The following is a 72,089-nucleotide window of genomic DNA, read 5'->3' as shown; positions in this document are numbered from 1 at the left end:
GAGGGATTTCCCTCTGCCCGTCGCGCCACAGGAAGAGCAGGATATGATGCGGTATAGGCGGATCTGCACATTACCGCGCATGCGCCATCATTCACGCCGATTATTGAAGACAGGTGCCCCTTGTATTTATAAGACCGCTCTAAACACACATACCTCACAGCCCCCCGAGGAAGCCCAACGCGAAACGCGCGTCGGGGCTGCTGGAGTCACGCACTGGCACATAGTTGCGGGTAAGATGAATGGTGGACCTCCCACTTTCTTTATGACTTTATTTTAGAAGTGACTTGCAATGTGTGGAGTTTGGTAGTCAGTTACGACTCATATTATACCATATAGTACTTACAGCACAGTATTGTGATACGTTTGGTTACCTTTCATCTGAGGTCATCCGTTTATTAAGCCCCATGTGTTACCACAGTGTTTGTGTCCTCTGTATTTGCACCAGTTTCTGTACCTTGTATAGTCAGTCTGTATATTATATTTGTATATGTGTTTAATAAAGATTGTTATACGTTCTTTTTTATACCTGCGTATGGGATTTTTACTCCTTGTTCTTTGTAGGATTAATATGTTTGGAGTGTCCTGGTGACGAGTATATTGTCCAAAAAATATATGGGATGATTTCCCGTCACTTTTCTAAGTTATGTATCAGTGGTACCTGTTCTTAACAGAGAGAAATAGACTGACAGAAGGACAGGGGAATGGCTGATAACAGAGAGAAATAGACTGACAGCGGGATGGGGAATGGCTGATAACAGAGAGAAATAGACTGACAGCAGGACAGGGGGATGGCTGATAACAGAGAGAAATAGACTGACTGCAGGATGGGGGAATGGCTGATAACAGAGAGAAATAGACTGACAACAGGATGGGGGAATGGCTGATAACAGAGAGAATAGACTGACAACAGGACGGGGGAATAGCTGATAACAGAGAGAAATAGACTGACTGCAGGACAGGAGAATGGCTGATAACAGAGAGAATAGACTGACAGCAGGACGGAGGAATGGCTGATGACAGAGAGAAATAGAATGACAGCAGGATGGGGAATGGCTGATAACAGAAAGAATAGATTGACAGCAGGACAGGGGAATGGCTGATAACAGAGAGAAATAAACTGACAGCGGGATGGGGAATGGCTGATAACAGAGAGAAATAGACTGACAGTGGGATGGGGATTGGCTGATAACAGAGAGAAATAGACTGACAGCAGGACGGGGGAATGGCTGATACCAGAGAGAAATAGACTGACAGCGGGAAGGGGGAATGGCTGATAACAGAGAGAAATAGACTGACCGCAGGACGGGGGAATGGCTGATAACAGAGAGAAATAGACTGACAGCAGGACGGGGTTTGGCTGATAACAGAGAGAAATAGACAGACAGCATGACGGGGATTGGCTGATAACAGAGAGAAATAGGCTGACAGCAGGACGGAAAATGGCTGATAACAGAGAGAAATAGACTGACAGCAGGACGGGGGAATGGCTTGGGGGGGAATAGGGGAAATACCTTAAGCCTAGCCCGCACTTGTGCCCAGGCCTTAAGCCTAGCCCGCACTTGTGCCACAGCCTTAAGCCTAGCCCGCACTTGTGCCCCGGCCTTAAGCCTAACCCGCACTTGTGCCCCGGCCTTAAGCCTAGCCCGCACTTGTGCCCCGGCCTTAAGCCTAGCCCGCACTTGTGCCCCGGCCTTAAGCCTAGCCCGCACTTGTGCCCTGGCCTTAAGCCTAGCCCGCACTTGTGCCCCGGCCTTAAGCCTAGCCCGCACTTGTGCCCAGGCCTTAAGCCTAGCCCGCACTTGTGACCAGGCCTTAAGCCTAGCCCGCACTTTTGAGCCCCTTGAATGCTTGTTTGTTTGTTTTTGTCTTCAGCTTCATGTTGGTCATTCACATAGGGCCAGCTTTACGCTCTTCGCTCTTGTCCCGTCTGAATGCGCATGCACGACTGTAATTGGGGAAGAAGGCATTACCCATTTACGGAGGACAGACAAGAATTGCCTGGTCGCTTGGAGCATGGGGTTATGGAGAGGCTCTGCACTGTACAACAAAGGATCTAGTCCTAAATGTCCAAGTACAGAGTAGAGGGGTGAAAGCTAGCTTTTCACCCCTATGGGTGCCTAACCCTTTATGCAAAGAGTGCAAAGAGTTAGCTGTATGCCTTAAGCCTAGCCAGCACTTGTGCCCATGCCTTAAGCGTAGCCCGCACTTGTGCCCCGGCCTTAAGCCTAGCCCGCACTTGTGCCCTGGCCTTAAGCCTAGCCCGCACTTGTGCCCAGACCTTAAGCCTAGCCCGCACTTGTGCCCAGGCCTTAAGCCTAGCCCGCACTTGTGCCCTGGCCTTAAGCCTAGCCCGCACTTGTGCCCCAGCCTTAAGCCTAGCCCGCACTTGTGCCCCGGCCTTAAGCCTAGCCCACACTTGTGCCCCGGCCTTAAGCCTAGACCGCACTTGTGCCCCGGCCTTAAGCCTAGACCGCACTTGTGCCCCGGCCTTAAGCCTAGCCCGCACTTGTGCCCCGGCCTTAAGCCTAGCCCGCACTTGTGCCCTGGCCTTAAGCCTAGCCCGCACTTGTGCCCTGGCCTTAAGCCTAGCCCGCACTTGTGCCCAGGCCTTAAGCCTAGCCCGCACTTGTGCCCAGGCCTTAAGCCTAGCCCGCACTTGTGCCCAGGCCTTAGGCCTAGCCCGCACTTTTGAGCCCCTTGAATGCTTGTTTGTTTGTTTTTGTCTTCAGCTTCATGTTGGGTATTCACATAGGGCCAGCTTTACGCTCTTCGCTTTTGTCCCGTCTGAATGCGCATGCACGACTGTAATTGGGGAAGAAGGCATTACCCATTTACGGAGGACAGACAAGAAGTGCCTGGTCGCTTGGAGCATGGGGTTAAGGAGAGGCTCCGCACTGTACAACAAAGGATCTAGTCCTAAATGTCCAAGTACAGAGTAGAGGGGTGAAAGCTAGCTCTTCACCCCTATGGGTGCCTAACCCTTTATGCAAAGAGTTAGCTGTATGCCTTAAGCCTAGCCAGCACTTGTGCCCATGCCTTAAGCCTAGCCAGCACTTGTGCCCCTTGCCTTGATCCTAGCCAGCACTGCACTTGTACCCATGCCTTAAGCCTAGCCCGCACTTGTGCCCAGGCCTTAAGCCTAGCCTGCACTTTTGCTCAGGCCTTAAGCCTAGCCTGCACTTGTGCCCAGGCCTTAAGCCTAGCTGGCACTTGTGCCCAGGCCTTAAGCCTAGCCCGCACTGCACTTGTGCCCAGGCCTTAAGCCTAGCCCGCACCTGTGCCCAGGCCTTAAGCCTAGCCCGCACTTGTGCCCCGGCCTTAAGCATAGCCCGCTCTTGTGCCCCGGCCTTAAGCCTAGCCCGCACTTGTGCCCCGGCCTTAAGCCTAGCCCGCACTTGTGCCCCGGCCTTAAGCATAGCCCGCTCTTGTGCCCCGGCCTTAAGCCTAGCCCGCACTTGTGCCCCGGCCTTAAGCCTAGCCCGCACTTGTGCCCAGGCCTTAAGCCTAGCCCGCACTTGTGCCCATGCCTTAAGCCTAGCCCGCACTTGTGCCCAGGCCTTAAGCCTAGCCCGCACTTGTGCCCAGGCCTTAAGCCTAGCCCGCACTTGTGCCAAGGCCTTAAGCCTAGCCCGCACTTGTGCCCAGGCCTTAAGCCTAGCCCGCACTTGTGCCCAGGCCTTAAGCCTAGCCCGCACTTGTGCCCAGGCCTTAAGCCTAGCCCGCACTTGTGCCCAGGCCTTAAGCCTAGCCCGCACTTGTGCCCAGGCCTTAAGCCTAGCCCGCACTTGTGCCCCGGCCTTAAGCCTAGCCCGCACTTGTGCCCCGGCCTTAAGCCTAGCCCGCACCTGTGCCCTGGCCTTAAGCCTAGCCCGCACCTGTGCCCCGGCCTTAAGCCTAGCCCGCACCTGTGCCCCGGCCTTAAGCCTAGCCCGCACCTGTGCCCCGGCCTTAAGCCTAGCCCGCACTTGTGCCCAGGCCTTAAGCCTAGCCCGCACTTGTGCCCAGGCCTTAAGCCTAGCCCGCACTTGTGCCCAGGCCTTAAGCCTAGCGCGCACTTGTGCCCAGGCCTTAAGCCTAGCCCGCACTTTTGCCCAGGCCTTAAGCCTAGCCCGCACTTTTGAGCCCCTTGAATGCTTGTTTGTTTTTGTCTTCAGCTTCATGTTGGTTATGCACATAGGGCCAGCTTTACGCTCTTCGCTCTTGTCCCGTCTGAATGCGCATGCACGACTGTAATTGGGGAAGAAGGCATTACCCATTTACGGAGGACAGACAAGAATTGCCTGGTCACTTGGAGCATGGGGTTATGGAGAGGCTCCGCACTGTACAACAAAGGATCTAGTCCTAAATGTCCAAGTACAGAGTAGAGGGGTGAAAGCTAGCTCTTCACCCCTATGGGTGCCTAACCCTTTATGCAAAGAGTTAGCTGTATGCCTTAAGCCTAGCCAGCACTTGTGCCCATGCCTTAAGCCTAGCCCGCACTTGTGCCAAGGCCTTAAGCCTAGCCCACACTTGTGCCCCGGCCTTAAGCCTAGCCCGCACTTGTGCCCTGGCCTTAAGCCTAGCCCGAACTTGTGCCCTGGCCTTAAGCCTAGCCAGCACTTGTACCCCGGCCTTAAGCCTAGCCCGCACTTGTGCCCCAGCCTTAAGCCTAGCCCGCACTTGTGCCTCGGCCTTATGCCTAGCCCGCACTTGTGCCCTGGCCTTAAGCCTAGCCCGCACTTGTGCCTCGGCCTTAAGCCTAGCCCGCACTTGTGCTCCGGCCTTAAGCCTAGCCCCCACTTGTACCCCGGCATTAAGCCTAGCCCGCACTTGTGCCCAGGCCTTAAGCCTAGCCCGAACTTGTGCCCCGGCCTTAAGCCTAGCCAGCACTTGTGCCCCGGCCTTAAGCCTAGCCTGCACTTGTGCCCCAGCCTTAAGCCTAGCCCGCACTTGTGCCTCGGCCTTATGCCTAGCCCGCACTTGTGCCCAGGCCTTAAGCCTAGCCCGCACTTGTGCCCAGGCCTTAAGCCTAGCCCGCACTTTTGAGCCCCTTGAATGCTTGTTTGTTTGTTTTTGTCTTCAGCTTCATGTTGGTTATGCACATAGGGCCAGCTTTACGCTCTTCGCTTTTGTCCCGTCTGAATGCGCATGCACGACTGTAATTGCGGAATAAGGCATTACCCATTTACGGAGGACAGACAAGAAGTGCCTGGTCGCTTGGAGCACGGGGTTAAGGAGAGGCTCCGCACTGTACAACAAAGGATCTAGTCCTAAATGTCCAAGTACAGAGTAGAGGGGTGAAAGCTAGCTCTTCACCCCTATGGGTGCCTAACCCTTTATGCAAAGAGTTAGCTGTATGCCTTAAGCCTAGCCAGCACTTCTGCCCATGCCTTAAGCCTAGCCAGCACTTGTGCCCCTTGCCTTGATCCTAGCCAGCACTGCACTTGGGCCCATGCCTTAAGCCTAGCCCGCACTTGTGCCCAGGCCTTAAGCCTAGCCTGCACTTTTGCTCAGGCCTTAATCCTAGCCTGCACTTGTGCCCAGGCCTTAAGCCTAGCCAGCATTTGTGCCCCCTGCCTTGATCCTAGCCAGCACTGCACTTGTGCCCAGGCCTTAAGCCTAGCCCGCACTGCACTTGTGCCCAGGCCTTAAGCCTAGCCCGCACTTGTGCCCAGGCCTTAAGCCTAGCCCGCACTGCACTTGTGCCCAGGCCTTAAGCCTAGCCCGCACTTGTGCCCAGGCCTTAAGCCTAGCCCGCACTTGTGCCCAGGCCTTAAGCCTAGCCCGCACTTGTGCCCAGGCCTTAAGCCTAGCCCGCACTTGTGCCCCGGCCTTAAGCCTAGCCCGCACTTGTACCCATGCCTTAAGCCTAGCCCGCACTTGTACCCATGCCTTAAGCCTAGCCCGCACTTGTGCCCCGGCCTTAAGCCTAGCCCGCACTTGTGCCCCGGCCTTAAGCCTAGCCCGCACTTGTGCCCCAGCCTTAAGCCTAGCCCGCACTTGAGCCCCGGCCTTAAGCCTAGCCCGCACTTGAACCCCGGCCTTAAGCCTAGCCCGCACTTGAGCCCCGGCCTTAAGCCTAGCCCGCACTTGTGCCCCGGCCTTAAGCCTAGCCTGCACTTGTGCCCCGGCCTGAAGCCTAGCCTGCACTTGTGCCCCAGCCTGAAGCCTAGCCTTCACTTGTGCCCCGGCCTTAAGCCTAGCCCGCACTTGTGCCCAGGCCTTAAGCCTAGCCCACACTTGTGCCCAGGCCTTAAGCCTAGCCCGCACTTGTGCCCAGGCCTTAAGCCTAGCCCGCACTTGTGCCCAGGCCTTAAGCCTAGCCCGCACTTGTGCCCAGACCTTAATCCTAGCCCGCACTTGTGCCCCAGCCTGAAGCCTAGCCCGCACTTGTGCCCCGGCCTTAAGCCTAGCCCGCACTTGTGCCCAGGCCTTAAGCCTACCCCGCACTTGTGCCCAGGCCTTAAGCCTAGCCCGCACTTGTGCCCAGGCCTTAAGCCTAGCCCGCACTTGTGCCCAGACCTTAAGCCTAGCCCGCACTTGTGCCCCGGCATTAAGCCTAGCCCGCACTTGTGCCCCGGCCTTAAGCCTAGCCGCACTTGTGCCCCGGCCTTAAGCCTAGCCAGCACTTGTGCCCCGGCCTTAAGCCTAGCCCGCACTTGTGCCCCGGCCTTAAGCCTAGCCCGCACCTGTGCCCCGGCCTTAAGCCTACCCTGCACCTGTGCCCTGGCCTTAAGCCTAGCCCGCACCTGTGCCCCGGCCTTAAGCCTAGCCCGCACCTGTGCCCCGGCCTTAAGCCTAGCCCGCACTTGTGCCCCGGCCTTAAGCCTAGCCCGCACCTGTGCCCCGGCCTTAAGCCTAGCCCGCACCTGTGCCCCGGCCTTAAGCCTAGCCCGCACCTGTGCCCCGGCCTTAAGCCTAGCCCGCACCTGTGCCCCGGCCTTAAGCCTAGCCCGCACCTGTGCCCCGACCTTAAGCCTAGCCCGCACTTGTGCCCAGGCCTTAAGCCTAGCCCGCACTTGTGCCCAGGCCTTAAGCATAGCCCGCACTTGTGCCCAGGCCTTAAGCCTAGCGCGCACTTGTGCTCAGGCCTTAAGCCTAGCCCGCACTTGTGCCCAGGCCTTAAGCCTAGCCCGCACTTGTGCCCAGGCCTTAAGCCTAGCCCGCACTTGTGCCCAGGCCTTAAGCCTAGCCCGCACTTGTGCCCAGGCCTTAAGCCTAGCCCGCACTTGTGCCCAGGCCTTAAGCCTAGCCCGCACTTTTGAGCCCCTTGAATGCTTGTTTGTTTGTTTTTGTCTTCAGCTTCATGTTGGTTATGCACATAGGGCCAGCTTTACGCTCTTCGCTTTTGTCCCGTCTGAATGCGCATGCACAACTGTAATTGGGGAAGAAGGCATTACCCATTTACGGAGGACAGACAAGAAGTGCCTGGTCGCTTGGAGCATGGGGTTAAGGAGAGGCTCCGCACTGTACAACAAAGGATCTAGTCCTAAATGTCCAAGTACAGAGTAGAGGGGTGAAAGCTAGCTCTTCACCCCTATGGGTGCCTAACCCTTTATGCAAAGAGTTAGCTGTATGCCTTAAGCCTAGCCAGCACTTGTGCCCATGCCTTAAGCCTAGCCAGCACTTGTGCCCCTTGCCTTGATCCTAGCCAGCACTGCACTTGGGCCCATGCCTTAAGCCTAGCCCGCACTTGTGCCCAGGCCTTAAGCCTAGCCTGCACTTTTGCTCAGGCCTTAAGCCTAGCCTGCACTTGTGCCCAGGCCTTAAGCCTAGCTGGCACTTGTGCCCATGCGTTAAGCCTAGCCAGCATTTGTGCCCCCTGCCTTGATCCTAGCTAGCACTGCACTTGTGCCCAGGCCTTAAGCATAGCCCGCACTGCACTTGTGCCCAGGCCTTAAGCCTAGCCCGCACTTGTGCCCAGGCCTTAAGCCTAGCCCGCACTGCACTTGTGCCCAGGCCTTAAGCCTAGCCCGCACTTGTGCCCAGGCCTTAAGCCTAGCCCGCACTTGTGCCCAGGCCTTAAGCCTAGCCCGCACTTGTGCCCAGGCCTTAAGACTAGCCCGCACTTGTGCCCCGGCCTTAAGCCTAGCCTGCACTTGTGCCCCGGCCTTAAGCCTTGCCCGCACTTGTGCGCAGGCCTTAAGCCTAGCCCGCACTTGTGCCCAGGCCTTAAGCCTAGCCCGCACTTGTGCCCCAGGCTTAAGCCTAGCCCGCACTTGAGCCCCGGCCTTAAGCCTAGCCCGCACTTGTGCCCCGGCCTTAAGCCTAGCCCGCACTTGTGCCCCGGCCTTAAGCCTAGCCCACACTTGTGACCCGGCCTTAAGCCTAGCCCACACTTGTGCCCCAGCCTTAAGCCTAGCCCGCACTTGTGATCCGGCCTTAAGCCTAGCCCACACTTGTGCCCCGGCCTTATGCCTAACCCGCACTTGTGCCCCGGCCTTAAGCCTAGCCCGCACTTGTGCCCCGGCCTTAATCCTAGCCCGCACTTGTGCCCCGGCCTTAAGCCTAGCCCGCACTTGTGCCCCGGCCTTAAGCCTAGCCTGCACTTGTGCCCCGGCCTTAAGCCTAGCCCGCACTTGTGCCCCGGCCTTAAGCCTAGCCCGCACTTGTGCCCCGGCCTTAAGCCTAGCCCGCACTTGTGCCCCGGCCTTAAGCCTAGCCCGCACTTGTGCCCAGGCCGTAAGCCTAGCCCGCACTTTTGCCCAGGCCTTAAGCCTAGCCCGCACTTGTGCCCAGGCCTTAAGCCTAGCCCGCACTTTTGAGCCCCTTGAATGCTTGTTTGTTTGTTTTTGTCTTCAGCTTCATGTTGGGTATTCACATAGGGCCAGCTTTACGCTCTTCGCTCTTGTCCCGTCTGAATGCGCATGCACGACTGTAATTGGGGAAGAAGGCATTACCCATTTACGGAGGACAGACAAGAATTGCCTGGTCGCTTGGAGCATGGGGTTATGGAGAAGCTCTGCACTGTACAACAAAGGATCTAGTCCTAAATGTCCAAGTACAGAGTAGAGGGGTGAAAGCTAGCTCTTCACCCCTATGGGTGCCTAACCCTTTATGCAAAGATTGCAAAGAGTTAGCTGTATGCCTTAAGCCTAGCCAGCACTTGTGCCCATGCCTTAAGCCTAGCCCGCACTTGTGCCCAGGCCTTAAGCCTAGCCCGCACTTTTGCCCAGGCCTTAAGCCTAGCCCGCACTTGTGCCCAGGCCTTAAGCCTAGCCCGCACTTGTGCCCCGGCCTTAAGCCTAGCCCGCACTTGTACCCAGGCCTTAAGCCTAGCCCGCACTTGTGCCCCGGCCTTAAGCCTAGCCCGCACCTGTGCCCCGGCCTTAAGCCTAGCCCGCACCTGTGCCCTGGCCTTAAGCCTAGCCCGCACCTGTGCCCCGGCCTTAAGCCTAGCCTGCACCTGTGCCCCGGCCTTAAGCCTAGCCCACACCTGTGCCCCAGCCTTAAGCCTAGCCCGCACCTGTGCCCCGGCCTTATGCCTAGCCCGCACCTGTGCCCCGGCCTTAAGCCTAGCCCGCACCTGTGCCCCGGCCTTAAGCCTAGACCGCACCTGTGCCCCAGCCTTAAGCCTAGCCCGCACCTGTGCCCAGGCATTAAGCCTAGCCTGCACTTGTGCCCAGGCCTTAAGCCTAGCGCGCACTTGTGCCCAGGCCTTAAGCCTAGCCCGCTCTTGTGCCCAGGCCTTAAGCCTAGCCCGCACTTGTGCCCAGGCCTTAAGCCTAGCCCGCACTTGTGCCCAGGCCTTAAGCCTAGCCCGCACTTGTGCCCAGGCCTTAAGCCTAGCCCGCACTTGTGCCCAGGCCTTAAGCCTAGTCCGCACTTTTGAGCCCCTTGAATGCTTGTTTGTTTGTTTTTGTCTTCAGCTTCATGTTGGTTATGCACATAGGGCCAGCTTTACGCTCTTCGCTCTTGTCCCGTCTGAATGCGCATGCACGACTGTAATTGGGAAAGAAGGCATTACCCATTTACGGAGGACAGACAAGAAGTGCCTGGTCACTTGGAGCATGGGGTTAAGGAGAAGCTCCGCACCGTACAACAAAGGATCTAGTCCTAAACAACATGGCAGATGTGACAACCTACATGGTGAGCTGCAGCATGTGCTACATGTTCACAGATCGACCAGAAGAAGAATCCAATTTCACCTGTCAGAAGTGTAGACTAGTGGCCCTTTTAGAAGAAAAGGTGCGGGGTCTGGAAGAAAGAATAGCAACTTTGAAACTCATCAAAGAGAATGAAGACTTTCTAGACAGAACAGAAGCATCTCTACTGGTCACAGAAGGTGCAAAAAGTGTCAGAGAACCTCCAAAAGCAGATGAGTGGAAGCATGTGACCAAAAGAAGCAAGAAGACCATGGAGAAATCACCAACCACACAACTGAAGAACCGATATCAAATCTTTGTAGAGGATGAAGATGGCACACCTAAGAATGAAGCAATACCAGCAAGCAAAAAAGAAAAGGGCACACAGCAACAAGTGACAGCAAAAAGTACAGCCAAGAAGCAACGAAGAGTGGTGGTGGTGGGAGACTCACTACTGAGAGGCACCGAAGCAGCCATCTGCAGACCGGACATAACTGCAAGAGAAGTATGCTGCCTTCCAGGTGCGATGATCAAGGATGTGACCGATAGGATACCAAAGCTCTTCAGCTCCAAGGACGTCCACCTATTTCTTCTGATACATGTTGGCACCAATGACACGGCAAGGAAGGACCTACCGACAATCTGCAAGGACTTTGAAGAGTTGGGGAAGAAAGTAAAGGAACTGGATGCACAGGTAGTTTTTTCTTCTATCCTTCCAGTAGACGGGCATGGCACCAGGAGATGGAACAGGATCCTTGATGCAAACAACTGGCTAAGACGATGGTGCAGACAACAAGGATTTGGATTCCTGGACCACGGTGTGAATTACTGGTATGATGGACTCCTCGCCAGAGACGGACTACACCTCAACAAACCTGGGAAACACACATTCGCCAGAAGACTCGCTACACTCATCAGGAGGGCGTTAAACTAGAAGAAGAGGGGACGGGAAGAAAAACATTAGACTCGAACAAAGACGACCCAGGAAAACATACTCAGAAGGGAGGTAAGAACATTTCTAAAACAATCCACAGTGAGGAGATTGGAACAAAACAAAATCCTCTAAACTGCATGCTCGCAAATGCCAGAAGCCTGACAAACAAGATGGAAGAACTAGAAGCAGAAATATCTACAGGTAACTTTGACATAGTGGGAATAACCGAGACATGGTTAGATGAAAGCTATGACTGGGCAGTTAACTTACAGGGTTACAGTCTGTTTAGAAAGGATCGTAAAAATCGGAGAGGAGGAGGGGTTTGTCTCTATGTAAAGTCTTGTCTAAAGTCCACTTTAAGGGAGGATATTAGCGAAGGGAATGAGGATGTCGAGTCCATATGGGTTGAAATTCATGGAGGGAAAAATGGTAACAAAATTCTCATTGGGGTCTGTTACAAACCCCCAAATATAACAGAAAGCATGGAAAGTCTACTTCTAAAGCAGATAGATGAAGCTGCAACCCATAATGAGGTCCTGGTTATGGGGGACTTTAACTACCCGGATATTAACTGGGAAACAGAAACCTGTGAAACCCATAAAGGCAACAGGTTTCTGCTAATAACCAAGAAAAATTATCTTTCACAATTGGTGCAGAATCCAACCAGAGGAGCAGCACTTTTAGACCTAATACTATCTAATAGACCTGACAGAATAACAAATCTGCAGGTGGTTGGGCATTTAGGAAATAGCGACCACAATATTGTGCAGTTTCACCTGTCTTTCACTAGGGGGACTTGTCAGGGAGTCACAAAAACATTGAACTTTAGGAAGGCAAAGTTTGAACAGCTTAGAGATGCCCTTAATCTGGTAGACTGGGACAATATCCTCAGAAATGAGAATACAGATAATAAATGGGAAATGTTTAAGAACATCCTAAATAGGCAGTGTAAGCGGTTTATACCTTGTGGGAATAAAAGGACTAGAAATAGGAAAAACCCAATGTGGCTAAACAAAGAAGTAAGACAGGCAATTAACAGTAAAAAGAAAGCATTTGCACTACTAAAGCAGGATGGCACCATTGAAGCTCTAAAAAACTATAGGGAGAAAAATACTTTATCTAAAAAACTAATTAAAGCTGCCAAAAAGGAAACAGAGAAGCACATTGCTAAGGAGAGTAAAACTAATCCCAAACTGTTCTTCAACTATATCAATAGTAAAAGAATAAAAACTGAAAATGTAGGCCCCTTAAAAAATAGTGAGGAAAGAATGGTTGTAGATGACGAGGAAAAAGCTAACATATTAAACACCTTCTTCTCCACGGTATTCACGGTGGAAAATGAAATGCTAGGTGAAATCCCAAGAAACAATGAAAACCCTATATTAAGGGTCACCAATCTAACCCAAGAAGAGGTGCGAAACCGGCTAAATAAGATTAAAATAGATAAATCTCCGGGTCCGGATGGCATACACCCACGAGTACTAAGAGAACTAAGTAATGTAATAGATAAACCATTATTTCTTATTTTTAGTGACTCTATAGCGACAGGGTCTGTTCCGCAGGACTGGCGCATAGCAAATGTGGTGCCAATATTCAAAAAGGGCTCTAAAAGTGAACCTGGAAATTATAGGCCAGTAAGTCTAACCTCTATTGTTGGTAAAATATTTGAAGGGTTTCTGAGGGATGTTATTCTGGATTATCTCAATGAGAATAACTGTTTAACTCCATATCAGCATGGGTTTATGAGAAATCGCTCCTGTCAAACCAATCTAATCAGTTTTTATGAAGAGGTAAGCTATAGACTGGACCACGGTGAGTCATTGGACGTGGTATATCTCGATTTTTCCAAAGCGTTTGATACCGTGCCGCACAAGAGGTTGGTACACAAAATGAGAATGCTTGGTCTGGGGGAAAATGTGTGTAAATGGGTTAGTAACAGGCTTAGTGATAGAAAGCAGAGGGTGGTTATAAATGGTATAGTCTCTAACTGGGTCGCTGTGACCAGTGGGGTACCGCAGGGGTCAGTATTGGGACCTGTTCTCTTCAACATATTCATTAATGATCTGGTAGAAGGTTTACACAGTAAAATATCGATATTTGCAGATGATACAAAACTATGTAAAGCAGTTAATACAAGAGAAGATAGTATTCTGCTACAGATGGATCTGGATAAATTGGAAACTTGGGCTGAAAGGTGGCAGATGAGGTTTAGCAATGATAAATGTAAGGTTATACACATGGGAAGAGGGAATCAATATCACCATTACACACTGAACTGGAAACCACTGGGTAAATCTGACAGGGAGAAGGACTTGGGGATCCTAGTTAATGATAAACTTACCTGGAGCAGCCAGTGCCAGGCAGCAGCTGCCAAGGCAAACAGGATCATGGGGTGCATTAAAAGAGGTCTGGATACACATGATGAGAGCATTATACTGCCTCTGTACAAATCCCTAGTTAGACCGCACATGGAGTACTGTGTCCAGTTTTGGGCACCGGTGCTCAGGAAGGATATAATGGAACTAGAGAGAGTACAAAGGAGGGCAACAAAATTAATAAAGGGGATGGGAGAACTACAATACCCAGATAGATTAGCGAAATTAGGATTATTTAGTCTAGAAAAAAGACGACTGAGGGGCGATCTAATAACCATGTATAAGTATATAAGGGGACAATACAAATATCTCGCTGAGGATCTGTTTATACCAAGGAAGGTGACTGGCACAAGGGGGCATTCTTTGCGTCTGGAGGAGAGAAGGTTTTTCCACCAACATAGAAGAGGATTCTTTACTGTTAGGGCAGTGAGAATCTGGAATTGCTTGCCTGAGGAGGTGGTGATGGCGAACTCAGTCGAGGGGTTCAAGAGAGGCCTGGATGTCTTCCTGGAGCAGAACAATATTGTATCATACAATTATTAGGTTCTGTAGAAGGACGTAGATCTGGGTATTTATTATGATGGAATATAGGCTGAACTGGATGGACAAATGTCTTTTTTCGGCCTTACTAACTATGTTACTATGTTACTATGTTAATATGTTAAATGTCCAAGTACAGAGTAGAGGGGTGAAAGCTAGCTCTTCACCCCTATGGGTGCCTAACCCCTTATGCAAAGAGTGCAAAGAGTTAGCTGTATGCCTTAAGCCTAGCCAGCACTTGTGCCCCGGCCTTAAGCCTAGCCCGCACTTCTGCCCCGGCATTAAGCCTAGCCCGCACTTGTGCCCCGGCATTAAGCCTAGCCGCATTTGTGCCCCGGCCTTAAGCCTAGCCCGCACTTGTGCCCCGGCCTTAAGCCTAGCCCGCACTTGTGCCCAGGCCTTAAGCCTAACCCGCACCTGTGCCCCGGCCTTAAGCCTAGCCCGCACTTGTGCCCCGGCCTTAAGCCTTGCCCGCACTTGTGCGCAGGCCTTAAGCCTAGCGCGCACTTGTGCCCAGGCCTTAAGCCTAGCGCGCACTTGTGCCCAGGCCTTAAGCCTAGCCCGCACTTGTGCCCAGGCCTTAAGCCTAGCCCGCACTTGTGCCCAGGCCTTAAGCCTAGCCCGCACTTGTGCCCAGGCCTTAAGCCTAGCCCGCACTTGTGCCCAGGCCTTAAGCCTAGCCCGCACTTGTGCCCAGGCCTTAAGCCTAGCCCGCACTTTTGAGCCCCTTGAATGCTTGTTTGTTTGTTTTTGTCTTCAGCTTCATGTTGGTTATGCACATAGGGCCAGCTTTACGCTCTTCGCTTTTGTCCCATCTGAATGCGCATGCACGACTGTAATTGGGGATGAAGGCATTACCCATTTACGGAGGACAGACAAGAAGTGCCTGGTCGCTTGGAGCATGGGGTTAAGGAGAGGCTCCGCACTGTACAACAAAGGATCTAGTCCTAAATGTCCAAGTACAGAGTAGAGGGGTGAAAGCTAGCTCTTCACCCCTATGAGTGCCTAACCCTTTATGCAAAGAGTTAGCTGTATGCCTTAAGCCTAGCCAGCACTTGTGCCCATGCCTTAAGCCTAGCCAGCACTTGTGCCCCTTGCCTTGATCCTAGCCAGCACTGCACTTGTGCCCATGCCTTAAGCCTAGCCCGCACTTGTGCCCAGGCCTTAAGCCTAGCCTGCACTTTTGCTCAGGCCTTAAGCCTAGCCTGCACTTGTGCCCAGGCCTTAAGCCTAGCTGGCACTTGTGCCCATGCCTTAAGCCTAGCCAGCACTTGTGCCCCTTGCCTTGATCCTAGCCAGCACTGCACTTGTGCCCATGCCTTAAGCCTAGCCCGCACTTGTGCCCAGGCCTTAAGCCTAGCCTGCACTTGTGCCCAGGCCTTAAGCCTAGCCCGCACTTGTGCCTAGACCTTAATCCTAGCCCGCACTTGTGCCCCAGCCTGAAGCCTAGCCCGCACTTGTGCCCCGGCCTTAAGCCTAGCCCGCACTTGTGCCCAGGCCTTAAGCCTACCCCGCACTTGTGCCCAGGCCTTAAGCCTAGCCTGCACTTGTGCCCAGGCCTTAAGCCTAGCCCGCACTTGTGCCCAGACCTTAAGCCTAGCCCGCACTTGTGCTCCGGCATTAAGCCTAGCCCGCACTTGTGCCCCGGCCTTAAGCCTAGCCGCACTTGTGCCCCGGCCTTAAGCCTAGCCAGCACTTGTGCCCCGGCCTTAAGCCTAGCCCGCACTTGTGCCCCGGCCTTAAGCCTAGCCCGCACCTGTGCCCCGGCCTTAAGCCTACCCTGCACCTGTGCCCCGGCCTTAAGCCTAGCCCGCACTTGTGCCCCGGCCTTAAGCCTAGCCCGCACCTGTGCCCCGGCCTTAAGCCTAGCCCGCACCTGTGCCCCGGCCTTAAGCCTAGCCCGCACCTGTGCCCCGGCCTTAAGCCTAGCCCGCACCTGTGCCCCGGCCTTAAGCCTAGCCCGCACCTGTGCCCCGGCCTTAAGCCTAGCCCGCACCTGTGCCCAGGCCTTAAGCCTAGCCCGCACCTGTGCCCAGGCCTTAAGCCTACCCTGCACCTGTGCCCCGGCCTTAAGCCTAGCCCGCACTTGTGCCCCGGCCTTAAGCCTAGCCCGCACCTGTGCCCCGGCCTTAAGCCTAGCCCGCACCTGTGCCCCGGCCTTAAGCCTAGCCCGCACCTGTGCCCCGGCCTTAAGCCTAGCCCGCACCTGTGCCCCGGCCTTAAGCCTAGCCCGCACCTGTGCCCCGGCCTTAAGCCTAGCCCGCACCTGTGCCCCGGCCTTAAGCCTAGCCCGCACCTGTGCCCCGGCCTTAAGCCTAGCCCGCACCTGTGCCCAGGCCTTAAGCCTAGCCCGCACCTGTGCCCAGGCCTTAAGCCTAGCCCGCACTTGTGCCCAGGCCTTAAGCATAGCCCGCACTTGTGCCCAGGCCTTAAGCCTAGCGCGCACTTGTGCCCAGGCCTTAAGCCTAGCCCGCACTTGTGCCCAGGCCTTAAGCCTAGCCCGCACTTGTGCCCAGGCCTTAAGCCTAGCCCGCACTTGTGCCCAGGCCTTAAGCCTAGCCCGCACTTGTGCCCAGGCCTTAAGCCTAGCCCGCACTTTTGAGCCCCTTGAATGCTTGTTTGTTTGTTTTTGTCTTCAGCTTCATGTTGGTTATGCACATAGGGCCAGCTTTACGCTCTTCGCTTTTGTCCCGTCTGAATGCGCATGCACAACTGTAATTGGGGAAGAAGGCATTACCCATTTACGGAGGACAGACAAGAAGTGCCTGGTCGCTTGGAGCATGGGGTTAAGGAGAGGCTCCGCACTGTACAACAAAGGATCTAGTCCTAAATGTCCAAGTACAGAGTAGAGGGGTGAAAGCTAGCTCTTCACCCCTATGGGTGCCTAACCCTTTATGCAAAGAGTTAGCTGTATGCCTTAAGCCTAGCCAGCACTTGTGCCCATGCCTTAAGCCTAGCCAGCACTTGTGCCCCTTGCCTTGATCCTAGCCAGCACTGCACTTGGGCCCATGCCTTAAGCCTAGCCCGCACTTGTGCCCAGGCCTTAAGCCTAGCCTGCACTTTTGCTCAGGCCTTAAGCCTAGCCTGCACTTGTGCCCAGGCCTTAAGCCTAGCTGGCACTTGTGTCCATGCGTTAAGCCTAGCCAGCATTTGTGCCCCCTGCCTTGATCCTAGCTAGCACTGCACTTGTGCCCAGGCCTTAAGCATAGCCCGCACTGCACTTGTGCCCAGGCCTTAAGCCTAGCCCGCACTTGTGCCCAGGCCTTAAGCCTAGCCCGCACTGCACTTGTGCCCAGGCCTTAAGCCTAGCCCGCACTTGTGCCCAGGCCTTAAGCCTAGCCCGCACTTGTGCCCAGGCCTTAAGCCTAGCCCGCACTTGTGCCCAGGCCTTAAGACTAGCCCGCACTTGTGCCCCGGCCTTAAGCCTAGCCTGCACTTGTGCCCCGGCCTTAAGCCTTGCCCGCACTTGTGCGCAGGCCTTAAGCCTAGCCCGCACTTGTGCCCAGGCCTTAAGCCTACCCGCACTTGTGCCCCAGGCTTAAGTCTAGCCCGCACTTGAGCCCCGGCCTTAAGCCTAGCCCGCACTTGTGCCCCGGCCTTAAGCCTAGCCCGCACTTGTGCCCCGGCCTTAAGCTTAGCCCGCACTTGTGACCCGGCCTTAAGCCTAGCCCACACTTGTGCCCCAGCCTTAAGCCTAGCCCGCACTTGTGATCCGGCCTTAAGCCTAGCTCACACTTGTGCCCCGGCCTTATGCCTAACCCGCACTTGTGCCCCGGCCTTAAGCCTAGCCCGCACTTGTGCCCCGGCCTTAAGCCTAGCCCGCACTTGTGCCCCGGCCTTAAGCCTAGCCCGCACTTGTGCCCCGGCCTTAAGCCTAGCCCGCACTTGTGCCCCGGCCTTAAGCCTAGCCCGCACTTGTGCCCCGGCCTTAAGCCTAGCCCGCACTTGTGCCCCGGCCTTAAGCCTAGCCCGCACTTGTGCCCCGGCCTTAAGCCTAGCACGCACTTGTGCCCCGGCCTTAAGCCTAGCCCGCACTTGTGCCCAGGCCTTAAGCCTAGCCCGCACTTTTGCCCAGGCCTTAAGCCTAGCCCGCACTTGTGCCCAGACCTTAAGCCTAGCCCGCACTTTTGAGCCCCTTGAATGCTTGTTTGTTTGTTTTTGTCTTCAGCTTCATGTTGGGTATTCACATAGGGCCAGCTTTACGCTCTTCGCTCTTGTCCCGTCTGAATGCGAATGCACGACTGTAATTGGGGAAGAAGGCATTACCCATTTACGGAGGACAGACAAGAATTGCCTGGTCGCTTGGAGCATGGGGTTATGGAGAAGCTCTGCACTGTACAACAAAGGATCTAGTCCTAAATGTCCAAGTACAGAGTAGAGGGGTGAAAGCTAGCTCTTCACCCCTATGGGTGCCTAACCCTTTATGCAAAGATTGCAAAGAGTTAGCTGTATGCCTTAAGCCTAGCCAGCACTTGTGCCCATGTGTTGTGAATTCTGTGGCTGAGTTCACTTCTGTGGTCACAAGTGGTATTGCAGTCTCTGGGCTTCCTCCCTCAGGTGTTTTGGTGAGCTCGTTGGCTGCCTTGCTATTTAGCTCCACCTGAGTCTGTCTTCCTTGCTCCTTGTCAATGTTCCAGTGTTGGATCTGAGCTACTGCATCTTTCCTTGGGCCTGCTGCTCTGCTAGATAAGTGCTTCTAGTTTGTTTTCTGTTTTTTCTGTCCAGCTTGTTATTATCTTTTGCTGGAAGCTCTGAGAAGCAAAGGGGTGCACCGCCGTGCTGTTAGTTCGGCACGGTGGGTCTTTTTGCCCCTTTGCGTGGTTTTCGTTTTAGGGTTTTTTGTAGACTGCATAGTTCTCTTTGCTATCCTCGCTCTGTCTAGAATATCGGGCCTCACTTTGCTGAATCTATTTCATTCCTACGTTTGTCTTTTCATCTTGCTAACAGTCATTATATGTGGGGGCTGCCTATTCCTTTGGGGTATTTCTCTGAGGTAAGTCAGGCTTGTATTTCTATCTTCAGGCTAGTCAGCTCCTCAGGCAGTGCCGAGTTGCATAGGTAGTTGATAGGCGCAATCCACTGCTGCTTCCAGTTGTGTGAGGATAGATCAGGTACTGCAGTCTACAGAGATTCCACGTCTCAGAGCTCGTCCTATTGTTTTGGGTTATTGCCAGATCTCTGTATGTGCGCTGATTACTGCACGCTGTGTTGCCTGATTGCCAGCCATAACAGTACAAGGAGCCATTCAATGATTTCCAATAGAGGGAAAAAAGAAATCCTGACATCATTTTTTTTTCTTAGCTCTGTCTTCAGTCTTTTTTTTCCCCTAGACATTAGAGTGCTTCAGGACACAGCTGTGGACATGGATATTCAGGCTCTGTGCTCCTCAATGGATAATCTCGTTGTAAATGTACAAAAGATTCAAGATACTATTGATCAGAAATCGATGCTAGAACCAAGAATTCCGATTCCTGATTTGTTTTTTGGTGACAGAACTAAGTTCCTGAGCTTCAGAAATAATTGTAAGCTATTTTTGGCCTTGAAACCTCATTCTTCTGGTAATCCTATTCAACAGGTTTTGATTATTATTTCTTTTTTGCGCGGCGACCCACAGGACTGGGCGTTTTCTCTTGCACCAGGAGATTCTGCATTGAGTAATGTTGATGCATTTTTCCAGGCGCTGGGATTGCTTTACGATGAGCCTAATTCAGTGGATCAAGCTGAGAAAAATCTGCTGGCTTTATGCCAGGGTCAGGATGATGTAGAAGTATATTGTCAGAAATTTAGAAAATGGTCAGTACTCACTCTGTGGAATGAATCTGCACTAGCGGCTTTGTTCAGAAAGGGTCTCTCTGAAGCTCTTAAGGATGTAATGGTGGGATTTCCTATGCCTGCTGGTTTGAATGAGTCTATGTCCTTGGCCATTCAGATCGGTCGTCGCTTGCGCGAGCGTAAATCTGTGCACCATCTGGCGGTATTGTCTGAGAGTAAGCCTGAGCCTATGCAGTGCGACAGGACTATGACTAAAGTAGAACGGCACGAACACAGACGTCTGAACAGACTGTGTTTCTATTGTGGTGATTCTACTCATGCTATTTCTAATTGTCCTAAACGCACTAGGCGGTTCGATAGCTCTGACGTTATTGGTACTGTACAGTCCAAATTCCTTTTGTCCATTATCTTAATGTGCTCTTTGTCATCATATTCTGTCATGGCGTTTGTGGATTCAGGCGCTGCCCTGAATCTGATGGATTTGGATTATGCTAAACGTTGTGGATTTTTCTTGGAGCCTTTGCGGTGTCCTATTCCGTTGAGAGGAATTGATGCTACACCTCTGGCCAAGAATAAGCCTCAGTACTGGGCCCAGCTGACCATGTGCATGGCTCCTGCACATCAGGAAGTTATTCGCTTTTTGGTACTGCATAATTTGCATGATGTGGTCGTGTTGGGGTTGCCATGGCTACAAACCCATAATCCAGTATTGGATTGGAACTCTATGTCGGTAACCAGCTGGGGTTGTCAGGGAGTACATGGTGATGTTCCATTTTTGTCTATTTCGTCATCCATTCCTTCTGACATCCCAGAGTTCTTGTCGGACTTTCAGGATGTATTTGAAGAGTCCAAGTCTGATGCCCTTCCTCCGCATAGGAATTGTGATTGTGCTATCGATTTGATTCCTGGTAGTAAATTCCCTAAGGGTCGTTTATTTAATTTGTCCGTACCTGAACACACCGCTATGCGCAGTTATGTGAAGGAGTCCCTGGAGAAGGGACATATTCGCCCATCGTCGTCACCATTGGGAGCAGGGTTCTTTTTTGTAGCCAAGAAGGATGGTTCGCTAAGACCGTGTATTGATTACCGCCTTCTTAATAAGATCACTGTTAAGTTTCAGTATCCCTTGCCATTGATTTCTGACTTGTTTGCTCGGATTAAGGGGGCTAGTTGGTTTACTAAGATTGATCTTCGTGGTGCGTATAATCTGGTGAGAATCAGGCAGGGAGATGAATGGAAAACGGCATTTAATACGCCCGAGGGTCATTTTGAGTATCTGGTGATGCCGTTCGGACTTGCCAATGCTCCATCTGTTTTTCAGTCTTTTATGCATGACATTTTCCGTGAGTATCTGGATAAATTCTTGATTGTTTACTTGGATGACATTTTGATCTTCTCAGATGATTGGGAGTCTCATGTGAAGCAAGTCAGAATGGTTTTCCAGGTACTGCGTGCTAATTCTTTGTTCGTGAAGGGATCAAAGTGTCTCTTCGGTGTGCAGAAAGTTTCATTTTTGGGGTTCATCTTTTCCCCTTCTACTATTGAGATGGATCCGGTTAAGGTTCAGGCCATCCAGGATTGGACTCAGCCGACATCTCTAAAAAGTTTGCAGAAATTCCTGGGCTTTGCTAATTTTTATCGTCGCTTCATCTGTAATTTTTCTAGCATTGCCAGACCATTGACCGATTTGACCAAGAAGGGTGCTGATTTGGTTAATTGGTCTTCTGCTGCCGTGGAAGCTTTTCAGGAGTTGAAGCGTCGTTTTTGCTGTGCCCCTGTGTTGTGTCAACCTGATGTTTCTCTTCCGTTCCAGGTCGAGGTTGATGCTTCTGAGATTGGTGCAGGGGCGGTTTTGTCACAGAGAGGTTCTGGTTGCTCAGTGTTCAAACCATGTGCTTTCTTTTCCAGGAAATTTTCTGCTGCTGAGCGTAATTATGATGTGGGCAACCGAGAGTTGCTGGCTATGAAGTGGGCATTCGAAGAGTGGCGTCATTGGCTTGAGGGTGCTAAGCATCGCGTGGTGGTTTTGACTGATCATAAGAACCTTACTTATCTTGAGTCTGCCAAGCGCTTGAATCCTAGACAGGCCCGTTGGTCGTTATTTTTTGCTCGTTTTGATTTTGTGATTTCATACCTTCCGGGCTCTAAAAATGTGAAGGCGGATGCTCTGTCTAGGAGTTTTGTGCCCGACTCTCCGGGGTTATCTGAGCCGGCGAGTATCCTCAAGGAAGGAGTCATTGTGTCTGCCATCTCCCCTGATTTGCGGAGAGTGTTGCAGAAATTTCAGGCTAATAAACCTGATCGTTGTCTGGCCGAGAAACTGTTCGTCCCTGATAGGTGGACTAGTAAAGTTATCTCTGAACTTCATTGTTCGGTGCTGGCCGGTCATCCAGGAATCTTTGGTACCAGGGAGTTGGTTGCTAGATCCTTCTGGTGGCCATCTCTGTCACGGGATGTGCGTGCTTTTGTGCAGTCCTGTGGAATTTGTGCTAGGGCTAAGCCCTGCTGTTCACGTGCCAGTGGGTTGCTTTTGCCCTTGCCGGTCCCGAAGAGGCCTTGGACACATATTTCGATGGATTTCATTTCTGACCTTCCCGTTTCTCAAAAGATGTCTGTCATTTGGGTGGTCTGTGATCGCTTTTCTAAAATGGTCCATCTGGTGCCCTTGGTTAAATTGCCTTCCTCCTCTGATTTGGTGCCTTTGTTCTTCCAGCATGTGGTTCGTTTACATGGCATTCCTGAGAATATTGTTTCTGACAGAGGTTCCCAGTTTGTCTCGAGGTTCTGGCGAGCCTTTTGTGGTAGGATGGGCATTGACCTATCTTTTTCCTCGGCCTTCCATCCTCAGACTAATGGCCAGACCGAACGAACCAATCAGACCTTGGAAACATATCTGAGATGTTTTGTTTCCGCTGACCAGGATGATTGGGTGTCATTTTTGCCGTTGGCTGAGTTCGCCCTTAATAATCGGGCCAGCTCGGCTACCTTGGTCTCTCCATTTTTCTGCAATTCTGGGTTCCATCCTCGTTTCTCTTCAGGACAGGTTGAGTCTTCGGACTGTCCTGGTGTGGATTATGTGGTGGACAGGTTGCAGCAGATCTGGACTCAGGTAGTGGACAATTTGACCTTGTCCCAGGAGAAGGCTCAGCTTTTCGCTAATCGCAGACGCCGTGTGGGACCCCGACTTCGTGTTGGGGATCTGGTTTGGTTATCTTCTCGTCATATACCTATGAAGGTTTCCTCTCCTAAATTTAAACCTCGTTTTATTGGTCCGTATAGGATTTCTGAGATTCTCAATCCGGTGTCTTTTCGTCTGACCCTCCCAGACTCCTTTTCCATACATAATGTATTCCATAGGTCGTTGTTGAGGAGATACGTGGCACCTATGGTTCCATCTGTGGAGCCTCCTGCCCCTGTTTTGGTGGAGGGGGAATTGGAGTATATTGTGGAGAAGATTTTGGATTCTCGTGTCTCTAGACGGAAACTCCAGTATCTGGTCAAATGGAAGGGTTATGCTCAGGAAGATAATTCCTGGGTTTTTGCCTCTGATGTCCATGCCCCAGATCTTGTTCGTGCCTTTCATGTGGCTCATCCTGGTCGGCCTGGGGGTTCTGGTGAGGGTTCGGTGACCCCTCCTCAAGGGGGGGGTACTGTTGTGAATTCTGTGGCTGAGTTCACTTCTGTGGTCACAAGTGGTATTGCAGTCTCTGGGCTTCCTCCCTCAGGTGTTTTGGTGAGCTCGTTGGCTGCCTTGCTATTTAGCTCCACCTGAGTCTGTCTTCCTTGCTCCTTGTCAATGTTCCAGTGTTGGATCTGAGCTACTGCATCTTTCCTTGGGCCTGCTGCTCTGCTAGATAAGTGCTTCTAGTTTGTTTTCTGTTTTTTCTGTCCAGCTTGTTATTATCTTTTGCTGGAAGCTCTGAGAAGCAAAGGGGTGCACCGCCGTGCTGTTAGTTCGGCACGGTGGGTCTTTTTGCCCCTTTGCGTGGTTTTCGTTTTAGGGTTTTTTGTAGACTGCATAGTTCTCTTTGCTATCCTCGCTCTGTCTAGAATATCGGGCCTCACTTTGCTGAATCTATTTCATTCCTACGTTTGTCTTTTCATCTTGCTAACAGTCATTATATGTGGGGGCTGCCTATTCCTTTGGGGTATTTCTCTGAGGTAAGTCAGGCTTGTATTTCTATCTTCAGGCTAGTCAGCTCCTCAGGCAGTGCCGAGTTGCATAGGTAGTTGATAGGCGCAATCCACTGCTGCTTCCAGTTGTGTGAGGATAGATCAGGTACTGCAGTCTACAGAGATTCCACGTCTCAGAGCTCGTCCTATTGTTTTGGGTTATTGCCAGATCTCTGTATGTGCGCTGATTACTGCACGCTGTGTTGCCTGATTGCCAGCCATAACACCCATGCCTTAAGCCTAGCCCGCACTTGTGCCCAGGCCTTAAGCCTAGCCCGCACTTTTGCCCAGGCCTTAAGCCTAGCCCGCACTTGTGCCCAGGCCTTAAGCCTAGCCCGCACTTGTGCCCCGGCCTTAAGCCTAGCCCGCACTTGTGCCCAGGCCTTAAGCCTAGCCCGCACTTGTGCCCCGGCCTTAAGCCTAGCCCGCACCTGTGCCCCGGCCTTAAGCCTAGCCCGCACCTGTGCCCTGGCCTTAAGCCTAGCCCGCACCTGTGCCCCGGCCTTAAGCCTAGCCCGCACCTGTGCCCCGGCCTTAAGCCTAGCCCACACCTGTGCCCCGGCCTTAAGCCTAGCCCGCACCTGTGCCCCGGCCTTATGCCTAGCCCGCACCTGTGCCCCGGCCTTAAGCCTAGCCCGCACCTGTGCCCCGGCCTTAAGCCTAGACCGCACCTGTGCCCCAGCCTTAAGCCTAGCCCGCACCTGTGCCCAGGCATTAAGCCTAGCCTGCACTTGTGCCCAGGCCTTAAGCCTAGCGCGCACTTGTGCCCAGGCCTTAAGCCTAGCCCGCACTTGTGCCCAGGCCTTAAGCCTAGCCCGCACTTGTGCCCAGGCCTTAAGCCTAGCCCGCAATTGTGCCCAGGCCTTAAGCCTAGCCCGCACTTTTGAGCCCCTTGAATGCTTGTTTGTTTGTTTTTGTCTTCAGCTTCATGTTGGTTATGCACATAGGGCCAGCTTTACGCTCTTCGCTCTTGTCCCGTCTGAATGCGCATGCACGACTGTAATTGGGAAAGAAGGCATTACCCAATTACGGAGGACAGACAAGAAGTGCCTGGTCACTTGGAGCATGGGGTTAAGGAGAAGCTCCGCACCGTACAACAAAGGATCTAGTCCTAAATGTCCAAGTACAGAGTAGAGGGGTGAAAGCTAGCTCTTCACCCCTATGGGTGCCTAACCCCTTATGCAAAGAGTGCAAAGAGTTAGCTGTATGCCTTAACCCTAGCCAGCACTTGTGCCCCGGCCTTAAGCCTAGCCCGCACTTCTGCCCCGGCATTAAGCCTAGCCCGCACTTGTGCCCCGGCATTAAGCCTAGCCCGCACTTGTGCCCCGGCCTTAAGCCTAGCCCGCACTTGTGCCCCGGCCTTAAGCCTAGCCCGCACTTGTGCCCAGGCCTTAAGCCTAGCCCGCACTTGTGCCCCGGCCTTAAGCCTAGCCCGCACTTGTGCCCCGGCCTTAAGCCTTGCCCGCACTTGTGCGCAGGCCTTAAGCCTAGCCCGCACTTGTGCCCAGGCCTTAAGCCTAGCGTGCACTTGTGCCCAGGCCTTAAGCCTAGCCCGCACTGCACTTGTGCCCAAGCCTTAAGCCTAGCCCGCACTTGTGCCCAGGCCTTAAGCCTAGCCCGCACTGCACTTGTGCCCAGGCCTTAAGCCTAGCCCGCACCTGTGCCCAGGCCTTAAGCCTAGCCCGCACTTGTGCCCCGGCCTTAAGCATAGCCCGCACTTGTGCCCCGGCCTTAAGCCTAGCCCGCACTTGAGCCCCGGCCTTAAGCCTAGCCCGCACTTGTGCCCCGGCCTTAAGCCTAGCCCGCACTTGTGCCCCGGCCTTAAGCCTAGCCCGCACTTGTGCCCAGGCCTTAAGCCTAGCCCGCACTTGTGCCCAGGCCTTAAGCCTAGCCCGCACTTGTGCCCAGGCCTTAAGCCTAGCCCGCACTTGTGCCCAGGCCTTAAGCCTAGCCCGCACTTGTGCCCAGGCCTTAAGCCTAGCCCGCACTTTTGAGCCCCTTGAATGCTTGTTTGTTTGTTTTTGTCTTCAGCTTCATGTTGGTTATGCACATAGGGCCAGCTTTACGCTCTTCGCTCTCGTCCCGTCTGAATGCGCATGCACGACTGTAATTGGGGAAGAAGGCATTACCCATTTACGGAGGACAGACAAGAAGTGCCTGGTCACTTGGAGCATGGGGTTATGGAGAGGCTCCGCACTGTACAACAAAGGATCTAGTCCTAAATGTCCAAGTACAGAGTAGAGGGGTGAAAGCTAGCTCTTCACCCCTATGGGTGCTTAACCCTTTATGCAAAGAGTGCAAAGAGTTAGCTGTATGCCTTAAGCCTAGCCAGCACTTGTGCCCATGCCTTAAGTGTAGCCCGCACTTGTGCCCAGACCTTAAGCCTAGCCCGCACTTGTGCCCAGGCCTTAAGCCTAGTCCGCACTTGTGCCCCGGCCTTAAGCCTAGCCCGCACTTGTGCCCTGGCCTTAAGCCTTGCCCGAACTTGTGCCCCGGCCTTAAGCCTAGCCAGCACTTGTACCCCGGCCTTAAGCCTAGCCCGCACTTGTGCCCCAGCCTTAAGCTTAGCCCGCACTTGTGCCCAGGCCTTAAGCCTAGCCCGCACTTGTGCCCAGGCCTTAAGCCTAGCGCGCACTTGTGCCCAGGCCTTAAGCCTAGCGCGCACTTGTGCCCAGGCCTTAAGCCTAGCCCGCACTTGTGCCCAGGCCTTAAGCCTAGCCCGCACTTGTGCCCAGGCCTTAAGCCTAGCCCGCACTTGTGCCCAGGCCTTCAGCCTAGCCCGCACTTGTGCCCAGGCCTTAAGCCTAGCCCGCACTTTTGAGCCCCTTGAATGCTTGTTTGTTTGTTTTTGTCTTCAGCTTCATGTTGGTTATGCACATAGGGCCAGCTTTACGCTCTTCGCTTTTGTCCCATCTGAATGCGCATGCACGACTGTAATTGGGGAAGAAGGCATTACCCATTTACGGAGGACAGACAAGAAGTGCCTGGTCGCTTGGAGCATGGGGTTAAGGAGAGGCTCCGCACTGTACAACAAAGGATCTAGTCCTAAATGTCCAAGTACAGAGTAGAGGGGTGAAAGCTAGCTCTTCACCCCTATGGGTGCCTAACCCTTTATGCAAAGAGTTAGCTGTATGCCTTAAGCCTAGCCAGCACTTGTGCCCATGCCTTAAGCCTAGCCAGCACTTGTGCCCCTTGCCTTGATCCTAGCCAGCACTGCACTTGTGCCCATGCCTTAAGCCTAGCCCGCACTTGTGCCCAGGCCTTAAGCCTAGCCTGCACTTTTGCTCAGGCCTTAAGCCTAGCCTGCACTTGTGCCCAGGCCTTAAGCCTAGCTGGCACTTGTGCCCATGCCTTAAGCCTAGCCAGCACTTGTGCCCCTTGCCTTGATCCTAGCCAGCACTGCACTTGTGCCCATGCCTTAAGCCTAGCCCGCACTTGTGCCCAGGCCTTAAGCCTAGCCTGCACTTGTGCCCAGGCCTTAAGCCTAGCCCGCACTTGTGCCCAGACCTTAATCCTAGCCCGCACTTGTGCCCCAGCCTGAATCCTAGCCCGCACTTGTGCCCCGGCCTTAAGCCTAGCCCGCACTTGTGCCCAGGCATTAAGCCTACCCCGCACTTGTGCCCAGGCCTTAAGCCTAGCCTGCACTTGTGCCCAGGCCTTAAGCCTAGCCCGCACTTGTGCCCAGACCTTAAGCCTAGCCCGCACTTGTGCCCCGGCATTAAGCCTAGCCCGCACTTGTGCCCCGGCCTTAAGCCTAGCCGCACTTGTGCCCCGGCCTTAAGCCTAGCCCGCACTTGTGCCCCGGCCTTAAGCCTAGCCCGCACCTGTGCCCCGGCCTTAAGCCTACCCTGCACCTGTGCCCCGGCCTTAAGCCTAGCCCGCACTTGTGCCCCGGCCTTAAGCCTAGCCCGCACCTGTGCCCCGGCCTTAAGCCTAGCCCGCACCTGTGCCCCGGCCTTAAGCCTAGCCCGCACCTGTGCCCCGGCCTTAAGCCTAGCCCGCACCTGTGCCCCGGCCTTAAGCCTAGCCCGCACCTGTGCCCCGGCCTTAAGCCTAGCCCGCACCTGTGCCCCGGCCTTAAGCCTAGCCCGCACCTGTGCCCCGGCCTTAAGCCTAGCCCGCACCTGTGCCCAGGCCTTAAGCCTAGCCCGCACTTGTGCCCAGGCCTTAAGCATAGCCCGCACTTGTGCCCAGGCCTTAAGCCTAGCCCGCACTTGTGCCCAGGCCTTAAGCCTAGCCCGCACTTGTGCCCAGGCCTTAAGCCTAGCCCGCACTTGTGCCCAGGCCTTAAGCCTAGCCCGCACTTGTGCCCAGGCCTTAAGCCTAGCCCGCACTTTTGAGCCCCTTGAATGCTTGTTTGTTTGTTTTTGTCTTCAGCTTCATGTTGGTTATGCACATAGGGCCAGCTTTACGCTCTTCGCTTTTGTCCCGTCTGAATGCGCATGCACAACTGTAATTGGGGAAGAAGGCATTACCCATTTACGGAGGACAGACAAGAAGTGCCTGGTCGCTTGGAGCATGGGGTTAAGGAGAGGCTCCGCACTGTACAACAAAGGATCTAGTCCTAAATGTCCAAGTACAGAGTAGAGGGGTGAAAGCTAGCTCTTCACCCCTATGGGTGCCTAACCCTTTATGCAAAGAGTTAGCTGTATGCCTTAAGCCTAGCCAGCACTTGTGCCCATGCCTTAAGCCTAGCCAGCACTTGTGCCCCTTGCCTTGATCCTAGCCAGCACTGCACTTGGGCCCATGCCTTAAGCCTAGCCCGCACTTGTGCCCAGGCCTTAAGCCTAGCCTTCACTTTTGCTCAGGCCTTAAGCCTAGCCTGCACTTGTGCCCAGGCCTTAAGCCTAGCTGGCACTTGTGCCCATGCGTTAAGCCTAGCCAGCATTTGTGCCCCCTGCCTTGATCCTAGCTAGCACTGCACTTGTGCCCAGGCCTTAAGCATAGCCCGCACTGCACTTGTGCCCAGGCCTTAAGCCTAGCCTGCACTTGTGCCCAGGCCTTAAGCCTAGCCCGCACTGCACTTGTGCCCAGGCCTTAAGCCTAGCCCGCACTTGTGCCCAGGCCTTAAGCCTAGCCCGCACTTGTGCCCAGGCCTTAAGCCTAGCCCGCACTTGTGCCCAGGCCTTAAGACTAGCCCGCACTTGTGCCCCGGCCTTATGCCTAGCCAGCACTTGTGCCCCTGCCTTATGCCTAGCCAGCACTTGTGCCCCTGCCTTATGCCTAGCCAGCACTTGTGCCCCTGCCTTATGCCTAGCCAGCACTTGTGCCCCTGCCTTATGCCTAGCCAGCACTTGTGCCCCTGCCTTATGCCTAGCCAGCACTTGTGCCCCTGCCTTATGCCTAGCCAGCACTTTTGAGCCCCTTGCATTATTGTTTTTTTGCCTTTAGCTTCATGTTGGATATGCACACAGGGCAGGCTTTACGCTCTTCGCTCTTGTCCCGTCTGAATGCACATGCACGACTGTAATTGGGGACGAAGGCATTACCCATTTACGGAGGATAGACAAGATGTGCCTGGTCGCTTGGAGCATGGGGGTTATGGAGTGGCTCCGCACTGTACAACAAAGGATCTAGTTCTAAATGTCGAAGTACAGAGTAGAGGGGTGAAAGCTAGCTCTTCACCCCTAAGGGTGCCTATCCCTTTATGCAAAGAGTGCAAAGAGTTAGCCGTATGCCTTATGTGTAGCCATCACTTGTGCCCCTGCCTTAAGCCTAGCTTGCACAGGTGGCCCTGCCTTATGCCTAGCTTGCACTTGTGCCTCTGCCTTATGCTTAGTTTGCACTTGTGCCCCTGCCTTATGCATAGCCCGCACTTGTGCCCCAGCCTTATACCTAGCCCGCACTTGTGCCCCTGTCTTAGGCCTAGCCCGCACTTGTGCCCCTGTCTTAGGCCTAGCCCGCACTTGTGCCCCTGCCTCATGCCTAGCCCGCTCTTGTGCCCCTGCCTTATGCCTAGCCAGCACTTGTGCCCCTGCCTTATGCCTAGCCAGCACTTGTGCCCCTGCCTTATGCCTAGCCAGCACTTGTGCCCCTGCCTTATGCCTAGCCAGCACTTGTGCCCCTGCCTTATGCCTAGCCAGCACTTGTGCCCCTGCCTTATGCCTAGCCAGCACTTGTGCCCCTGCCTTATGCCTAGCCTGCACTTGTGCCCCTGCCTTATGCCTAGCCTGCACTTGTGCCCCTGCCTTATGCCTAGCCTGCACTTGTGCCCCTGCCTTATGCCTAGCCAGCACTTGTGCCCCTGCCTTATGCCTAGCCTGCACTTGTGCCCCTGCCTTATGCCTAGCCTGCACTTGTTCCCCTGCCTTATGCCTAGCCTGCACTTGTGCCCCTGCCTTATGCCTAGCCTGCACTTGTGCCCCTGCCTTATGCCTAGCCTGCACTTGTGCCCCTGCCTTATGCTTTCTGCACTTGTGCCCCTGCCTTACGCCTAGCCTGCACTTGTGCCCCTGCCTTACGCCTAGCCCGCACTTGTGCCCCTGCCTTACGCCTAGCCCGCACTTGTGCCCCTGCCTTACGCCTAGCCAGCACTTGTGCCCCTGCCTTACGCCTAGCCCACACTTGTGCCCCTGCCTGTCTCGCGTTTGTTAGCATAAAAATCAGTTGAGTGCAATCCTGTAAATGTCAGCCTGCCCTCGGAGCAATGTTCTTCTATCAGGCCGGGCAGATCTGTATTCAGCTGCAATTTGATTGAAATCAGATGGGTGCGAGCAGAAAACATTGGATGCTGTACAGCCCATCAGTGCGACATTTATAAAGATACAATTCTGTAATATGGAAAACTGGAAATGGTCCTGTAAGATGAATAAAAACTGGGCTACACTTGTCCTTTAAAAGGGTATCAACCACTGATGATTCTCAAATTTTAATATTTTACTTTTTTTTTTTTTTAAAGAAAAATGTAGACAATTACCATATACTGTTTATTTGCCACCCTTGTGCAGCATGCCTTAACGACCTGATGCACGCTGCCAGTAATGAAGCATGGTTCAGTGTGCCTCTACTGGGAATTATTCTTGGGTGAGTGACATGAGGAGAGCATCAAATGAAGGTCGTGGTGGAGGTGTACCTGCTTCAAGGAGATGACATAGTTGATCTGTGCCCATTACGTGTCTACATGAAACACGTTCCTCTGGTGCATGCAGTCTACGGGATGTTGTGCACCATATCCTAGGCACGAGCACCGCTGGATGGATAGTGAGGCAAGAACAAGTGCAGTCGGTGTTAGATTGGATGGCTGAGAGCGCTTCCAGTTCCTTCCACTGGGTCCACTGCTGAAAGTGCAGTTTTCAACTGAGGACCGTGGGCATCTTTCTACCACCTTACCCCCTTGCAAATTGGCCAAGCAGTATCAGCCCAAAGTCATGAAGCTGTCTCTTCTGATCTTCAGTGTCACCAAGCATCTCCACCCTGTCCCATAGAAGTGTTCATCTCTCCATCACCCAAACCCCATAGAGAAAGGAAATAGCCCACTACCCGCCCACAGGCCCTGGTCCTGAATAACAGCATTTACCAATTCCTGGCATTTGAAATGCTGCCATTCGAGCTGATGGAGAAAAAACATTTTAAAAAATGATGGTGGTGGCTGTTGCGAAGTATGTGATTCTCATCCACCACTAATGTTTCAAGTTGGCCATCCCTGCCCAGCACACACATGTTGCAACCAAAATCAGGTGTGCACTGTGCAACGCCATCAGTGGCAAGGTCCAGATATCTACCGATTACCGATACGTGGACCAGTAAGTATGGGCAGGGATGTTACATCTCCCTATCTGCACACTGGGTAAATGTGGCAGCTGGGACAGAGGAGGAAGGCGTTCTAGCGCCTGTCCTACATCTATTGTTGGACATTGCTCTGCCCATGTGGGTGGCCTACTCTGCTTACTCCATCACCTAGCAGTAAGACTTGCACTAGCAACTTCAACACAGCCAGGGGGAAAAGACAGTAGGCTGTTCTCAAACTCATCATTTTGGGGGACAAGTTCCATATTGCGCAAGAGCTGTGGACGAGGAATAAACGAGACTGATGAGTGGTTGGTGCCGCTGGTGGTGTGCGATAACGGGCGAAATCTGGTAGCAGCTCTAGGCCTAGCTGGTTTGACCACATCCCTTGCCTGGCACATGTGTCAAGTTTGGTGGTGCAAATATTTCTTAAAAATTACCCATATGTGAGAGGTAGTCTGTGGGTCATTCCACATCAAGTGGACCAGTTTTGAAAATCGTCCCCACTCGACCTTCTCCGATTTTGCTGAAAATTTATAAGGATGTACATGTATGTTTGAAAAGAGGTTCTTTAAATTTTTAGGGCCAGATCTCAAATACAATGGGCACTGTTGACGTTTCACTGGAGGTTCCACCGAACCTGCGGCTTCAGCGCCTTGCACGACTATCGGCCATGGCTCCTAGGAGATGGGGCTGCCAATTCTCGAAAGACAGCATTATTACAATTCTTCTCGCTCCTCATCCAATCGCCTCCAAGACTTCTCCCGAATATCCCCCATCCTCTGGAACTCTCTGCCCCAACACGTCTGACTATAAACCACAGTCGGATCCTTCAGACGGAACCTGAAAACTCATCTCTTCAGGAAAGCCTACAGCCTGCACTGACACCGCTGCTGCCTCATCACTATCGAAGCTACCGCCTCACCAACACTGGAGCTACCGCCTCACCAACACAGGAGCTACCGCCTCACCAACACCGGAGCTACCACCTCACCAACACCGGAGCTCCTGCAACCCTCAACCTACTGTCTCCTTCCCCATAATCCTGTAGAATGTAAGCCCGCAAGGGCAGGGTCCTCACCCCTCTGTGTCAGTCCGTCATTGTTAGTTTGTTTACTGTATGTGATATTTGTAACTTGTATGTAACCCCTTCTCATATACAGCACCATGGAATCAATGGTGCTATATAAATAAATAATAATAATAATTCTTAATAGGATTATAATACCAATTCTTAGGGAATTGGTTGTGGTATAACCACCATGGACCAACGCAAGGGTTTGAATAGTGCAGTTACCATTCATTGCGTATTAATAAATAACACCATATTCAGTGGCATTTTTCATTTCTTAAACTGAGAGACTCCAAAAAAAAACAATGATCCTTGTAGAGAAAAATGTGCTCTTTCTAATGATATCAGAAGTAATATATTTTAGGGGTACCCTTTTTGAGAAATTTGACCGAAAAATAAGTCAAATTTGTTTTTTTTAAGTTTTTCATCATATGTGGGTGTGAATATTTCCACAAATACATATGCTTTGACCGTGATATTGCAGCAATGCAAAGTCATGTAGATGTTTGGTGTCCAGGGCAAAGCACCAGTTACTATTGGTTTTTGGTCTTGAGTTATATATGGGCAAAGTGTGGCATAAATTGTATGTGACGCATTTTTTCAAGCTATTTTGACACAAAATTGCGGCCGAAATATTGTTTTGTCATAGCCGGTAATAATTTTATCGTGTTTAGTAGCAAAAGTTGAGTTAGTATGCCAAATTTCAACATCATAGCCAGTATAGAACTCTAATGGCTATGTGCCAAAGTTTGCAAAATCCTCTTAGCTGAAGCCGCAGGCTTGGTGGAACCTCCAGTGAAAGGTCAACAGTGCCTATTGTATTTGAGATCTGGCCCTAAAAATTTACAGAACTTCTTTTCATACATACATGTACATCCTTATAAATTTTCAGCAAAATCGGAGAAGGTCGAGTGGGGACCACTGGTCCACTTGACATGGAATGACCCCTGTGCACGATTATGACGTTCACACCCAGCAGCTGCTCGACGGTCTGCGCTGCAGCGTCACTTCTGCCTTCTCGTTCAGCGCCTCATATGTGACATATCAACAAGGTGGAACTCAAAAGTTGAATACGCTGTAGAGGCTGTGCGAGCAGAAGCAATACTGGAGTTTCAGCTGCAGCACGCACGGGTGAGTAGCTCTGTGGAACAACACTTCATCATGTCGTGAACACAACAGGGTGGCACTCAAAGTAGCTCACGGGCATCACTGCAGCATGGCAGGGAGGACATAGACCATACACCTCCCACAGAGGACAGTTTGTCTTGGCCTCTGGGCAGCCTGGCATGAATTATTATTTATATAGCACCATTAATTCCATGGTGCTGTACATGAGAAAGGGGTTACATACCAGGTTATAGATATCATTTATAGTGAACAAATTTACGATGACTGACTGGTACAGAGGGGAGAGGACCCTGTCCTTGCGGATTTACATTCTATGGGATAATGGGGAAGAGACAGAAGGTCAGAGGTGCAGCCAGCGTCGGACTGGAGCAGCTTGGGCCCACCAGAGAAAATCATTCTTGGGGCCCACTATGTAGCTACATAGAAATAGATACAAGACCAACAATTGTGCGGTAAAAAGCGCTAATATCAGGGTATAATATAAGGTAGTTCACGTCTTAATAATGTAGCAAGGGTTGGGGTAGCCCCCTCACAGAATATAATGTAGCCCCCTCATAAAGTATAATGCAGTCCCCTCTAATAGAATATAATGCAGCACCCCACAAAATATAATGCAACCCTCTCAGGTATGACGCAGTCCCCACCTTAGGGTATAATGCAGCCCCCCCTCCCATATAGTGTAATGCCACCCACCACAGAATATAATGTAGTCCACTGAGAGAATGCAGTTCCACCACAGAATATAATGCAGCCCCCCCATAGAGTATACTGTAGCCCCCCTCATATAGTATGATGTAGCCCCCATAATATTATGTAGTCCCCTGAGAGAATAATGCAGCCCCACCACAGAATATAATGCAGCCCCCCATAGAGTATACTGTAACCCCCTCATATAGTATGATGTAGCCCCCCATAATATAATGTAGTACCTTGAGTATAATGCAGTCCCCCCACAGAATATAATGTAGCCCCCCAGGGCCGTATTTAGAGTTTCTGCTGCCCTAGGCACTTTTAGCGCTGCCTCCCCTTTTGGTGAGTATGACACAATCGGCAGTGACTTTGGCAAGAATCGCTTATGTGAAAGTCGCCTTTTGCAGGAGATCGGGCAGTTTTTCTGCATCTGCCGTGTAACGGATCACTTACGGCAACACTGCGTTCGGCCTCATTCATTCCCTATGGGATTTGCGACACTTGCCGTGATCTGGCAAATGTGGTACCATACCTCCCAACTTTTGAAGGGAAGGAGGTATTAAGTTTGCGGCGCGCGTAGTGCGCCACGGCAAATTTTAGGCCACGCCTCTGACCAGACCCATTTCACAACTAGTCACACCCATATCCACGTCCCAACCGCAGCCATTTAGCACTGCTGATCACACTGTTTTATATACAATAATTATAAGCAAACAAAAATATGGCCACACATGATGCTCAATACTGTATAACGGCCACACATGATGCTCCATACTGTATAATGACCGCACATGATGCTCCATACTGTATAACGGCCACACATGATGCTCCATACTGTATAATGGCCACACATGATGCTCCATACTGTATAATGGCCACACATGATGCTCCATACTGTATAATGGCCACACATGATGCTGCATACTGTATAATGACCACACATGATGTTCCATACTGTATAACGGCCACACATGATGCTCCATACTGTATAATGGCCACACATGATGCTGCATACTGTATAATGGCCACACATGATGCTGCATACTGTATAACGGCCACACAGTGCTCCATACTGTATAATGTCCATTGGCCACACATGATGCTCCATACTGTATAATGACCCCCTCCTGTATGCATGGCTCATCTCCCTCCTATCCCATATACACAGCTCATATTACCCCCCCCTGTATGCATGACTCATATCTCCCCATGTATGCATGGCTCATAGTCCGCCCCCCCCCTGTATGCATGGCTCATTTCCCCCCCCTGTATGCATGGCTTATATTCCCCCCTGTATGCATGGCTTATATTCCCCCCTGTATGCAAGGCTCATATTCCACCCCTGTATGCATGGCTCATAGTCCCCCCTGTATGCATGGCTCATATTCCCCCCTGCATGGCTCATAGTCCCCCCTGCATGGCTCATAGTCCCCCCTGCATGGCTCATATTCCCCCCTGCATGGCTCATATTCCCCCCTGCATGGCTCATAGTCCCCCCTGTATGCATGGCTCATATTCCCCCCTGCATGGCTCATAGTCCCCCCTGCATGGCTCATATTCCCCCCTGCATGCAGGCTTATCTCTCCGCTCCTGCTCCTGCTCGGCGCGCCGGCTTATGTCCTCCTTCATCCCCCCCGTCCCTCCGTCCCTCATACTCACCTGCTGTCCCACTGCACGGCCGTGCCGACATCCCTCGCGCTCTGTCCCGACTCCAGGCAGCGGCGCCGGTGCAGCACTTTCTTCCTGCTTGAGCGGTCATGTGACACCGTTCATTAAGATCATGAATATGCGCATATTCATGATCTTAATGAGCGGTGTCACGTGACAGCTCGTTCAGGACGAGCTGCAGTGCAGACGCCGAGACCATCGCTGGAGCAGGCAGGGTGAGTATTCAAGGCGGGCGGGCGGCAGCGGGGGAGGGGGCCCTGGAGCGGGGGGAGGCCCTGCCAGCAGGTGTCAGTGCCAGGGCCCACCGGAGGATCCTCCGGTTCCCCGGTGGGCCAGTCCGAGCCTGGGTGCAGCAGCTCAGGTGGTGGTGAGGCGGCAGAATGGTTATTGCAGGCTGTAGGCTTTCCTGAAGAGATGGGTTTTCAGGTTCTGTCTGAAGGATCCGAGGGTGGTGGCTAATCGGACGTGTTGAGGCGTTGAATTCCAGAGGATGGGGGATATTGGGGAGAAATCTTGGAGGCAGTTGTGTGAGGAACGAATAAGTGTGGAGGAGAGTAGGAGATCTTGGGACGATTGAAGATTACGTGAGGGAAGATATTGAGAGAATAGTTCAGAGATATAGGGAGGGGACAGGTTGTGGATAGCTTTGTAGATCAGTGTTAGTAGTTTGAACTGGATTCGTTGGGGAATTGGGAGCCAGTGGAGGGGAGGAGAGAGGTGGATTAGCCGGGCAACAGAGTTCAGGACAGACTGGAGTGGTGCAAGAGAGTTAGGCTACTTTCACACTAGCATCGGCCCGTCGCAGTGCGTCAGGCCGACGTACCGACGCATCGTGTGATTGCGCCACACAACGGGGGCAGCGGATGCATTATTACAACGCATCCACTGCCCCATTGTGAGTTGCGGGGCGGAGGTGGCAAGAGTTTGGACGTGCGGTTTGATGGACAGGGCAGAGTCGAGACTTAAGCCGGTGTCACACTCGCGAGTTTTACGGACGTATGAGAGGTGCAGAAAATACGGATTGCACACGGTACAATGATTCTCTATGGCCCAGCTCCTATCTGCCGTATTTTACTGATCCGTATTATACGGTCTTCTACGGCTGAAAGTCTATGGGGGCGAGAAAAATGTGGATTACACACGGACCAACAGTGTGACTTGCGAGAAATACGCAGCGGTGTTCTGAGAAAAGCCGGCAATTCAGTGCGGTGTAAAGTAAAATCACACTGACAGGTTAGAATAGAATACAATAGCTAAAATAAATGTCTATACATAGTATAGGGGGTATATATATATATATATATATATATATATATATATATATATATATACACAGTCATGGCCAAAAGTATTAACACCCATGCAATTCTGTCAGATAATACTCAGTTTCTTCCTGAAAATGATTGCATCACAAATTCTTTGGTATTATTATCTTCATTTCATTTGTCTTAAATGAAAAAAACACAAAAGAGAATGAAGCAAAAAGCAAAACATTGATCATTTCACACAAAACTCCAAAAATGGGCCAGACAAAAGTATTGGCACCCTCAGCCTAATACTTGGTTGCACAACCTTTAGCCAAAATAACTGCGACCGATCGCTTCCGGTAACCATCAATGAGTTTCTTACAATGCTCTGCTGGAATTTTAGACCATTTTTCTTTGGCAAACTGCTCCAGGTCCCTGATATTTGAAGGGTGCCTTCTCCAAACTGCCATTTTTAGATCTCGCCACAGATGTTCTATGGGATTCAGGTCTGGACTCATTGCTGGCCACCTTAGAAGTCTCCAGTGCTTTCTCTCAAACCATTTTCTAGTGCTTTTTGAAGTGTGTTTTGGGTCATTGTCCTGCTGGAAGACCCATGACCTCTGAGGGAGACCCAGCTTTCTCACACTGGGCCCTACATTGTGCTGCAAAATTTGTTGGTAGTCTTCAGACTTCATAATGCCATGTGTTGTGAATTCTGTGGCAGAGCTCCCTCCTGTGGTCACAAGTGGTACTTCGGCTGATTCTCTCTGGGAGCTTCCGTTTGTGGAGGAAAGTGGTACTGCGGCTTCTGAGTTTCCTCCCTCAGGTGATCTTGTGAGCTCGTTAGGTGCTTCTCTACTTAACTCCACCTAATGCTTTGATCCATGCTTCCTGTCAATGTTCCAGTGTTGGACTTGTTTTTCCCTGGATCATTCCTGTGGCCTGCTGCTCTGCATAGCTAAGTGCTTCTTTGCTTTTTGTTTGCTATTTTTTCTGTCCAGCTTGTCTATTTGTTTTGCTGGAAGCTCTGGGACGCAAAGGGTGTACCTCCGTGCCGTTAGTTCGGTACGGAGGGTCTTTTTGCCCCCTTTGCGTGGTTTTCTTTAGGGTTTTGTGTAGACCGCAAAGTTATCTTTCCTATCCTCGCTCTGATTAGAAAGTCGGGCCTCACTTTGCTGAATCTATTTCATCCCTACGTTTGTCTTTTCATCTTACTCACAGTCATTATATGTGGGGGGCTGCCTTTTCCTTTGGGGTATTTCTCTGAGGCAAGGTAGGCTTATTTTTCTATCTTCAGGCTAGTTAGTTTCTCAGGCTGTGCCGAGTTGCATAGGCAGAGTTAGGCGCAATCCACGGCTGCCTCTAGTGTTGTTTGGAGAGGATTAGGGATTGCGGTCTGCAGAGTTCCCACGTCTCAGAGCTCGTTCTATGATTTTGGGTTATTTTCAGATCACTGTATGTGTTCTGACCGCTATGTCCATTGTGGTACTGAATTGCCTTTCATAACAGTACAGGAAGCCAAAAGTACTAATGATTCTCAATAGAGGGAAAAAAGAAGTTCTGAGACCATTTTTTTTCCTTTGCACTGTGTTTTGTCTTTTTTTTTCCCTAGACATTTGGGTGGTTCAGGACACAGGTGTGGACATGGATATTCAGGGTCTGTGCTCTTCAATGGATAATCTCGTTATAAATGTACAAAAGATTCAAGATTTGGTGGTTCAGAAGCCTATTTTTGAACCAAGAATTCCTATTCCTGATTTGTTTTATGGTGATAGAGTCAAGTTTGTGAATTTCAAAAATAATTGCAAACTGTTTTTGGCCTTGAAACCTCACTCCTCTGGTGACCCAGCTCAACAAGTGAGAATTATTATTTCTTTTTTGCGTGGCGACTCTCAAGACTGGGCATTTTCCCTTGCGCCAGGAGATCCTGCATTAAGTAATATTGATGCGTTTTTCCTGGCGCTCGGATTGCTGTACGATGAGCCTAATTCAGTGGATCAGGCAGAGAAAAATTTGCTGGCTTTGTGTCAGGGTCAGGATGAGATAGAGGTATACTGTCAGAAATTTAGAAAGTGGTCTGTACTCACTCAATGGAATGAAGCTGCGCTCGCAGCGATTTTCAGAAAGGGTCTCTCTGAAGCCCTTAAAGATGTCATGGTGGGATTTCCTATGCCTGATGGTCTGAATGAATCTATGTCTTTGGCCATTCAGATCGGTCGACGCTTGCGTGAGCGTAAAGCTGTGCACCATTTGGCGGTATTACCTGAGACTAAACCTAAGCCTATGCAGTGCGATAGGACTTTGTCCAGAGTTTAACGGCATGAACACAGATGTCTGTATGGTCTGTGTTTCTACTGTGGTGATTCCACTCATGCCATCTCTGATTGTCCTAAGCGCTCTAAGCGGTTCGCTAGGTCTGCCACCATTGGTACGGTACAGTCAAAATTTCTTCTGTCCGTTACCTTGATCTGCTCTTTGTCATCGTATTCTGTCATGGCATTTGTGGATTCAGGCGCTGCCCTGAATTTGATGGACTTAGAGTATGCTAAGCGCAGGCTCGGACTGACCCACCGGGGAACCGGAGGATCCTCCGGTGGGCCCTGGCACTGACACCTGCTGGCAGGGCCTCCCCCCGCTCCAGGGCCCCCTCCCCCGCTGCCGCCCGCCCGCCTTGAATACTCACCCTGCCTGCTCCAGCGATGGTCTCGGCGTCTGCACTGCAGCTCGTCCTGAACGAGCTGTCACATGACACCGCTCATTAAGATCATGAATATGCGCATATTCATGATCTTAGTGAACGGTGTCACATGACTGCTCAAGCAGGAAGGTGCTGCGCCGGCGCCGCCGCCTGGAGTCGGACAGAGCGCGAGGGATGTCTTCACGGCCGTGCAGTGGGACAGCAGGTGAGTATGAGGGACGGGGGGGGGATGAGGGAGGACATAAGCCGGCGCGCCAAGCAGGAGCGGAGAGATAAGCCTGCATGCAGGGGGGAATATGAGCAATGCAGGGGGGAATATGAGCCATGCAGGAGGGAATATGAGCCATGCAGGGGGGAATATGAGCCATGCAGGGGGGAATATGAGCCATGCAGGGGGGACTATGAGCCATGCAGGGGGGACTATGAGCCATGCATACAGGGGGGACTATGAGCCATGCATACAGGGGTGGAATATGAGCCTTGCATACAGGGGGGAATATAAGCCATGCATACAGGGGGGAATATGAGCCATGCATACAGGGGGGGATATGAGCCATGCATACAGGGGGGGGGGTATGAGCCATGCATACAGGGGTGGAATATGAGCCATGCATACAGGGGCGGACTATGAGCCATGCATACATGGGGAGATATGAGTCATGCATACAGGGGGGGGTAATATGAGCTATGTATATGGGATAGGAGGGAGATGAGCCATGCATACAGGAGGGGGTCATTATACAGTATGGAGCATCATGTGTGGCCAATGGACATTATACAGTATGGAGCACTGTGTGGCCGTTATACAGTATGGAGCATCATGTGCGGTCATTATACAGTATGCAGCATCATGTGTGGCCATTATACAGTATGGAGCATCATGTGTGGCCGTTATACAGTATGGAACATCATGTGTGGTCATTATACAGTATGCAGCATCATGTGTGGCCATTATACAGTATGGAGCATCATGTGTGGCCGTTATACAGTATGGAACATCATGTGTGGTCATTATACAGTATGGAGCATCATGTGTGGCCATTATACAGTATGGAGCATCATGTGTGGCCATTATACAGTATGGAGCATCATGTGTGGCCATTATACAGTATGGAGCATCATGTGTGGCCATTATACAGTATGGAGCATCATGTGTGGCCGTTATACAGTATGGAGCATCATGTGCGGTCATTATACAGTATGGAGCATCATGTGTGGCCGTTATACAGTATTGAGCATCATGTGTGGCCATATTTTTATTTGCTTATAATTATTGTATATAAAACAGTGTGATCAGCAGTTCTAAATGGCTGCGGTTGGGACGTGGATATGGGTGTGACTAGTTGTGAAATGGGTCTGGTCAGAGGCGTGGCCTAAAATTTGCCGTGGCGCACTACGCGCGCCGCATACTTAATACCTCCTTCCCTTCAAAAGTTGGGAGGTATGGTACCACATTTGCCAGATCACGGCAAGTGCCGCAAATCCCATAGGGAATGAATGAGGCCGAACGCAGTGTTGCCATAAGTGATCCGTTACGCGGCAGATGCAGAAAAACTGCCCGATCTCCTGCAAAAGGCGACTTTCACATAAGCGATTCTTGCCAAAGTCACTGCCGATTGTGTCATACTCACCAAAAGGGGAGGCAGCGCTAAAAGTGCCTAGGGCAGCAGAAACTCTAAATACGGCCCTGGGGGGCTACATTATATTCTGTGGGGGGACTGCATTATACTCAAGGTACTACATTATATTATGGGGGGCTACATCATACTATATGAGGGGGTTACAGTATACTCTATGGGGGGCTGCATTATATTCTGTGGTGGGGCTGCATTATTCTCTCAGGGGACTACATAATATTATGGGGGCTACATCATACTATATGAGGGGGCTACAGTATACTATATGGGGGGGCTGCATTATATTCTGTGGTGGAACTGCATTCTCTCAGTGGACTACATTATATTCTGTGGTGGGTGGCATTACACTATATGGGAGGGGGGGCTGCATTATACCCTATGGTGGGGACTGCGTCATACCTGAGAGGGTTGCATTATATTTTGTGGGGTGCTGCATTATATTCTATTAGAGGGGACTGCATTATACTTTATGAGGGGGCTACATTATATTCTGTGAGGGGACTACCCCAACCCTTGCTACATTATTAAGACGTGAACTACCTTATATTATACCCTGATATTAGCGCTTTTTACCGCACAATTGTTGGTCTTGTATCTATTTCTATGTAGCTGCATAGTGGGCCCCAAGAATGATTTTCTCTGGTGGGCCCAAGCTGCTCCAGTCCGACGCTGGCTAAGCGTTGTGGGTTTTTCTTGGAGCCCTTGCAGTGTCCTATTCCATTGAGAGGAATTGATGCTACACCTTTGGCCAAGAATAAGCCTCAGTACTGGACCCAGCTGACCATGTGTATGGCTCCTGCACATCAGGAGGATATTCGCTTTCTGGTGTTGCATAATCTGCATGATGTGGTCGTGTTGGGGTTGCCATGGCTACAAGTCCATAATCCAGTATTAGATTGGAAATCCATGTCGGTGTCCAGCTGGGGTTGTCAGGGGGTACATGGTGATGTTCCATTTCTGTCAATTTCGTCATCCACCCCTTCTGAGGTCCCAGAGTTCTTGTCTGATTACCGGGATGTATTTGATGAGCCCAAGTCCGATACCCTACCTCCGCATAGGGATTGTGATTGTGCTATCAATTTGATTCCTGGTAGTAAATTCCCAAAAGGTCGATTGTTTAATTTATCCGTACCTGAGCACACTGCTATGCGCAGTTATGTGAAGGAATCCCTGGAGAAGGGGCATATTCGCCCGTCATCGTCGCCACTAGGAGCAGGGTTCTTTTTTGTAGCCAAGAAGGATGGTTCGCTGAGACCTTGTATAGATTACCGCCTTCTTAATAAGATCACGGTTAAATTTCAGTACCCCTTGCCATTGTTATCTGATCTGTTTGCTCGGATTAAGGGGGCTAGTTGGTTCACAAAGATAGATCTTCGTGGTGCGTATAATCTGGTGTGAATTAAGCAAGGCGATGAATGGAAAACTGCATTTAATACGTCTGAGGGTCATTTTGAGTATCTAGTGATGCCGTTCAGACTTGCCAATGCTCCATCAGTGTTTCAGTCCTTTATGCATGACATCTTCCGAGAGTACCTGGATAAATTCCTGATTGTGTACTTGGATGACATTTTGATCTTCTCGGATGATTGGGAGTCTCATGTGAAGCAGGTCAGAACGGTTTTTCAGGTCCTGCGTGCTAATTCTTTGTTTGTGAAGGGATCAAAGTGTCTCTTTGGTGTGCAGAAGGTTTCATTTTTGGGGTTCATCTTTTCCTCTTCTACTATCGAGATGGATCCTGTTAAGGTCCAAGCCATCCATGATTGGACTCAGCCGACATCTCTGAAAAGTCTGCAAAAGTTCCTGGGCTTTGCTAATTTTTATCGTCGCTTCATCTGCAATTTTTCTAGTATTGCTAAACCATTGACCGATTTGACCAAGAAGGGTGCTGATGTGGTCAATTGGTCTTCTGCTGCTGTGGAAGCTTTTCAGGAGTTGAAGCGTCGTTTTTCTTCTGCCCCTGTGTTGTGTCAACCAGATGTTTCTCTTCCGTTCCAGGTCGAGGTTGATGCTTCTGAGATTGGAGCAGGGGCTGTTTTGTCGCAGAGAGGTTCTGATTGCTCAGTGATGAAACCATGCGCTTTCTTTTCCAGGAAGTTTTCACCTGCTGAGCGAAATTATGATGTGGGCAACCGACAGTTGCTGGCCATGAAGTGGGCATTCGAGGAGTGGCGTCATTGGCTTGAAGGAGCTAAGCATCGCGTGGTGGTATTGACTGATCATAAGAACTTGACTTATCTCGAGTCTGCCAAGCGGTTGAATCCTAGACAGGCTCGTTGGTCGCTGTTTTTGCCCGTTTTGACTTTGTGATTTCGTACCTTCCGGGCTCTAAAAATGTGAAGGCGGATGCTCTGTCTAGGAGTTTTGTGCCCGACTCTCCGGGTTTGTCTGAGCCGGCGGGTATCCTCAAGGAAGGAGTAATTGTGTCTGCCATCTCCCCTGATTTGCGGCGGGTGTTGCAAAAATTTCAGGCTAATAAACCTGATCGTTGTCCAGCGGAGAGACTGTTTGTCCCTGATAGGTGGACGAATAAAGTTATCTCTGAGGTTCATTGTTCGGTGTTGGCTGGTCATCCTGGAATCTTTGGTACCAGAGAGTTAGTGGCTAGATCCTTTTGGTGGCCATCTCTGTCGCGGGATGTGTGTACTTTTGTGCAGTCCTGTGGGATTTGTGCTCGGGCTAAGCCCTGCTGTTCTCGTGCCAGTGGGTTGCTTTTGCCCTTGCCGGTCCCGAAGAGGCCTTGGACACATATCTCTATGGATTTTATTTCAGATCTTCCCATTTCTCAAAAGATGTCAGTCATTTGGGTGGTCTGTGATCGCTTTTCTAAGATGGTCCATCTGGTACCCTTGTCTAAATTGCCTTCCTCCTCTGATTTGGTGCCATTGTTCTTCCAGCATGTGGTTCATTTACATGGCATTCCAGAGAATATCGTTTCTGACAGAGGTTCCCAGTTTGTTTCGAGGTTTTGGCGAGCCTTTTGTGGTAGGATGGGCATTGACTTGTCTTTTTCCTCGGCTTTCCATCCTCAGACTAATGGCCAGACCGAATGAACCAATCAGACCTTGGAAACATATCTGAGATGTTTTGTTTCTGCTGATCAGTATGACTGGGTGTCCTTTTTGCCTTTGGCTGAGTTCGCCCTTAATAACCGGGCCAGCTCGGCTACCTTGGTTTCGCCATTTTTCTGCAACTCTGGGTTCCATCCTCGTTTCTCTTCAGGACAGGTTGAGTCTTCGGACTGTCCTGGTGTGGATACTGTGGTGGACAGGTTGCAGCAGATTTGGACTCATGTAGTGGACAATTTGACCTTGTCCCAGGAGAGGGCTCAACGTTTTGCTAATCGCAGACGCTGTGCGGGTCCCCGACTTTGCGTTGGGGATCTGGTTTGGTTATCTTCTCGTCATATTCCTATGAAGGTGTCCTCTCCTAAGTTTAAACCTCGTTTCATTGGTCCGTATAGGATCTCTGAGGTTCTTAATCCTGTGTCTTTTCGTCTGACCCTTCCAGATTCTTTTTCCATACATAACGTATTCCATAGGTCATTGTTGCGGAGATACGTGGCACCTATGGTTCCATCTGTTGACCCTCCTGCCCCGGTTTTGGTGGAGGGGGAGTTGGAGTATATTGTGGAGAAGATTTTGGATTCTCGTGTTTCAAGACGGAAACTCCAGTATCTGGTTAAATGGAAGGGTTATGCTCAGGAAGATAATTCCTGGGTTTTTGCCTCTGATGTCCATGCTCCCGATCTTGTTCGTGCCTTTCATGTGGCTCATCCTGGTCGGCCTGGGGGCTCTGGTGAGGGTTCGGTGACCCCTCCTCAAGGGGGTGTACTGTTGTGAATTCTGTGGCAGAGCTCCCTCCTGTGGTCACAAGTGGTACTTCGGCTGATTCTCTCTGGGAGCTTCCGTTTGTGGAGGAAAGTGGTACTGCGGCTTCTGAGTTTCCTCCCTCAGGTGATCTTGTGAGCTCGTTAGGTGCTTCTCTACTTAACTCCACCTAATGCTTTGATCCATGCTTCCTGTCAATGTTCCAGTGTTGGACTTGTTTTTCCCTGGATCATTCCTGTGGCCTGCTGCTCTGCATAGCTAAGTGCTTCTTTGCTTTTTGTTTGCTATTTTTTCTGTCCAGCTTGTCTATTTGTATTGCTGGAAGCTCTGGGACGCAAAGGGTGTACCTCCGTGCCGTTAGTTCGGTACGGAGGGTCTTTTTGCCCCCTTTGCGTGGTTTTCTTTAGGGTTTTGTGTAGACCGCAAAGTTATCTTTCCTATCCTCGCTGTTTAGAAAGTCGGGCCTCACTTTGCTGAATCTATTTCATCCCTACGTTTGTCTTTTCATCTTACTCACAGTCATTATATGTGGGGGGCTGCCTTTTCCTTTGGGGTATTTCTCTGAGGCAAGGTAGGCTTATTTTTCTATCTTCAGGCTAGTTTCTCAGGCTGTGCCGAGTTGCATAGGCAGAGTTAGGCGCAATCCACGGCTGCCTCTAGTGTTGTTTGGAGAGGATTAGGGATTGCGGTCTGCAGAGTTCCCACGTCTCAGAGCTCGTTCTATGATTTTGGGTTATTGTCAGATCACTGTATGTGTTCTGACCGCTATGTCCATTGTGGTACTGAATTGCCTTTCATAACAGCCATGCACACGGTCAAGCAGTCCAGTGCCAGAGGCAGCAAAGCAACCCCAAAACATCAGGGAACCTCCGCCATGTTTGACTGTAGGAACCGTGTTCTTTTCTTTGAATGCCTCTTTTTTTCTCCTGTAAACTCTATGTTGATGCCTTTGCCCAAAAAGCTCTATTTTTGTCTCATCTGACCAGAGAACATTCTTCCAAAATGTTTTAGGCTTTTTCAGGTTAGTTTTGGCAAACTCCAGCCAGACTTTTTTATGTCTCGAGGTGAGAAGTGGGGTCTTCCTGGGTATCCTACCATACAGTCCCTTTTCATTCAGACACCGACGGATAGTACGGGTTGACACTGTTGTACCCTCGGACTGCAGGGCAGCTTGAACTTGTTTAGATGTTAGTCGAGGTTCTTTAGCCAACATCCACACAATCTTGCGATGAAATCTCTTGTCAATTTTTCTTTTACGTCCACATCTAGGGAGGTTAGCCACAGTGCCATGGGCTTTAAACTTCTTGATGATACTGCGCACGGTAGACACAGGAATATTCAGGTCTTTGGAGATGGACTTGTAGCCTTGAGATTGCTCATGCTTCCTCACAATTTGGTTTCTCAAGTCCTCAGACAGTTCTTTGGTCTTCTTTCTTTTCTCCATGCTCAATGTGGTACTCACAAGGACACAGGACAGAGGCTGAGTCAACTTTAATCCATGTCAACTGGCTGCAAGTGTGATTTAGTTATTGCCAACACCTGTTAGGTGTCACAGGTAAGTTACAGGTGCTGTTAATTACACAAATTAGAGAAGCATCACATGTTTTTTCGAACGGTGCCAATACTTTTGTCCACCCCCTTTTTTATGTTTGGAGTGGAGTTATATCCAATTTAGCTTTAGGACAATTCTTTTTGCGTTTTTTTCCTTTAAGACAAATTAAATGAAGATAATACCAAATAATTTGTGTTTGCAATCATTTTCATGAAGAAACTGAGTATTATCTGTCTCCGGTGTTTAAGAAAGACATAGCTGAACTGGAGCCAGTGCAGAGAAGAGCGACCAAGGTTATTAGAGGACTGGGGGGTCTGCAATACCAAGATAGGTTATTACACTTGGGGCTATTTAGTTTGGAAAAACGAAGACTAAGGGGTGATCTTATTTTAATGTATAAATATATGAGGGGACAGTACAAAGACCTTTCTGATGATCTTTTTAATCATAGACCTGAAACAGGGACAAGGGGGCATCCTCTGCGTTTGGAGGAAAAAAAGGTTTAAGCATAATAACAGACGCGGATTCTTTACTGTAAGAGCAGTGAGACTATGGAACTCTCTGCCGTATGATGTTGTAATGAGTGATTCATTACTTAAATTTAAGAGGGGACTGGATACCTTTCTGGAAAAGTATAATGTTACAGGGTATATACACTAGATTCCTTGATAGGGCGTTGATCCAGGGAACTAGTCTGATTGCCGTATGTGGAGTCGGGAAGGAATTTTTTTCCCCAATGTGGAGCTTACTCTTTGCCACATTGTTTTTTTTTTTGCCTTCATCTGGATCAACATGTTAGGGCATGTTAGGTTAGGCTATGGGTTGAACTAGATGGACTTATAGTCTTCCTTCAACCTTAATAACTATGTAACTGTGTAACTATGTAGAATTGCAGGGGTGTCAATACTTTTGGCCATGACTGTACACCCCTATACTATGTCAGTGAGACATATATATATATATATATATATTTATTTATATTAATATTTCATGCAGCGCCGGCTTTTCCTATCTCCTTCCCCAACCCGACGTGATATGAGACATGGTTACATACAGTAAACCATCTCATATCCCTTCTTTTATTACATATTCCTCTTTAGTAATATAAGAAGTGTCTTGGTGTAAAATTTGGGTGCTCTAGCTATTAAATTAAAGGGTTAAATCGCGGAAAAAATTGGTGTGGGCTCTCGCGCAATTTTCTCCGCCAGAGTGGGAAAGCCAGTGACTGAGGGCAGCTATTAACAGCCTGAGGAGGGTCCATGGTTATTGCCCCCCCCCCCCCCCTGGCTAAAAACATCTGCCCCCAGCCACCCCAGAAAAGGCACATCTGGAAGATGTGCCTATTATGGCACTTAGCCTCTCTCTTCCCACTCCCGTGTAGCAGTGGGATATGGGGTAATGAAGGGTTAATGTCACCTTGCTATTGTAAGGTGACATTAAGCCAGATTATTAATGGAGAGGCGTCAATTACGACACCTATCCATTATTAGTCCAATAGTACGAAATGGTTAATAAAACACACACACATTATTACAAAGTAATTTAATGAAATAAAGACACAGGGTGTTTTAATATTTTATTATACTCTTAATCCACCTGAAGACTCTTGTCACCTGAAACAAAGTTAAACAAAACAAACAATATTCCATACCTTCCATTGTTCAGTCTTGTCCCACACTGTAAATCCATCTGAAGGGGTTAAATCATTTTACACCCAGGAGCTCTGCTAATGCAGCTGTGCTCGTGGCTGTAAAAACCCAGGGAATGAATGGAATGCAGGGGAATAACCTGTAGTTACCTTGAGTCACGGTGATGCGCCCTCTGCTGGATGTCCTCATATGAACTGGAGCCTGGGAACTTTTCAGAATATTTTCCCATCCGCGAGGCAGCGGATTTCAGGTGTGGGAGAGAGCGTGATGCCGCTTACCACAATAGATAGATCAGGTAGGGGGGATACGCGAGATGGAGGAAAGATTTTGAGTTTGGTATTGTCTACATTGAGTTTTAGGAAACGAGAGGTGAAGGAGGTGAAGGAGGATATGGCTGATAGACACTTCGGGATTCTGGACAGCAGAGAGGTGAAATCTGGGCGAAAGAGGTAAATCTGAGTGTTGTCCGCATACAGGTGATACTGGAAGCCATGGGACTTTGAGTTGTCCTAGGCCAAGGGTATAGATGGAAAAAAGTAGGGGCCCCAGGATAGAGCCTTGAGGGACTCCAACAGAGAGAGGGCGGGATGAACCAATACAGTCTGCTGAGCCTGTGCAACGACCGCAGAGTTGCCCAGATCATACCCCTACTGATTATTGGGTGGCCACCCTGCTGGATCCCTGCTGTAAAGACAAAGTACCATTATTACTTCCGTCACTGTGGTGGGATGGCAAAATGTGTGAATACAAGCACATGCTGGTAGGGGCACTACTGACAGCATTCCCACCTGACAGAAGAAACACAAGGCAGAGGAGGAGGAAGTCACCAACACAGCTGGGGCACCACCTCGGAAGGGAGGGTTAGCATGGCTAAAATGTGAAAAAAAATGCATCAGCATGCCACAGCATCCAGCACCACTTTCTGATAGGGTCTATACAACCAGGTGACAGCGTTATAACAACATGGTGGAAGAGTACATGTCCACGTCCACACGTCTGCATGTACTGTAAGTGATGGGTCTGCACATTTAACCCCTTAAGCCCGGAGGGTGGTTTGCACGTTAATGACCGGGCCAATTTTTACAATTCTGACCACTGTCCTTTTATGAGGTTATAACTCTGGAACGCTTCAACGGATCTTGGAGATTCTGACATTGTTTTCTTGTGATGTATTGTACTTCATGATAGTGGTAAAATTTATTCGATATAACTTGCGTTTATTTGAGAAAAAAACGGAAATTTGGTGAAAATTTTGAAAATTTCTTAATTTTCCAAATTTGAATTTTTATACCCTTAAATCACAGAGATATGTCATGCAAAATACTTAATAAGTAACATTTCCCACATGTCTACTTTACATCAGCACAATTTTGGAACCAAAATTTTTTCTTAAAAGGGAGTTATAAGGGTTAAAAGTTGACCAGCAATTTCTCATTTTTACAACACCATTTTTTTTTAGGGACCACATCTCATTTGAAGTCATTTTGAGGGGTCTATATGATAGAAAATACCCAAGTGTGACACCATTCTAAAAACTGCACCCCTCAAGGTGCTCAAAACCACATTCAAGAAGTTTATTAACCCTTCAGGTGTTTTACAGGAATTTTTGGAATGTTTAAATAAAAATGAACATTTAACTTTTTTTCACACAAAATTTATTTCAGCTCCAATTTGTTTTATTTTACCAAGGGTAACAGGAGAAAATGGACCTCATAATGTGTTGTACAATTTGTCCTGAGTACGCTGATACCCCATATGTGGGTGTAAACCACTGGGCGCATGGCAGAGCTCGGAAGGGAAGGAGCGCCATTTGACTTTTCAACGCAAAATTGACAGGAATTGAGATGGGACGCCATGTTGCGTTTGGAGAGCCCCTGATGTGCCTAAACATTGAAACCCCCCACAAGTGATACCATTTTGGAGAGTAGACCCCATAAGGAACTTATCTAGATGTGTTTTGAGAGCTTTGAGCCCCCAAGTGTTTCACTACAGTTTAAAACGCAGAGCCGTGAAAATAATTTTTCTTTTTTTCACAAAAATGATTTTTTAGTCCCCAGTTTTGTATTTTCACAAGGGTAACAGGATAAATTGGACCCCGAAAGTTGTTGTCCAATTTGTTCTGAGTACGCCGATACCCCATATGTGGGGGGGAAGCACTGTTTGGGCGCATGGCAGAGCTCAGAAGGGAAGGAGCGCCATTTGGAATACAGACTTAGATGGATTGGTCAGCAGGCATCACGTTGCATTTGCAGAGCCCCTGATGTACCCAAACAGCAGAAACCCCCAAGTGACCCCATATTGGAAACTAGACCCCCAAAGGAACTTATCTAGATGTGTTGTGAGAACTTTGAACCCCCAAGTGTTTCACTACAGTTTATAACGCAGAGCCGTGAAAATAAAAATTCTTTTTTTTTTTTTTTCACAAAAATGATTTTTTAACCCCCAGTTTTGTATTTTCACAAGGGTAACAGGATAAATTGGACCCCAAAAGTTGTTGTCCAATTTGTCCTGAGTACCTAGCCCTAGCCCTAACCCCAGCCCCAACCCTAGCCCTAACCCTAGCCCCAACCCTAACCCTAGCCCTAATGGGAAAATGGAAATAAATACATTTTTTTAATTTTATTATTTTTCCCTAACAAAGGGGGTGATGAAGGGGGGTTTGATTTACTTTTATAGCGTTTTTATATCGGATTTTTATGATTGGCAGGCTGTCACACACTAAAATACGCTTTTTTATAGCAAAAAAGTTTTTGCGTCTCCACATTTTGAGACCTATAATTTTTCCATATTTTGGTCCACAGAGTCATGTGAGGTCTTGTTTTTTGCGGGACGAGTTGATAATTTTATTGGTAACATTTTTGGACACGTGACAGTTTTTGATCACTTTTTATTACGATTTTTGTGAGGCAGAATGACCAAAATCAGCTATTCATGAATTTCTTTTGGGGGAGGCGTTTATACCGTTCCGCGTTTGGTAAAGTGGATGAAGCAGTTTTATTTGTCGGGTCAGTACGATTACAACGATACCTCATTTATATCATTTTTTTGTGTTTTGGCGCTATAACTTTTTTATTTTTTTGCTTATTATGCTTTGTGGTGGCTCGTTTTTTGCGGGACAAGATGACGTTTTCAGTGGTACCATGGTTATTTATATCCGTCTTTTTGATCGCGTGTCATTCCACGTGTTCGGCGGTATGATAATAAAGCGTTGTTTTTTGGCTAGTTTTTTTTTCTTTTTTTTTTCTTACGGTGTTCACTGAAGGGGTTAACTAGTGGGACAGTTTTACAGGTCGGATCGTTACGGACGCGGCGATACTAAATATGTGTACTTTTATTGTTTTTTTTTTTTGATAAAGAAATGTATTTATGGGAATAATATATATTTTTTAATTTATTTATTTAGTAATTTTTTTTTTTTTTTTTTTACACGTGGAGTTTTTTATTTTTTTTTACTTTGTCCCAGGGGGGGGGTCATCACAGATCGCCGATCTTACAGTTTGCACAGCACTCTGTAAGATCGGCGATCTCACTGACATCGCTGCAGGCTTACCAGCACCTGCAGGCGACCCGGAAGTACTCCCTGCAGGACCCGGATGCAGCCCCGCGGCCATTTTGGATCCGGGGCCTGCAGGGAGAAGACGCTCGGAAAAGGGTGAGCACATCACCTTGTACCGATCGTCTCAGGGAAGCATGCAGGGAGCCCCCTCCCTGCGCAATGCTTTCCTGCACCGCCGGCACACCGCGATCATGTTTGATCGCGGTGTGCCGGGGGTTAATGTGCCGGGAGCAGTCCGTGACCGCTCCTGGCACATAGTGCCGGATGTCAGCTGCGATAGTCAGCTAACACCCGGCCGCGAACGGCCGCGCTCCCCCCGTGAGCGCGGCATATCGCATATGACGTACTATCCTGTCACTGGGAATTAAGTCCCAGGTCACCTCGACGGGATAGTACGTCATATGGGATTAAGGGGTTAACTTCTTGGTTTCCAAACTGGACACATGGCCTAGGCTTGTATTTTTTGACTTGGAAGTGCTGGCATGCCCCGTGGCAAGTGTAATGTTGGAATGTGTTTATCACAGCAGGGGATATAATCACACATAGGCGCATCTGTTATGATCAGGTGGCCTTTGAGCAGCATGAAATGACCTTCGCTGGAGCAGTGGTAACTTTACTGACCGCAAACCCTGATCCTATCACCGAAAATAGAAGTAGCCGTGGGGTGTGCCTAACCAGACCTAGACACCTCGACACAGCCTAAGGACTAAATATTCCTAAAGATGGAAATAGGAAGAACTCTCTTGCCTCAGAGTAGATCCCCAAAGGATAGGTAGCCCCCCACAAATAATGACTGCGAGTAGGAGAGGAAAAGACACACGCAGACAGAAAACAGGGATAAGCAAAGGAGGCCACTTCTACCTAGATAGGAACGGAAAGTACAGGATACTATGCGGTCAGCATAAAACACTACAAAATATCCACAGCAGAAAAATACAAAAACTCCACCACCTAACTAAAGATGTGGAGAGTATATCTGCGACTCCAGCGAGTCCAACTAGACTGAGAAAAACAACAGGCACAGTCTAGCAGGAACAAAATAGAAACAAGATCAGCACAAAAAAAATAAACACACAGCCGTGTGTCTAAAAAGTGAAGCAAGCACTTATCTTTGCTGAGATGGCAGCAAGCAGGAGAGGCCAGGCAGAGGACCAACACTTCCAAAGGAACATTGACTACTGGCAAGGACTAATGAGTCCTGCACAGCTAAATACCCCAGTCAGAATTGCAATTAGCAGAAACACCTGTCCAAGACTTCTGCTCAGGAATAACTGCATTACCATCAACAACCACCGGAGGGAGCCCAAGAGCAGAATTCACAACAGTACCCCCCCCCCTCTTGAGGAGGGGTCACCGAACCCTCACCAGAGCCCCCAGGCTGGTCAGGACGAGCAAGATGAAAGGCACGAACCAAATCAGCGGCATGGACATCAGAGGCCGAAACCCAAGAATTATCCTCCTGGACATAACCCTTCCATTTGACAAGGTACTGAAGCTTCCGCCTCGAAAAACGAGAATCCAAAATCTTCTCAACCACATATTCCAACTCCCCATCGACCAACACAGGGGCCGGAGGATCAACAGAGGGAACAACGGGCTCCACATATTTCCGCAACAAAGATCTATGGAAGACATTATGGATAGCAAAAGAGGCTGGAAGCGCCAGACGGATTAATAATCTCAGAAATCTTATAAGGACCAATAAACCGAGGCTTAAACTTAGGAGAAGAAACCTTCATAGGAACATGATGGGAAGATAACCAAACCAGATCCCCAACCCGAAGCCGGGAACCAACACAGCCGGGAACCAACACAGCGACGTCGGATAGCAAAACGTTGAGCCTCCTCCTGAGACAACACCAAACTGTCCACCACCTGAGCCCAAATCTGCTGTAACCTGTAAACCACAGAATCCACACCAGGAAAGTCAGAAGACTCAACCTGCCCAGAAGAAAAACGAGGATGAAAACCAAAATTACAAAAGAAAGGCGAAACCAAAGTAGCCGAACTAGCCCGATTATTAAGGGCAAACTCGGCCAATGGCAAAAAAGCCACCCAATCATCCTGATCAGCAGACACAAAGCATCTCAAATAAGTCTCCAAAGTCTGATTAGTACGCTCGGTCTGGCCATTTGTCTGAGGATGAAATGCAGAAGAAAAAGACAAATTAATGCCCAGCCTAGCACAAAAGGCCCACCAAAACCTAGAAACAAACTGGGAACCTCTGTCGGACACAATATTCTCAGGAATACCATGCAAACGGACCACATGCTGAAAAAACAACGGAACCAAATCAGAAGAAGAAGGCAATTTAGGCAAAGGCACCAAATGAACCATCTTAGAGAATCGGTCACAAACAACCCAGATAACAGACATCCTCTGGGAAACAGGAAGATCGGAAATAAAATCCATAGAAATATGCGTCCAGGGCCTCTCAGGGATCGGCAATGGCAAATGCAACCCACTAGCACGGGAGCAACAAGGCTTGGCCCGCGCCAAAGTCCCACAGGACTGCACAAAAGACCGCACATCACGCGATAAGGAAGGCCACCAAAATGACCTACCAACCAAATCTCTGGTACCAAAAATGCCAGGATGTCCAGCCAACACAGAACAGTGAACCTCAGAAATCACTCTACTTAGTCCATCTGTCAGGAACAAACAGCTTCCCGACAGGACAACGATCAGGTTTGTCAGCCTGAAATTTCTGAAGAACCCGTCGTAAATCAGGAGAAATGGCAGAAAGGACCACCCCTTCCTTCAAAATACCGACTGGTTCCAAAACCTCAGGAGAATCAGGCCGAAAACTCCTAGAGAGGGCATCAGCCTTAATATTCTTAGAACCCGGAAGGTACGAGACCACAAAATCAAAACGAGAAAAAAACAAGGACCATCGAGCCTGTCTAGGATTCAACCGTTTGGCAGACTCAAGGTAAATCAGATTCTTATGATCAGTCAAGACCACAATACGGTGCTTAGCTCCCTCAAGCCAATGTCGCCACTCCTCAAATGCCCACTTCATAGCCAACAACTTCCGATTGCCGACATCATAATTGCGTTCAGCAGGCGAAAACTTACGGGAAAAGAAGGCACACGGTTTCATTAAGGAACCAACAGGCTCCCTCTGAGACAAAACAGCCCCTGCCCCAATCTCAGAAGCGTCAACCTCAACCTGAAATGGAAGAGAAACATCCGGTTGACGCAACACAGGAGCAGAAGTAAAACGATGCTTAAGTTCCTGAAAGGCAGAGACAGACGCAGGGGACCAATTCGCCACATCAGCGCCCTTCTTCGTCAAATCAGTCAAGGGTTTAACCACGCTGTAAAAATTAGCAATGAAATGGCGATAAAAATGAGCAAAACCCAAAAATTTCTGAAGGCTCTTCACGGATGTGGGCTGAATCCAATCATGAATGGCCTGAACCTTAACCGGATCCATCTCTATAGACGAGGGAGAAAAAATAAAGCCCAAAAAGGAAACCTTCTGCACCCCAAAAAGACACTTAGACCCTTTCACAAACAAGGCATTGTCACGAAGGATCTGAAATACCATCCTGACCTGCTGCACATGAGACTCCCAATCATCGGAAAAAATCAAAATATCGTCCAAATATACAATCAGGAATTTGTCAAGATAATCCCGGAAGATATCATGCATGAAGGACTGAAAAACAGATGGAGCATTAGAGAGTCCGAATGGCATCACAAAGTATTCAAAATGACCCTCGGCGTGTTAAACGCAGTTTTCCATTCATCACCCTGCTTAATACGAACAAGATTATAAGCCCCCCGAAGGTCAATCTTAGTAAACCAACTATCTCCCTTAATCCTAGCAAAAAAATCAGAAAGCAAAGGTAAAGGATATTGAAACTTGACCGTGATCTTATTCAAGAGGCGATAATCAATACAGGGTCTTAAGGAACCATCTTTTTTAGCAACAAAAAAGAACCCCGCTCCCAACGGTGAAGAAGATGGTCGAATATGCCCTTTCTCCAAAGACTCCTTAATATAGCTCCGCATGGCGGTATGTTCAGGTACAGACAGGTTGAAAAGTCGGCCCTTAGGAAACTTACAGCCTGGAATCAAGTCAATAGCACAATCGCAGTCCCTGTGTGGTGGAAGGAAACTGGACTTGGGCTCATCGAATACATCCTGAAAATCAGACAAAAACTCCGGAATTTCAGAAGAGGGAGAAGGGGCGATAGACATCAGAGGAACATCATTATGAACCCCCAATTAGTCACGGACATGGACTTCCAATCCAAAACAGGATTATGTACTTGCAACCATGGAAAACCCAGCACGATAGCATCATGCAAATTATGCAACACCAGAAATCGACAATCTTCCTGATGGGCTGGCGCCATGCGCATGGTCACCTGTGTCCAAAACTGGGGCTTATTTTTAGCCAAGGGTGTAGCATCAATGCCCCTTAAAGGAATAGGGTTCTGCAAAGGCTGCAAGGGAAAACCACAAAGCCTGGCAAACTCAAAGTCCATTAAGTTCAAGGCAGTGCCTGAATCCACAAACGCCATGACAGAAAATGATGACAATGAACAGATCAAGGACACAGATAACAGAAATTTAGGTTGTACAGTACTGATGGTAAATGAACTGGCGATCCTCTTGGCCCGCTTAGGGCAGACAGAAATGACATGGGAAGCGTCGCCACAATAATAACACAACCTATTCTGACGTCTGAAACCTTGTCATTCCGTTCTAGACAGAATGCTATCACATTGCATTGGCTCAGGAATTTGCTCTGAGGATAACGCCATAGCGCGCACAGTTCTGCGCTCCCGCAAGCGCCGATCAATCTGAATGGCCAGAGACATAGAATCACTCAGACTGGAGGGTGTGGGAAACCCCACCATAACATTTTTAACGGATTCAGAAAGCCCCTTTCTGAAAATTGCTGCCAAAGCATCATTATTCCATTTAGTCAATACAGACCATTTTCTGAATTTCTGACAATACAATTCTGCCGCCTCTTGACCCTGAGACAGGGCCAACAAGGTCTTCTCAGCTTGATCCACCAAATTAGGTTCATCATACAGTAATCCTAACGCCTGAAAGAAGGAGTCTACATTAAGCAAAGCAGGATCCCCAGATTCCAGGGAAAATGCCCAATCCTGTGGATCACCACGCAGCAGGGAAATAATGATTTTAACTTGTTGAATGGAATCACCGGAGGATCGAGGTTTCAATGCAAAAAACAGTTTACAGTTGTTTTTAAAACTCAAAAATTTGGACCTGTTACCAAAAAACAAATCAGGAGTAGGTATCTTCGGTTCTAAAACAGGAGTCTGAACAATGTAATCAGAAATACCCTGTACTCTAGCAGCAAGTTGGTCTACACGAGAAACTAATTCCTGAACATTCATGCTAACACGAGGCTCTTTAGCCACCCAGAGATAAAGAGGGAGGAAAAGACAAAACAGACTGGAGAAAAAAAATGGTTCAAGATCTTTCCTCCCTTCTTCTGAGATGCAATTAACTCATTGTGGGCCAGTAGTACTGTTATGATCAGGTGGCCTTGGAGCAGCATGAAATGACCTTCGCTGGAGCAGTGGTAACTTTACTGACCGCAAACCCTGATCCTATCACCGAAAATAGAAGTAGCCGTGGGGTGTGACTAACCAGACCTAGACACCTCGACACAGCCTAAGGACTAAATATTCCTAAAGATGGAAATAGGAAAAACTCTCTTGCTTCAGAGTAGATCCCCAAAGGATAGGTAGCCCCCCACAAATAATGACTGTGAGTAGGAGAGGAAAAGACACACGCAGACAGAAAACAGGGATAAGCAAAGGAGGACACTTCTACCTAGATAGGAACGGAAAGTACAGGATACTATGCAGTCAGCATAAAACAATACAAAATATCCACAGCAGAAAAATACAAAAACTCCACCACCTAACTAAAGATGTGGAGAGTATATCTGCGACTGCAGCGAGTCCAACTAGACAGAGAAAAACAACAGGCACAGTCTAGCAGGAACAAAATAGAAACAAGATCAGCACAAAAAAAATAAACACAGCCGTGTGTCTAAAAAGTGAAGCAAGCACTTATCTTTGCTGAGATGGCAGCAAGCAGGAGAGGCCAGGCAGAGGACCAACACTTCCAAAGGAACATTGACTACTGGCAAGGACTAATGAGTCCTGCACAGCTAAATACTCCAGTCAGAATTGCAATTAGCAGAAACATCTGTCCAACACTGCTGCTCAGGAATAACTGCATTACAATCAACAACAACCGGAGGGAGCCCAAGAGCAGAATTCACAACACGCATCCACCTGTCCAAAGCCAACGTGGGCACTCTCACACTCATTAAAAGAAACCAGGAGTGGAGTCCACAGGACTTGTCTGTACCTTTGGCTGACCAGACAAATGTACCATCTGCACCAAGACATTGTTATATTTTATTTGCCATTTGTTTTATTTTGGGGCCTTACCAAAAAGGAAGAGAAATAAAATCCACAAAAATAATGTTTGATACCATCAGGTCTGTCTCTTCCACCTACACTGCAATGTCCACATACTGCTAGTCCACCTACACCACCTCCTCCTCCACTAGGACATCCGACTACTGTATCTACAGTGTTCTTTTTTTAATTTTATACTATGTTCTTTTAAGTGCTGTCCCTAAAAAAAAAAAAAAAAAACAACAAGAACCCCCCCAAAAAACAAACAAACCCAAAACAACTGTTGAATACCTCACCCCCTGCCTCTTCCACCTTTATCGCCACATTCGCCTCAAGCTCATCCACCTACTACACCTCCTCCTACATTTGGACCTATGCCTCTTTTTTCAAGATTATTCTTATTACTCTTTATTCTCTGTTATTTTAAGTGATCTTACTATCCACATTTGTTTTCAGGGCTATTGTCCTGCTTACCCCCTTTTTGTTCCATTTTTCACCTTTACCGCTTACTACCCCCATTTTACAGTACGAAAGTTCGAGACCACATTGGCTGTGAGCTGGTCTCATTATGCTGGGAAGCGTCCAATAAACATTTACCTTTACAGCCTATTAATCAGTGGACAGCTGTCTGCTTTTTCTTTGCTGGTTATTAAAAAATGGGTGGACTCCCTCCATTTTTAATAACCAGCTAAGGCAAAACAGACAGCTAAGGGCTGATATTAAAAAGCTGTGAAGGCCCATGGATATTGGCCCCTACCAACACTAACAAGACTAGTCCTCAGCTGCATGAGAAATGGAGCATCTATTAGAAGCGCTAATTCTTGAGCATCGACTCAGCTCTTCCTGATTGCTTTTGTGCAGTGGCAATTGGGGTAATATATACAGCTCTGGCAAAAATTAAGAAACCACCACATCAAAACCCTGTCATGGGCAGCCCATTCTCCAGACCTGAACCCCATTGGAAACCTCTGCTGATTCTGAGATTGTTTTTTCGTGACATATTGTACTTCATGTTAGTGGTAACATTTCTTCGATATTACTTGCGATTATTTATGAAAAAAACGGAAATATGGCGAAAATTTTTAAAATTTTGCAATTTTCAAACTTTGTATTTTTATGCCCTTAAATCAGAGAGATATGTCATGAAAAATAGTTAATAAATAACATTTCCCACATGTCTACTTTACATCAGCACAATTTTGGAAACAACATTTTTTTTTGTTAGGGAGTTATAAGGGTTAAAAGTTGACCAGCAATTTCTCATTTTTACAACACCATTTTTTTTAAGGGACCACATCACATTTGAAGTCATTTTGAGGGGTCTATATGATAGAAAATAATGAAGTGTGACACCATTCTAAAAACTACACCATTCAAGGTTCTCAAAACCACATTCAAGAAGTTTATTAACCCTTTACGTGTGTCACAGGAACTGAAATAATGTGGAAGGAAAAAATGAACATTTAACTTTTTTTTGCAAACATCTTAATTCAGAACCATTTTTTTTATTTTCACAAGTGTAAAAACAGAAATGTAACCATAAATTTTGTTATGCAATTTCTCCTGAATACGCCAATACCCCATATGTGGGGGTAAACCACTTTTTGGGCGCACCGCAGAACTTAGAAGTGAAGGAGCGCCGTTTGACTTTTTCAATGCAGAATTGGCTGGAATTGAGATCGGACGCCATGTCAAGTTTAGAGAGCCCCTGATGTGCCTAAACAGTGGAAACTCCCCACATGTGACACCATTTTGGAAACTAGACCCCTTAAGGAACTTATCTAGATGTGTGGTGAGCACTTTGAACCACCAAGTGCTTCACAGAAGTTTATAACGTAAAGCCGTGAAAATAAAAAATCGCTTTTGTTTACACAAAAATGATCTTTTCACCCACAAATTCTTATTTTCACAAGGGTAACAGGAGAAATTAGACCACAAAAGTTGTTGTGCAATTTCTCCTGAATACGCCAATACCCCATATGTGGGGGTAAACCACTTTTTGGGCGCACCGCAGAACTTAGAAGTGAAGGAGCGCCGTTTGACTTTTTCAATGCAGAATTGGCTGGAATTGAGATCGGACGCCATGTCACGTTTAGAGAGCCCCTGATGTGCCTAAACAGTAGAAACTCCCCACATGTGACACCATTTTGGAAACTAGACCCCTTAAGGAACTTATCTAGATGTGTGGTGAGCACTTTGAACCCCCATGTGCTTCACAGAAGTTTATTATGTAGAGCCGTGAAAAAAAAAATCGCATTTTTTCTACAAAAATGATCTTTTTGACCACAAATTTTTATTTTCACAAGGGTAACAGGAGAAATTAGACCACAAAATTTGTTGTGCAATTTCTCCTGAGTACGCTGATACCCAATATGTGGGGGTAAACCACTGTTAGGGCGCACCGCAGAGCTTGGAAGAGAAGGAGTGCCGTTTTACTTTTTCAATGTAGAATTGGCTGGAATTGAGATTGGACGCCATGTTGCGTTTGCAGAGCCCCTGATGTGCCTAAACAGTGGAAACCCCCCACAAGTGACACCATTTTGGAAACTAGACCCCTTAAGGAACTTATCTAGATGTGTGGCGAGCACTTTGAACCCCCATGTGCTTCACAGAAATTTATAACGTAGAGCCGTGAAAAAAAAAAAATTGCATTTTTTCTATAAAAATGATCTTTTTGCCCACAAATTTTTATTTTCACAAGGGTAACAGGAGAAATTAGACCACTAAAGTTGTTGTGCAATTTCTCCTGAGTACGCTGATACCCAATATGTGGGGGTAAACCACTGTTAGGGCGCACCGCAGAGCTTGGAAGAGAAGGAGTGCCGTTTTACTTTTTCAATGTAGAATTGGCTGGAATTGAGATTGGACGCCATGTTGCGTTTGCAGAGCCCCTGATGTGCCTAAACAGTGGAAACCGCCCACAAGTGACACCATTTTGGAAACTAGACCCCTTAAGGAACTGATCTAGATGTATGGCGAGCACTTTGAACCCCCAAGTGCTTCACAGAAGTTTATAAAGTAGAGCCGTGAAAATAAAAAATCGCTTTTGTTTACACAAAAATGATCTTTTTGCCCACAAATTTTTATTTTCACAAGGGTAACAGGAGAAATTAGACCACTAATGTTGTTGTGCAATTTCTCCTGAGTACGCTGATACCCAATATGTGGGGGTAAACCACTGTTAGGGCGCACCGCAGAGCTTGGAAGAGGAGTGCCGTTTTACTTTTTCAAAGTAGAATTGGCTGGAATTGAGATTGGACGCCATGTTGCGTTTGCAGAGCCCCTGATGTGCCTAAACAGTGGAAACCCCCCACAAGTGACACCATTTTGGAAACTACACCCCTTAAGGAACTTATCTAGATGTGTGGCGAGCACTTTGAACCCCCATGTGCTTCACAGAAGTTTATAACGTAGAGCCGTGAAAAAAAAAATTGCATTTTTTCTACAAAAATGATGTTTTTGCCCACAAATTTTTATTTTCACAAGGGTAACAGGAGAAATTAGACCACTAAAGTTGTTGTGCAATTTCTCCTGAGTACGTCGATACCCAATATGTGGGGGTAAACCACTGTTTGGGCGCACCGCAGAGCTTGGAAGAGAAAGAGTGCCGTTTTACTTTTTCAATGTAGAATTGGCTGGAATTGAGATCGGACGCCATGTCGCGTTTGGAGAGCCCCTGATGTGCCTAAACAGTAGAAATCCCCCACAAGTGACCCCATTTTGGAAACTAGACCCCCCATGGAACTTATCTAGATGTGTGGTGAGAACCTTGAATGCCCAAGTGCTTCACAGAAGTTTATAATGCAGAGCCGTGAAAATAAAAAATATTTTTTTTTCTACAAAAAAGATTTTTTAGCCCCCAAGTTTTTATTTTCACAAGGGTAACAAGAGAAATTGGACCCCAAAAGTTGTTGTCCAATTTGTCCTGAGTATGCTGGTACCCCATATGTGGGGGTAAACCACTGTTTGGGCGCACGGCAGAGCTCGGAAGGAAGGAGCGCCGTTTTGGAATGCAGACTTTGATAGAATGGTCTGCGGGTATTATGTTGCGTTTGCAGAGCCCCTGATGTACCTAACCAGTAGAAACCCTCCACAAGTGACCCCATTTTGGAAACTAGACCCCCCAAGGAACTTATCTAGATGTGTGGTGAGAACTTTGAATGCCCAAGTGCTTCACAGAAGTTTAGAATGCAGAGTCGTGAAAATAAAAAATATTTTTTTTTTCACAAAAAAGATATTGTAGCCCCCAAGTTTTTATTTTCACAAGGGTAACAAGAGAAATTGGACCCCAGAAGTTGTTGTCCAATTTATCCCGAGTACGCTGATGCCCCATATGTGGGGGTAACCCACTGTTTGGGCGCACGGCAGAGCTCAGAAGGGAGGGAGCACCATTTGACTTTTTGAGCGCAAAATTGGCTGTCGTGTTTGGAGACCCCCTGATGTACCTAAACAGTGGAAACCCCCCAATTCTAGCTCCAACCCTAACCCCAACACACCCCTAACCCTAATCCCAACCTGATCCATAATCCTAATCACTAACCCTAACCATAATCACAACCCTTACCCTAAAACAACCCTAATGTCAACCCTAACCATAACCCTAATCAAAACCCTAAATCCAACACACCCCTAATCCTAATCTCAACCCTAACCTCAAATCTAACCCTAATCCCAATACACCCCTAATCACAACCCTAACCTTAACCCTAATCCCAAACCTAACCCTAATCCCAAGCGTAACCTGTTATGATTAGGTAATTCAGTACCACAATGGACATAGAAGTCAGAGCACATACAGTGACTTGACAATAACCCAAAAACATAGAACGAGCTCTGAGACGTGGGAACTCTGCTGACCGCAATCCCTAATCCTCTCCAACCACACTAGAGGCAGCCGTGGATTGCGCCTAACGCTCCCTATGCAACTCGGCACAGCCTGAGAAACTAGCTAGCCTGAAGATAGAAAATAAGCCTACCTTGCCTCAGAGAAATACCCCAAAGGAAAAGGCAGCCCCCACATATAATGACTGTGAGTTAAGATGAAAAGACAAACGTAGAGATGAAATAGATTTAGCAAAGTGAGGCCCGACTTTCTGAACAGAGCGAGGATAGGAAAGGTAACTTTGCGGTCAACACAAAACCCTACAAACCACGCAAAGGGGGCAAAAAGACCCTCCGTACCGACTAACGGCACGGAGGTACACCCTCTGCGTCCCAGAGCTTCCAGCAAGCAAGAAAAACCAAATAAGCAAGCTGGAAAGAAAAAAACAGCAAACAAAATAACAAAAGCGGAACTTAGCTATGCAGAGCAGCAGGCTACAGGAACGATCCAGGAGGAAGCAAGTCCAATACCAGAACATTGACTGGAGGCCAGGATCAAAGCACTAGGTGGAGTTAAATAGAGCAGCACCTAACGCCTTCACCACATCACCTGAGGAAGGAAACTCAGAAGCTGCAGTACCACTCTCCTCCACCAACGGAAGCTCATAGAGAGAATCAGCCGAAGTACCACTTGTGACCACAGAAAGGAGCTCTGCCACAGAATTCACAACAGTACCCCCCCTTGATGAGGGGTCACCGAACCCTCACCAGAGCCCCCAGGACGACCAGGATGAGCCATATGAAAGGCACGAACAAGATCGGGAGCATGGACATCAGAGGCAAAGACCCAGGAATTATCTTCCTGAGCATAACCCTTCCACTTAACCAGATACTGGAGTTTCCGTCTTGAAACACGAGAATCCAAAATCTTCTCCACAATATACTCCAACTCCCCCTCCACCAAAACCGGGGCAGGAGGATCAACAGATGGAACCATAGGTGCCACGTATCTCCGCAACAATGACCTATGGAATACGTTATGGATGGAAAAAGAATCTGGAAGGGTCAAACGAAAAGACACAGGATTAAGAACCTCAGAAATCCCATACGGACCAATGAAACGAGGTTTAAACTTAGGAGAGGAAACCTTCATAGGAATATGACGAGAAGACAACCAAACCAAATCCCCAACACGAAGTCGGGGACCCACACAGCGTCTGCGATTAGCGAAACGTTGAGCCTTCTCCTGGGACAAGGTCAAATTGTCCACTACATGAGTCCAAATCTGCTGCAACCTGTCCACCACAGTATCCACACCAGGACAGTCCGAAGACTCAACCTGCCCTGAAGATAAACGAGGATGGAACCCAAAGTTGCAGAAAAACGGTGAAACCAAGGTAGCCGAGCTGGCCCGATTATTAAGGGCGAACTCAGCCAAAGGCAAAAAGGACACCCAGTCATCCTGATCAGCAGAAACAAAGCATCTCAGAAATGTTTCCAAGGTCTGATTGGTTCGTTCGGTCTGGCCATTAGTCTGAGGATGGAAAGCCGAGGAAAAAGACAAGTCAATGCCCATCCTACCACAAAAGGCTCGCCAAAACCTCGAAACAAACTGGGAACCTCTGTCAGAAACGATATTCTCTGGAATGCCATGTAAATGAACCACATGCTGGAAGAACAATGGCACCAAATCAGAGGAGGAAGGTAATTTAGACAAGGGTACCAAATGGACCATCTTAGAGAAGCGATCACAAACCACCCAAATGACTGACATTTTTTGAGAGACGGGAAGATCTGAAATAAAATCCATAGAGATATGTGTCCAAGGCCTCTTCGGGACCGGCAAGGGCAAAAGCAACCCACTGGCACGAGAACAGCAGGGCTTAGCCCGAGCACAAATCCCACAGGACTGCACAAAAGAACGCACATCCCGCGACAGAGATGGCCACCAAAAGGATCTAGCCACTAACTCTCTGGTACCAAAGATTCCAGGATGACCAGCCAACACCGAACAATGAACCTCAGAGATAACTTTATTCGTCCACCTATCAGGGACAAACAGTTTCTCCGCTGGGCAACGATCAGGTTTATTAGCCTGAAATTTTTGCAGCACTCGCTGCAAATCAGGGGAGATGGCAGACACAATTACTCCCTCTTTGAGAATACCCGCCGGCTAAGATAAACCCGGAGAGTCGGGCACAAAACTCCTAGACAGGGCACCCGCCTTCACATTTTTAGAGCCCGGAAGGTACGAAACCACAAAGTCAAAACGGGCAAAAAACAGTGACCAGCGAGCCTGTCTAGGATTCAACCGCTTGGCAGACTCGAGATAAGTCAAGTTCTTATGATCAGTCAAGACCACCACGCGATGCTTAGCTCCTTCAAGCCAATGACGCCACTCCTCGAATGCCCACTTCATGGCCAGCAACTCTCGATTGCCAACATCATAATTTCGCTCAGCAGGCGAAAACTTCCTGGAAAAGAAGGCGCATGGTTTCATCACCGAGCAATCAGAACTTCTCTGCGACAAAACAGCCCCCGCTCCAATTTCAGAAGCATCAACCTCGACCTGGAACGGAAGCGAAACATCTGGCTGACACAACACAGGGGCAGAAGAAAAACGACGCTTCAACTCTTGAAAAGCTTCCACAGCAGCAGAAGACCAATTGACCACATCAGCACCCTTCTTGGTCAAATCGGTCAATGGTTTAGCAATACTAGAAAAATTGCAGATGAAGCGACGATAAAAATTAGCAAAGCCCAGGAACTTTTGCAGACTTTTCAGAGATGTCGGCTGAGTCCAATCATGGATGGCTTGGACCTAAACAGGGTCCATCTCGATAGCAGAAGGGGAAAAGATGAACCCCAAAAATGAAACCTTCTGCACACCAAAGAGACACTTTGATCCCTTCACAAAGAATTAGCACGCAGGACCTGAAAAACCGTTCTGACCTGCTTCACATGAGACTCCCAATCATCCGAGAAGATCAAAATGTCATCCAAGTACACAATCAGGAATTTATCCAGGTACTCTCGGAAGATGTCATGCATAAAGGACTGAAACACTGATGGAGCATTGGCAAGTCCGAACGGCATCACTAGATACTCAAAATGACCCTCGGGCGTATTAAATGCAGTTTTCCATTCATCGCCTTGCTTAATTCGCACCAGATTATACGCACCACGAAGATCTATCTTTGTGAACCAACTAGCCCCCTTAATCCGAGCAAACAGATCAGATAACAATGGCAAGGGGTACTGAAATTTAACCGTGATCTTATTAACAAGGCGGTAATCTATACAAGGTCTCAGCGAACCATCCTTCTTGGCTACAAAAAAGAAACCTGTTCCTAATGGCGACGATGACGGGCGAATATGCCCCTTCTCCAGGGATTCCTTCACATAACTGCGCATAGCGGTGTGCTCAGGTACGGATAAATTAAACAATTGACCTTTTGGGAATTTACTACCAGGAATCAAATTGATAGCACAATCACAATCCCTATGCGGAGGTAGGGTATCGGACTTGGGCTCATCAAATACATCCCGGTAATCAGACAAGAACTCTGGAACCTCAGAAGGGGAGGATGACAAAATTGACAGAAATGGAACATCACCATGTACCCCCTGACAACCCCAGCTGGACACCGACATGGATTTCCAATCTAATACTGGATTATGGACTTGTAGCCATGGCAACCCCAACACGACCACATCATGCAGATTATGCAACACCAGAAAGCGAATATCCTCCTGATGTGCAGGATCCATGCACATAGTCAGCTGGGTCCAGTACTGAGGCTTATTCTTGGCTAAAGGTGTAGCATCAATTCCTCTCAATGGAATAGGACACTGCAAGGGCTCCAAGAAAAACCCACAACGCTTAGCATAATCCAAGTCCATCAAATTCAGGGCAGCGCCTGAATCCACAAATGCCATGACAGAATACGATGACAAAGAGCAGATCAAGGTAACGGACAGAAGAAATTTTGACTGTACCGTACCAATGGTGGCAGACCTAGCGAACCGCTTAGAGCGCTTAGGACAATCAGAGATGGCATGAGTGGAATCACCACAGTAGAAACACAGCCCATTCAGACGTCTGTGTTCTTGCCGTTCAACTCTGGTCATAGTCCTATCGCACTGCATAGGCTCAGGTTTAATCTCAGGTAATACCGCCAAATGGTGCACAGATTTACGCTCACGCAAGCGTCGACCGATCTGAATGGCCAAAGACATAGACTCATTCAAACCAGCGGGCATAGGAAATCCCACCATGACCTCCTTAAGGGCTTCAGAGAGACCCTTTCTGAATATAGCTGCAAGCGCAGATTCATTCCATTGAGTGAGCACGGACCATTTTCTAAATTTCTGGCAATATACCTCTATCTCATCCTGAGCCTGACAAAGAGCCAGCAAATTTTTTTCTGCCTGATCTACTGAATTAGGCTCATCGTACAGCAATCCAAGCGCCAGGAAAAACGCATCGATATTACTTAATGCAGGATCTCCTGACGCAAGAGAAAATGCCCAGTCCTGAGGGTCGCCACGCAAAAAAGAAATGACGATCCTAACCTGTTGAACTGGGTCACCAGAGGAGCGAGGTTTCAAAGCCAGAAACAGTTTACAATTATTTTTGAAACTCAGAAATTTAGTTCTATCTCCAAAAAACAAATCTGGAATAGGAATTCTCGGTTCTAACAAAGAATTCTGAACCACAAAATCTTGAATATCTTGAACTCTTGCCGTGAGCTGATCTACACATGAAGACAGACCTTTAATGTCCATCGCTACACCTGTGTCCTGAACCACCCAAATGTCTTGGGGAAAAAAAAGGCAAAACACAGTGCAAAGGAAAAAAAATGGTCTCAGAACTTCTTTTTTCCCTCTATTGAGAATCATTAGCACTTTTGGCTTCCTGTACTGTTATGAAAGGCAATTCAGTACCACAATGGACATAGCGGTCAGAACACATACAGTGATCTGACAATAACCCAAAATCATAGAACGAGCTCTGAGACGTGGGAACTCTGCAGACCGCAATCCCTAATCCTCTCCAAACAACACTAGAGGTAGCCGTGGATTGCGCCTAACTCTGCCTATGCAACTCGGCACAGCCTGAGAAACTAACTAGCCTGAAGATAGAAAAATAAGCCTACCTTGCCTCAGAGAAATACCCCAAAGAAAAAGGCAGCCCCCCACATATAATGACTGTGAGTAAGATGAAAAGACAAACATAGGGATGAAATAGATTCAGCAAAGTGAGGCCCGACTTTCTTAACAGAGCGAGGATAGGAAAGATAACTTTGCGGTCTACACAAAACCCTAAAGAAAACCACGCAAAGGGGGCAAAAAGACCCTCCGTACCGAACTAACGGCACGGAGGTACACCCTTTGCGTCCCAGAGCTTCCAGCAAAACAAATAGACACGCTGGACAGAAAAAATAGCAAACAAATAGCAAAGAAGCACTTAGCTATGCAGAGCAGCAGGCCACAGGAATGATCCAGGGAAAAACAAGTCCAACACTGGAACATAGACAGGAAGCATGGATCAAAGCATTAGGTGGAGTTAAGTAGAGAAGCACCTAACGAGCTCACAAGATCACCTGAGAACCTCAGAAGCCGCAGTACCACTTTCCTCCACAAACGGAAGCTCCCAGAGAGAATCAGCCGAAGTACCACTTGTGACCACAGGAGGGAGCTCTGCCACAGAATTCACAACAGTTGACCATCTGCTGGAAAGTGGCAGGGGCATTTTTCATGCCGAAGGGCATGACCGTGGACTCGTACAGTCCAAAGGGTGTGACTCAGATCCATTATTGTTAGGTAATCTGCGCCAGCTAACTTATCCAGCAGCTCCTCGATGCGCGGCATTGGGTGTGCGTCAGAGGCTGTGATGGCGTTGAGCCCCCTGTAGTCCACGCAGAACCGGGTGGTCCGGTCTTTCTTTGGCACGAGAACTACAGGTGATGCCCACGCGCTCTTTGACCGTCGAATCACCCTCAGCAGTAACATCTCATCGATCTCTTGGCGCATAATCTGCTGCATCTGGTCAGAGATTCGATAGGGTGTTCGCCGTAGTGGGGCGTGATTCCCGGTGTCCACCTCGTGGACGGCTAACTCAGTCCTCCCAGGTCGGTTGGAGAACACGACCCGGAAGGGTTCCAGTGTGGTTTGCAACTGCAACTGCAGGGGTTCAGTTAACGAGTCGCTTACCTCCACGTCCTCGATGGACCCATTGGCCTTGGCTTGGGCCAGCATGTCCAGGAGGGTGTCTTCCTCCCCATCTTCGGGCAAGCTGCAGACCGGTAGGACGAAAGGTTCACGTTCGTGATGAGCCTTCATCATGTTGACGTGAAAGGCCTTTCGCCTACCCCGAGCGTGGTCAAGCGTGACCACGTACGTGACCGGGTTGAGCTGTTGGTGGACGACGTACGGGCCCTCCCAGGCTGCCTGAAGCTTATCCGTTGGTACGGGGACCAGCACCCACACCTTTTGACCCACGTGGTAGGTCCGCTCCCGGGCGTTCTAGTCGTACCAGTGCTTCTGGTCAGCCTGAGCCTGCGTCATGTTGTCATGCACCAACTGCGTCAAGGTCTGCATCTTGTCACGGAAGCGCATGACATATTCCACTATGGACACTTCAGAAGGGTTCGGCTCCTCTTCCCAGGATTCTCTTACCAACCCAAGGGGTCCTCGGACTCGCCTGCCGTACAGGAGCTCGAAGGGGGAGAACCCCGTCGAGGCCTGCGGAACCTCTTGGTAAGCGAACAGCAGGTGTGGGAGGTACCGCTCTCAGTCGCGCCATTGAGTCTCAACCAGCATGCGTAGCATCTGTTTGAGGGTACCATTGAAGCGTTCACACAAGCCATTGGTCTGTGGGTGATACGCACTCGATACCAGGTGCTTCACCTGCATTCTCTTACAGAGAGCCTCCATTAGGCGAGACATAAATTGGGTCCCTTGATCAGTAAGCATTTCCCTGGGAAACCCTACATGTGAAAAGATAGCCAACAAGGCATCCGCCACCTTATCTGCCCTAGTTGACGACAGAGCTACTGCCTCTGGGTACCGGGTAGCGTAGTCTATCACAGTAAGGATGTATTGCTTTCCAGAGCTGCTGGGGACGGCCAGCGGGCCCACAATGTCCACCGCGATCCTCTGGAAAGGCTCCTCTATCACTGGCAAAGGGATCAGGGGAGCCTTAAGAGCAGGCCCCGCCTTCCCCACTCTTTGACAAGTGATACAGGAGCGGCAGTAGTTTGACACATCTGTCCCCATCTTAGGCCAATAGAAGTGTTGAGACAGCCGGGCCTTAGTTTTGCTGATCCCCAAGTGTCCAGCTAGCGGAATCCGCAACAACTCACCCCGGAATTGCTGCGGGACGACCAGCTGTCTTTCCCTCAACCACTCCTTTTGTGATTCTCCGGGTACTGTCTCCCGGTATAACCTTCCTCGTTCCCAGAACACCCTCTCCCTATCAGTCTCGGAGGTGGGCGTCTCGGCGAGTTGCCTCAAACTCTCTAGGCTCGCATCTGTGTGCAGAGCGGCCTGAAACTCCTGGCTAGGGGAAGCCAGAAGCGACGTCAGGGTCCCTTCCCCACGGGAACCCTCTTGGACTTGCTCTGAGTCCACCTCTGGTTCAGTCACAGTGATGACTGAGGAGGGTCCGGAAGGCTGACAGTTATCTGCGTTCCGGGCACTCTTACTGCGGGTGACAGCAGCTACGTAGGCTGTCTCCCCGGGGGTTTCTACAGACCCATCAGCCGGCGCTGCTATGGGCTCTACCTCCCCATCCACCCCCAACACTCCAGGGGCAGTGCTACTTATGGGCCAGTTACCTTCCTCGGTGGTACTGGTCACTTTCATGGCGTCACCTTCCTCACGGTTCCCATGCATCTCCCCATTTCCTGGAGCACCGACACTTGCCCCTGTTAGGGGTTCCTCAGCCGTCTCACTCCGCAGAGCGACGTGGCTGGGCACGCCTGTACCTATGGACACATTAACCTTCACAGAAAAATCATTATCAGGTTCAGCTGGCACAGGTACAATATTTTCACCATCAATCCTAGGGAAAAAATGGTTATTAGATGCATCATTACAAGATAAAGCATGGTCAGGTAACACATGCAATTTCCCATCATCATCATCATCAGGGTTAACGTTACCCTTATTAGTAGATTGGGGAGGGGTGTCAGGGACGTAGTATGCAACCAACCTCCCCAAATCAGTCCCCAACAAAACATCAGTGGGCAAATTATCAGACAGCCCCACTTCTTTCACCCCGCTCCCAGCACCCCAATCAATATAAACCTGGGCCATCGGTAAGGGACAGCTGATGCCCCCAATCCCAGTGACAGTTAGGGTTTTCCCCGGAATGATTTCTTCAGGGGCCGCCAGTTCGGGTCGGATGAGGGTTCGTTCAGCCCCGGTGTCCTTGAGGCCTGTAGCAACATGGCCTCCCACAGTGACGTGCTGTACATTGTCACACACCCTCCCAACCACACCACCCACCAAAAGAACTGCTGCATTAGGC

The sequence above is a fragment of the Ranitomeya imitator genome, chromosome 3 (assembly GCF_032444005.1).
Source record: "Ranitomeya imitator isolate aRanImi1 chromosome 3, aRanImi1.pri, whole genome shotgun sequence".
Taxonomy (NCBI): Eukaryota; Metazoa; Chordata; class Amphibia; order Anura; family Dendrobatidae; genus Ranitomeya; species Ranitomeya imitator.
This window is presented reverse-complemented; position numbering follows the sequence as displayed.